The sequence below is a fragment of the Myxine glutinosa genome, chromosome 13 (genome assembly GCF_964187855.1).
Source record: "Myxine glutinosa chromosome 13, kmMyxGlut1.1, whole genome shotgun sequence".
NCBI classification, from domain to species: domain Eukaryota; kingdom Metazoa; phylum Chordata; class Myxini; order Myxiniformes; family Myxinidae; genus Myxine; species Myxine glutinosa.
The window spans coordinates 83504379-83576467 of record NC_136273.1 but is presented as its reverse complement, the minus strand read 5'-3'; the positions used below and the strand labels follow the sequence as shown (position 1 = coordinate 83576467).

Here is a 72089-nt window from a genome sequence, read left to right as displayed (position 1 = left end):
TTGCAGTGCTCTATCGGTTTGCCAGATAGTTTGTCTTTTCTTGTCAAATAAACAGCAAGTTTCGCAGTTGCTATTAGGAAACTAAACAGTTTAGACGCAGGATTCTGTTTAGGAGCAAAACCAAAGACGAAATTCCTCAAAGAAAAAGTAACATGCATTTCGTGTGCAATGTAATTCAACCAATGAAACAAAGGAAATAATCGGATACAGTCTATGAATGCATGAAACAAGTCCTCATTGACTGTACAGAAGGGACAACAAACAGATACAGGAGAAAAATGTCTAATAAACGTGTTGGAGGGAACAATCCAGTGGGCCAAACGCCACTGGAGATCACCTGTTCTTTTGGATGTGGGCTCACTATACATGGCTTCCCAGATAGGTTCGGAGGGGGGTCCTCCGGGTAACAATCCTTTCCATCGGGTAACTCCATTTAACGAAGGGTTCCCATTTAACAGCTTGAGGCACATCTTGTAGATGCCCTTGCTGTCCATTGTCTGGAAAAGCTTTGACCCATCGCTAACAGGGGGCAAATCGTTTTGAATGGGTTCAACAATCAATTTAGGCACTGTCGGCTCATTTAGATCTTCTTCTGTACCTCGAGTCCAAGTTAGGCTTGTTGTTGTCCAAGTCCAAGTTGCCGTCCCACCTGAATCATTTTCCTCAAAATTTTTGCAATCATCCTATGGGACCAAATCCCTGTCAGGTCGGCGATTTCACTTACGGATTTCCAACCATACCCTGAGTCATGTCAGAGATGCCGCACCTTCACGATACCAGATGCTATAAAGTGTTGGCAAAAATCTCGACTCTTTGGAATGTCGGGAAAGAGAGGGTTATAGAACAAAGGCTCGTGTGCCAGCATTTTCGTTATATATGTGTCCGCCTGACGACTCACAGAAAGACTCTGCCAGGCATTTAAGAGGCTTTGGTAAAAAGCAGGGAGAACCGATATGTCGACATGTTGGAGGTTCATTTGAAAAAGTTCAAACCCGTACCCGAGCCTACCCGCTCGCTGCAGTACAAGGCGTGCAGGGAGCCGGCCTGGCAGATGTTCCATGTAGAGGAGACGTTGAATGGACCGCAGCCGGAAGGCCATTAGGCGGGCTTTGATGTCGACGAGGTTGTGGCCACCCTCAGCCGAGGGGCGACATATCACATCGGGTCGTAGCCAGTGGTAGCCTCCCCAGAAGAAGTCCACCAGTTTGCCCTGGAGTGCTTTGAGTAGGGCCTCCGGCGGTTGCAGGCAGATGAACCTATGCCACAACATTGTAGCAACTAAGTTGTTGATCACTAGCACACGGCCCTTGAAGGACAAATGAGGTAAAACCCTTTTCCATCGGTTCAATCTTTCTCCCACTTGCTCAATTACCCCGTCCCAATTTCTCTGAGCATACTGTGGGGAACCAAGGAATATGCCCAAGTACTTAATTCCCTCACTTCCCCACAGCAACCCTGCGGGGAGGGATGGGGGCGGCTGTGGTACAGGCTGAAGAAGGTTGCGATAAAGGGAGGGTATCCATAACGTCTTGCTCTTGTTCCAATTGATTTTTAAAGAGGAGGCAGCGTGAAACTTTGATAGGCACTCAACAAGGATATCAATATCATCCTTATCTTTTACAAAGATGCAGACGTCATCCGCATAAGCACATAGGGTTAGCGGTGCACTCATGGGAGAAAGTGCTATTCCAGAAATCTTCTTTCTCAGTAGATTGAGAAGAGGCTCTAAAGAAAGAGCAAACAATAAACCAGAGACTGGGCACCCTTGCCGAACCCCTCTCCGAACCTTGATGGGGGGAGCCAGCACATTATTAATCTTAATTAAACTAAATACATCTGTGTATAGCAAGGAAATGTAGGAACGAAAGTTTGCTCCGAGGCCGCATGCCTGTAACACATGATGCATAAACTTATGGTCGATACTGTCAAATGCCTTTTCAAGATCAAGCGACATCATTCCAAAGTCTTCTTTAACACGGTTACCATCAATGAGATCTCTGATTAAAGAAATATTATCATGGATGGATCTTCCAGGAACACAGTAACTCTGTTCTGGCAGTACTAGATCGCCAATAACCTTTTTTAGTCGATTAGCTAGTACTTTTGAAAAAAGCTTGTAGTCCGTGCACAGCAGGGAGATCGGTCGCCAGTTCACCAAAAGTCGGGGATCTTCAGTTTTCGGGAGCAAGCACACTACGGCTCTTCTTAGACTCAGCGGCATTATACCAGTCTGTATAGAAGTGTCCAAAACATTCAGCAACTCAGGGCCTAAAAGGTCCCAAAATGTCAGAAAGAATTCGGGAGGTAGACCGTCAATACCCGGAGCTTTCCCTGAATCCATGGCAGCAAGAGCACAGGTTAGCTCAAGGAGGGTGATTGGTAGGTCAAGCTCCAACCGTTGAGCCTCAGTTAGGGAGGGGAGGTGAGAGGTTAAATCCATCATTGTATCATTACAAACAGTCTGCTCCTCAAAAAGTTTTGTATAGAATTCAATAATGTTTAGTCTAACATCGTCCTCATCGACAACAACGTTGCCTCTTGAGTCCAAAACAGAAGAGATTAGCCGTGATGGCTTGCTTAAGGATTCTAAATGAAAGGAAGACTTGTTTGGGGTGTCTGATAATTTTACATTCTGTATTCTAAGTCTAATTAATGTACCGGCTGCTTTCTCTTGAACTAACTCCCTTAAAAGAGCTTTCTTTACAAGCAATAACCGGTAATTGGCGTCATTGTTTTCATGAGCCAATTTACTCTCCAATTGTAGAATATCCAATTCCAACCGGGCCATTGTAAAGTGCTTGTCGTTTGTGCTGTGTGATTGGAAACATTGACAAAAAACCCGAATTTGAGATTTCATGTTATCCCACCATATGCTGGATGAAGAAAAGGAAGATTTCTTTGCTACTAGACTTGCCCAGAAAACACGAAAGGCTTCTTTAAACATACCGTCTTCTAGAAGTCTAACATTAAACTTCCAATAAGCGCTCCTATTTGCGGGTTGAGGAAAGGAAAGGTTTAGGGTTACCATATGATGGTCTGAAAACACGGAAGGAAAAAGATTTGAAGAAACCGCAGTATTTTTAAAGGGTACGTTGATGTACCATCTGTCAAGCCTTGCCAAGGATACTCGACTATTGGCGCATCGACACCAGGTGTACTGGGATGTGTTTGGGTGGTGCAACCGCCAAACATCAACGAAGCCCATTGGGCTAAAAAAATTGGATAAGTGTACATGGGACTCAGGATGGGGTTCGACAGAGTTTCTGTCAACCGATGGGTCGAAGGTGCAATTGAAATCACCTCCGACACACACACAATGATCAAAATCAACCGATCTTAAGTGATTTATCATTGAGGTGAAGAAGGACTTACGCTCTACGCTATCACTTGGCGCATACACATTAAAAATGGTGTAATGGAAGTTATGGCTTACTAGTTTGAGAGAGCTAAGCCGACCATTTATTACCTCCTGAAAATGGCATGACTCACACACGAGGCCTGGCTTCAGCAAGAAGCCGATTCCAGCAGATGAAGCTGATAAATTGCTGAAATAGCATTGGCTCTTAAAAAGTTGATGCCAGTTATGTTCCACATTTGGTGTGATGTGAGTTTCTTGAAGTAAGATCACATCCACCTTTTTCCGTTGAAATATGTTTTTTACTTGAACCTGGCGGAGGTGGCTAGCACCACCACCGTTAATATTTAAAGTTGCAAGTTTTATAGTTTTCATCCTGTATTGATGAAATCAGCCTGTGGCTGGGAACACTCTACACCTGCACGTGTGATGAATTTTCTTAACCTGTGGTATTGTGACTTATTCAGGTCAAATTGTTCAGGCGTTTTAATTATGGATTTTGCAGTGTGGATGAATGCAACCAAATCGGCAAAATAGTCTTTAATGACTATGTTACGCTGTCTGTACGTTTCGGCTAGAAACGACACGATGTGTTGGAGGGGTATCTGTGACTGAGATGCTGATGACTGTGACAGCTCAGTCACTTCCACCTCGTCCTCAGACTCTGACAGGTCGGATAATGTCCCACCTGGATCTTGGGCTTTACTTGCAGCTCTCACAAACTCCTCTGGATGCATCTCATGAGATTTCGTTGGGTACTCTGGTACACACTCACGAGCAGACTGGTGCTTACTTTCTTTATGTGTGCTTTGGCAAATGGCTGCAGATCTCTGCGTAGCCGGGGTTACGATTTCTGTTTGTAAGACAGAGCAATTTGTTTGGTCACCAGTCCGCTCAGCTACTGGAGGGGGAACCGGTAGGGCTTCGCGTTCAGGCTCAAAAATGGCCGCATTGTTCGGATCAATGTAGGCTTCATTCTCAGAGCCTGGGAAATCAGTAACATCCTCTTTTCCACTTTGGTGTTCGATATTTTCGTTTGCTGTAAACGTTTTGCCCTCTTTTGCAGAGACAGTGTCTCTGCCCAAGACAGCCTTCTTTATCGCACCATCGGGGCTATTTGTTAGTGGTGCTTTCCGTTTTTTGGTCAGTATGACAAGTTCTTCATTCATGGGTTCGCCAGCAGTACTAGCATCACCAAGTGCCATCTCACTGGGTTTGGGTAGCACCGGGGCGTCGGGAAGCACAGTCGTGGCGTCGGGAAGCACAGTCGTGGCGTCGGGAAGCACAGTCGGGGCTTCGGGAAGCACGGTTGGGGCTTCGGGTAGCACGGTTGGGGCTTCGGGTAGCACGGTTGGGGCTTCGGGAAGCGTAGTCGGGACCTCGGGAAGCACAGTTGGGACATCAGTAAGCACAGTCGGGGCGTCGGGAAGCACGGTCGGGGCTTCAGGTAGCACGGTTTGAGCGCCAGGAAGCACGGTTTGAGCGTCGGGGAGCACGGTTTGAGCGTCGGGGAGCACGGTTTGAGCGTCGGGGAGCACGGTCGAGGCGTGAGGAAGCACGGTCGAGGCGTGAGGAAGCACAGTCGAGGCGTGAGGAAGCACAGTCGAGGCGTGAGGAAGCACGGTCGAGGCGTGAGGAAGCACGGTCGAGGCATGAGGAAGCACGGTCGGGGTGTTTTCTTTTTTACAGCCCACATTGGTGTGTCCCAATTTGCCGCACTTCGTACAAGATGCTTTGGGACAAAACCTTTTAACGTGTCCGAAGGCTCCACAAAGGAAGCACGTTAAGGTGCCTGACGAAGCGTACATTTGATATTGACGATCATTAACCGAAATTTTAAACGAGATGTTTAGTCCTGTATCGTCGCCGCGATCAGGAAGCACCATGAATACTTGTCTCCGGAAACTCATAACATGTTTCATTCGTTCATCCCGACATCCCAGGGGAATCATCGAGATTCGGGAAACAACAGTTCCATACCGGGTCAGAACAGCCATTAACTTATCATCTGTGATAAACGGAGCGACATTTGAAATAATAACTTTAATCGCCGGTGTGTCCATCGGGGAAACCATGACGAACTGCCCACCTTTCAATGACAGACCGGTACTAACAACATCATGCACGAACTTCTCGTCCGACACGAAAACAACAAACTTTTGGTTCATCCGCGACGCGGCGCGGACATTTTCATCGCCGATAACATTCCCTGCAGCTAGGATAATGTCCTCGGTAGGAACACCTTCGGGAGGGACACACACGAAAGCATGCTTCCTTGTTAGGGTTTCAAACCCTTCCTGCCGTGCACGAACACTCGCCATAACGGCGATGTCTCACCTTTCCACCTTGACCAGGCGGAAAGGACACAAAATAAATAAAGTCGAAATGAAATAATGAATAATAAAGTTCACACGACGCGAGTAAGGTAAACAGCACCGACGGAGCAGGTAAACTGAACCGAACGGGTCTGCTCTCACCTTTGGGCTCTTCTCTCACTCTCTGTCTCAAGGGAGGGAAAGGGGCACAGGTGGTAAAGAAGGACACGACAAAGGCGCGATGGGAAAGGAAGGAATGGGGGGGGGGGGGGACAACACAACACAAGCACGGAGCTACAGCACACGAACACCAGTGCACGCCATCTTGCCACGCCCAACACACGAACGGCCAGCAGGGGGCGAGAGAGAGAGAGAAAGAGAGAGAGAGAGAGAGAGAGAGAGAGAGAGAGAGAGAGAGAGAGAGAGAGACAGAGACAGAGACAGAGACAGAGACAGAGACAGAGACAGACAGAGAGAGAGAGACAAGAGGGAAAGGGCTGATCAATGGGAACCGATCGGACTCTGACCATGATCGAGCTGCCCTGACGAATCCAAGCAGCAGGGAAGAGTGGGCAGGGTGTGGCCCCTGACTTGCGCTGCGGGATACAACCACCACGAAGAGGCGTTCCTGATAGTTGCAGAATATGGAAGTTGATTCCACAGGTGGTAAAAGGGCAACAAATGAGTGGAGGTGAGCAGCGATCCTGGATTTAGGTAGTTTCACCAGAAGGGGGTTGGTGGTGGAACACATGAATCCTGCAGAATTCTGGGGGTGGAGGAGAGTGGAGGAGGGGGGGGGGGGGATAAGGAATCATGGAAAAGCAGAGGGTGCCAGACCAGAAAGGAGAAGGCAGAAGAAGACAGAGAGACCACTGAACTGTCGGCGATGGCGAAGTGATAGGCCCCTAGACAACTTCAATGCAGGAGATTCCAATGATCTTGAAGTTCATTCCATGTGTCATTCTCCACTTTTCTTTCATCAATGTTTCATGATAATATGCATGTTAACAGCCTTCTAAAGCTTTGTCTATCCATTGAAATATTCGAGATTTATCAAAAGATGGGGGAGTGTTCCATCGGGAACGTAAGGTTTGATGAACCATGGGCGATTGCGAAGTCACAACAAGGACAAGCTGGGTAGTTATGCTTCCTTTAAAGGCCTGGACCTCCAAAACAAGCTGACGATGCTCAAAAACTATTAAGGTGATTGACTTTTACTACGTGTGGCAAAAGGTGATCAAACGTTACACATGACACGTGTAAATCAAAGGAACAGGTGTCAAACCACTTTTACAAAAGATATAACTCTGGCAATGCATTTCTTAACTCTGGCAATGGGAATTTCTTTGGATTTATGTATACTTGTCCTTCTTTGCTGATTTCCAGTCAATTTGCTGATGTAGTGACTCCTGTAGCTAAAGGCAGGGATTTTGAATTTGTTCACAGTGGCAGCGAAACCTCACCTACTCTTCGACAAAAGAAACAGTGGGATCTTTAACTTTTACCAGTTAATTTGAGCATACGGATCCTCAGCTTAAAATGCCCAAGAATGATGGTACAATTTGTGATGCGACATCCTGCCGAAGACGTATCATGCTGACAGTTTCATTTGGTCCTCAAACCAAACCCAGACTAAAACGTTCACAGGTATCCTGCACTATATGTGTGCCTTCTTTGAAGTCTTTTTTTGGCTTCTCTGTCTTTTTTCCCACCAGGTAGCATCAATTCAAAAGTGACGCTAGCATGTCACCTCTTGGGTAGTCGAAGGACATGACCTGCCATCCTCAGACGTCTCTCCGTCACAATATCACTGAGGCGCTGTTGTCCACTCTTTGCCAGCACATCCTCCTCAGTGGTGACGTGGTCTCACCATGTGATGCCCATGATATATTTTTTTCGAGGCTAGGCTTGCTAAAGGGTTTTGGAGGTGGGAGGGTTGGACATCCACAAGGAAGAAAGGAGGAGAACAAAAATGTGCAATAATGGCCTGAAGAGGAACAGGATGGGAAAGAATGGGAAATAATTAGTGTATGAAGAAGAGATTTGGGGTTTGCAATTGTTGTGAAGGGGCAGCACATTTGAAAAGATGAAGTGAGTAGGATGAGACAACCAATACAGGGAGACGATTCCACAATCGGAAGAATAAGGGGATTAATTAATGCAGGTGGGCAACCAAACGGGACAATGAGAGGGTGACCAGGTAGGGGAGGGTTTCTTGAGGAACCTGTGTGACCTGGGGTGTCTTGGGGAGGGCAGACGTAGGACAGGGCAGGAGGACCAATACCATATGTAATCTTGCTGCCAATGGGAGAGTGATAGACCCTAGGAATCTGCCTTTAGTCTTGAGATTCCAATGGTGTGGAAGGCCTTGTTTTCAACTGCTTCAAGAGGAGTAAGTTAGGAAATGACAAGTCATACTCCATAGAACTTCAGGCCAACAACTAGTACACCATGAGCTTTGTGTGTTCAGGAATGCCTTCGCTCTATGGAGAATACTCAGATGGATCTGATGTCACGTGGGATTAGGTTGCAAACTGAAATCGAAGTATATATCGGCTTTGATGCCAGTTTGGAAATGGGATGATCCCACTAAAGGTTAAGGCAGATAGTGATGCCAATGAGTTCCACAGACAAGCATCTCTTCCAGTCGCTGTCCAGAGAATTGAATTATATTGTATGATAGTTGATCCAAGTGACGAGAGAATGTAAGAGCATATGACCTGCCTTTTGTTGAACCTCATGTTCCAAGTAACTAAACAGCAGAATATCTTGTCCAGGTCCAATGAAAAGGATTCAGTAGCCGTCAGTTTTTCTTAGGTCTAGTTGTATCCATCCTCTTCGTCAATGATCTGATTCCCTGCAAAATCTTGCTTATCTCTTCACTGGTGATTCCACCCTCTCCTGTATCATATTTCATCCTTCAGACAGGCAGACAGCAGCCTCTTCCCTCTATGGAGACGTTTAGAAAATCAGGAGCTGGTCCAATACTTGGAATATGTTTTTAACGTCGACATATCTCATGTAATCACCCTGTCGCTTTAAAAGGACTGTCTGGTAATCCCTCCAATCTATTTCATAAACAAGCCACTTTAAGAAGTCACAAGTCACTCAAACTTTTTGGCCTCACCGTCAGACATGATTTTTCTTGGGTAGATCACATTTCCAAGATGGCCTCCAAATATAGCCGCTGAATGGGCATCCTCCATTGTGCAAGGTATTTACTTGGCGAATCTGAACATTTGACAACTGACACGGCCTTCATGCGCAGTTGATGGACCATTATTCTCCCCTTTGGGCTGGTGCCACTGCCTCGCACCATGCCCTTCTTGATGCCGTGGAAAGCAAAGGCCTCACAATCATTGGGATCTCACTCCCACGTCGAAGCTGAGTGTCGGGGCCTGTTACCTTTGCATCACAGACAAGTTGGTGGCCTCTCTGTTTTCTATCACCTCATTTTTGATCATGCACCATCTGCCCTCTCTTGACTCTGTCCGTCGCGGGTTTCTGCGGGGAACACACCATCTGCTAGTAACCCTCCTCTTGGTAAACTCCATAAATCTAGGATCATTGCTCACCTCCACTCATTCGTTCCTCTTCTCTCCCACCCATGGAACCAACTTTCACATTTTCTTCAATCTCATGCTTCTGACCACTTCTTCAAGACAGCTGTTCACCACCATCTCAGATCATCCCCAATCCAAAACCATGATCTTTTCTACCCTCGTTAACCCCACCACAATCCCTCATCCTTCCAAATTTCCCATTTTACTTCTTGAGAGTTCTCTTCTGAATCCATCCTGTCCAACCCATGCATCCTCATCTCCATATGAGCGGTGGAGCTATGCTAATTAGGTAGGGCTTAAGGATAAACCCCAGTGTGTAAATGCCCTGTGATTTTTCCCTTCGTTGTTATTGCATCAATAAGGGCTGCCACAATAACTACAACAATCGCACTGTAAATTGATTCATTCGCTCACAATGCCACGAGGTCCTACAAACCCGGCACATTTGCCGATCGGCAAGGGAACGACGTCATCCGAACATTCCCAAACGGAAATTAGACTCTGCGCCCGACGAATCATAATGGGGAGGCCATGCCCCGGCCTTCATGATTGAGTGGCGCTCGGTGATTGGACAGAGAGTGTGATGTCATCGTGGAGGGTTGGAGAATGAAGGAAAAAAACGACGTGGTCATGCCATCTTTCTCTCTCTCTCGTTCTGGCTCTCGTCTTGAGTGCACGCTGTTGTTTTGAGTGCGCTGATGTGGAGACGTGTCGGGGCTTTGGTATTTTGCAACATGGAAGGAGGAGGCATTGGTTGATGGTGGTGCTCTGCGGAGAAGGAAGGGGTCATGAGCGAAACAAAGAGGGATCCTGCCTGCTTGCCTCACACCGGCAGCTGGCTACGGGCTCGGTTCTGCACCATCTTGTGCGCTTCCCACGTGGTGACTCTGGTTCGACGACCATTTGGGGAACTCCTCCCACTCATATAAACAAGTGGGCATTCCCACATATATTTTGGCATTCCAGCCATTTGGGGACGCAAAGCTAAGTGCCGGCCGGCAATAAACAAAATATCATACTGTATATTTTTACTTTCGTTTTCCCCGTGTTTGTATACGAGTCTGAGTGGAGGGTCCCTCATTTAGGAACTTTTGTTTTTACCTCACCTTTCATTGTTATTTGCATTTATTTTCATTGAACCATTTCTTGTTGAATTTGACCTTTCTTCTCCTGGTTCGTTTCTGTGTCTGTGGGGATCGGATAACCCCTGCGTGTGTATCCGATCAAATAAGACCTCGAACCTTCCCGCGCGTGTTACTCCCGCCAAGTTGGGTATACGCCTTGGAGTCAAAGCTTGTTTTGGCCATTCGTCCTCTTGGGGTTTAAACCCCGGGGACACGACAATATTTCCCACCCCTCTCTCTCTCTGTTTGTCTTTTTGGCTTGTTGCTTCCTGATTCCTTCAGTGTGCTAGTACTAGCTCTTCCACAAGCCTTGACTATGTATACAAAAAATGGCAACTTTGAAATAAAAGCTGAATGCCAGACAGTGTCAAAGGTTCGAGAGATATCCAGAGAGATGGTCCCAACCTTTTGCTTGTGGTTCAGAGCATCCATCTACTGCTGTTCAAAGGCAAATGCACTCCATCGGGTTGGGCGCGATGAACGATCATCAGTGGATGGGAGGAAGAGAAGAACTAAGATACTTAGCAACGCACCACCGATGTGGAAATTTGGCGTCATCAGCTTTCACAAGTAGCCGCCACTAGGTGCAGTCCAACACTACTTAGAGGCGGCAGAAGAGAGATGTTCTTATAAATGAAACCTCACAGAGTGCGAGTCAGTGCATGTAGTGTGAGTAATGGTGCTATATTATTTCCAGAAACATTGGCTTGTTCATGGGAAATCCCAGGTTGATGGAATGCCATACCGTATATGCAGACGTACAAAGTGCTGGCACCTGCATTACATTCAATCTCACCAGGTGCATTAAACAGAGACATGTACACTTACTTCCACATTCACAAGCACACTTCCCTTATTTATTTCCTTTTTCATTCTCCTTCTTCTAAAGTGACTTAAGTCTCAGGTAAAGCCTCTTGATCTTCTTTGCAACAGAGAGGCCTGTATCACTTTACATTCATGCAGAGCAGCCCTGTGGACCAGGTGGAATATAGCATTGAGTACATTTGTACAAGGGGCAAGGCCATAGATGAGATAAAAGACAACAAGGGATGCAACATTTGAGGGCAAAGAACACCTTGGCAATGTGAATAGACAACAAACATGCTGGAATACATCATATTGTTACGGAACCCAACGTCGGCCTCGGTTCCCCTTTGAAGGGGGATTAGTCCCCTCATTTGTAACTGACCAACGTGGTCCCTGAAGCTGCACCGCGACCTCCGGAAAGGCCGGTGCACAGCCCCGTTCGTGACCGCGGATAAGATGGTAATTTGCCGAGCGGATGGCAGCCGCGGCACGAACTGTTAACAAAGACTAACCCGATCCTGAACGTTGGCCAAATCGTGCCACAGGTATTCAATGGGGAAAAGACAAAGACGACGGATGTGAAGAAGAAGAAGACGAAGGCAAAAGGTTGGAAATACGACTATTATTACTATTTACACAATGAAAGAAACCAAGGAAGAAGGAAGGATAATAAAATAATGTAGAAAGGGGGACGGACCAGAAGGACACAGTGCAATTTCTAGCTCATACAGACTTACTTATTACCCAGGACAGAACACACAAAACAAACTCACGTACACAAAAGGATGGAAGGACAGGAATCGTTTGGAGGGATGAGCAGGTGGAATCACAGGGCACAGCGAGCAGGTCCACTCCGGGCGGGAAGCGAGGAGCCGGCAGCTCCTTGTATTCGGCTTTACACCGCACACCGGCAGGGTCACTCGCTGCCCCGTCAGGGCTTCACGCGGCTGGTTGAAACGGGGCTGGTTGAAGCGGCTCTTTGTCAAAGGCTTTTCGTATCTCTGACGCAACTCTTTCTTGTCAAAGGCTTTTCGTATCTCTGACGCAACTCTTTCTTGTCAAAGGCTTTTCGTATCTCTCACGCAACAACAACCCAAAGGCTTCTGCGCGCGCTTATATCTCCCTCGGGCGATCAAGCTGCCGGCCTCCAGGACACGCCCATCGGTGAGGTCGCCTCGGCCCCGATTGGTCGCGAGGGCTCACCGATCCCGCCCTTAGAGGAGGCATTGGCAAGGCCACGCCTTGTTCCCAGCGCTGGGCCGACTCCTCCCACCTTCGGCTCCGAGATGATCTTGTGGCTAATGGAGTCTTGCAGCGAAAACAACAACCCACAGCTGCAGCAGAATTCAGGGAACCACTCAATGCAGTTGGCAATTGAGGAAAGGGGAATCCATGGAGGTTCTGGGGAAATTGAAAGGGGATACTACCTTGTCTGGATTCGGTGCAATGGAGTGTCAATTAATGGAAGACACAGCCTTAATCTAATACACACAATAAGGAGATAACTACTGAACAGGGAGATCTATGATTTGGCTACGTGATTGTATATGACCTAACTAAGGGACGCCCTTTGACCTTTATACACAACAACTGGAGGAAGGAGGGTGATATTTTACAACACAAAAAAAACACCCTTCTCAAATTCATAACAATATGTTGGAGATGCATGGAGTTCATTTCATTTGCTTGGTTTCTCCAAGTGGTGTTGTCATCATGTATCTCTAAATGTGGAAGGTATGAGAGAAAGTACAAGGTATGCCAATATTTGAGGAGATTATAGTGAAACAAACCCCAAATGCAATATTGCCAGGTCTTAGACGATGGAGACATTGTATATCAGGGACAAACACACCGATACCTGTGGGGGTTGCAGATATTTAGGAAGGCTGAAATGACAGAGCGAGGTAGCCATAACGAAGAGAGGGAGAGAGGAAGAGAGGTGGGAGGAGAGAGAAGAGAGTTCATGAAAGTTTCACCTTATCAAACTCAATAATCCAGGGGCCATCTTGAGTTCTTATCTCTCTGTTGTGTCAAATCATGAATTTTTTTTAACCTCTGACACTTAAATTGGAAGGAGGTTATGTTTTTACTCCTCTTTCTTTGTCTGTCTGTCTGTCTGTCTGTCTGTGAGCAGGTTATCTCAAAAGTTTATGGATGGATTTGGACGAAACCTGGTCGACAGGTTGGGTGGGTGATGAGGACGAATAGATTCAATTTTTCTGAAGATCTGGATCCGGATAAGAGTATTGTTTAGAAATCAAGTGATTCATCACCATTGAGAGATGGGGCCAAAAACTATATATAGCAAAATATTTCAAAAAGTTGAGGGCGGATTTGGACGCAACTTGGTGGAAAGATTGGGTGTGTGACGAGGACAAATTGATTCGATTTTGGTGAAGATCTAGATCCGGATACAATAATTTAAAAGTGATTCTTTACAATTGAGAGATGGGCCAAAAATGATAAACAGTATACCATGATATTTCAAAAGGTTGTGGACAAATTCTGACAAAAATGGGTGGACAAGTTGGGTTGGTGACAAGAACCAGCCGATTAGATTTTGCTTCAGGTCCGGATCCAAATCTGTTCCGGATGATGCACAATGTAAACTGTTCACCTTGGCGTCGTTATGCTCTCTACATAGTGCTGTTCTCGTTTCAACTGAAATAGCAAAGACTTGACATACCTCTTAAAACATGTCTTAATTAATACATATAACTAACAAAAAAGAGCAATCAGAGATTGCAGAACCTTGCCAGGACGTGTTTGTGGTGTATTTTGTGGGGTGTTTTTGTACATTCTTTCATTATTTTGTAGAACCCCACTTTCATCAGACACGAGTGACACATGACATCCTCTTTGTAAAACTGAATTCAGTATTGTATGTTAAATTTTATTTTTAGATGAGGCTGTAATCTGAGTATTTTTAGTCCCCATGGTTTTTTTTGCATCCTCAGAATATTTCAGGTCATCAGGGTCCTATTGCTCTTTTGGGTCATTGGGGTGTTTTGAGTTTTTGGAGTCTTTTGGGTCTTCGAAGTCTTCTGAGTCCTTGGGGACCTCTGGTTCTTCATGGCATTTAAGGATCTTCAGGGTATGTTGGGGGTATTGGTGGTCTTAAGGGATCTTAAAAGGTTATTTGTAGGTCCAATGGGTCTCAGCAGTCCAGAGTGTCGAACGGTACATTCCAATAGTACATAATTAATACACATACATAATCAATAGAGAGAATTCCACTGACTTCAAACAGTACATAATTAAAAGATATATTGAAAACTCACATGGCTGGGAAAGATAATATAGTAGAGTTGCTTCTTCTTCAAACAATAACAACCTCTGGCTGCCAGAACGTAAGACCAATCATGTTGAGATTTAAAAAAAAGTGTTCCACTTTACGACTACTACATTACTTTGAAGTTTCACATTGATCAATGAAGCGGTTCAAGAGATATGATTTTTCAAAGATTTTCGTTCAACCCAACATAGCCACCAAACCATGTAACGTATGAATTATTCAGGGGTAGCATGGTATACACAAGGCATGGGGAACATATGTGTGAAGTTTCCTTTCGATCTGTTTAGCCGTTTCGGAGGAGTGGCTTTTTAACGTTTTATTCTTCAAAAAATCATAGCCGCCAAACCATGTGATTTATGACGTCATAGTCATGCACTTTTTGTTTGTCATGGGTATGCGATCATGCATTTAATGCTTTGCCTCGATCTGTTTAGCCGTTTTGGGAAAAAGGGTTTTAATGGTTTTTAAGGCTTTTGTGTTAAAACAAATATGGCTGCCAAACCACATGACCGATAACGTCGTCATTATTTTTTTTCTCGACCAATTTATCCCTAGATGATGCTGAAAAAAATTAATCTTGATCGGATTAAGTTTTGTACTTGTCGAATTACGACGTCATAATGGAGGCACCTATGACATCATCATTAACATATGTTATTCCCCATGGAGAGTTCTTTAAAATGAGCCATGTCTCAATTTTTTCTACGAAGCGCTTTCGGAGATATGGAGGTGCAGTGTTTTGGTTTTTCCAAGATGGCGCCTGTAACCACGTGAACTATGACGTCATAATTATCATTAAAAATCTACAGGAGGAGTTACACCTATGGTAAAAAAAAAATCCTGTCAATCAGACCACCGGTTGCAGAGAAAAGCATACATACTTATTCTGTGCAGACAAACAGATAAACAGACAGACAACAGACAAATGGACTCAAATGCAAAACCCTCTCTTCTGGTGAGGGTAATGAAAATTGATGATTTTATGCAGCCTGACCTTTGAGCTTTAGATTAAAAAAAAAAATCAGCTTCTAGAATTGCATTGGTGAACTAATTCTGTGACCCACTATGCAAATTATTAAAATTTCAGGTCAGTTGGATGAAAATGATGATTTTATGCAACCTTGACCTTTTGATCTAGAAAAAAAACAATCGACTCCTACCTTTTGATTAGTGAACCAATTCAGTGACCCGATATGCAATTTATTTAAATTTCAGGTCAATCGGGTGAAAATAGACAATTTTATGTGATGCCTTTTGACTTAATTATTAATTTGTCTTCTCCATATTCTCATCATAAAGTTTTGTTGAAAATTTGATGACAAAACTGAAATGGTTAATTGAAATTTCAGCCTGTAACAAAATGGTGGGTTGGAACAGTTTATTTGACAGTGCGGCCTCGTGAGCGTGCCAAAGTCTGAAGCATTGGCGTCCTGTCAGGTGTGCTATATGTCTTCTTTATTTATTTGAGCGTTTTACTCTGCACGCATTGCACATCACATGCAGTGAATTTCACCTCCCTGCGCCATATATTTATTGTTATAATTTTAAAAAACGTTTCTGTACACCGCCCTTGAGGCTCAGTTTGCAAGCCATCGTCTACAACTCCAATAGAAGAGACATAATTATTATTTTATGGAAAACGTTTTTCCGAGTTTGTTTTATCCTCAAAAATAGACTGTAGTGAACAGACATTTGTGTAAAAAGATTGGCCTTTAAAACCTACCCTTATGTAGGGGGACAGACATCTGTACAAACATACAAACTGACTGTGTTTTATATGGTAGATTACCCTTTAGAAATATATAATTTACCCTTTAGAACCATTTAGAATTACTTTTTAATTTACCCTTCAGAACCTTTTAGAATAACACATTATAGCCCTTTAGCATTTACTCTTTATAACGCTTTCTCTCAAGCAGCGCTTTTTCGGCGGAGGTTACGCAGGTTTGCTATTATTTCCGACTATTTTCTCTTGAAATTGTGACGGGTTTCTGTGAAGTCAGTGATAACATGATAGGGGATCATAAAGCGTTAAATATTCCGCTGTTTTGACGTGGGAATGTCCATTTGCTTTTATGAGTGGGAGGAGGGTGAGAGTAAAGATGGGACAACTTTGGAAGGGGGAGGTTGAGGCTTTGGGGTTGGAAGGTGGTGGCGAAAGCAAAGTTGGCACAGAGTTGGGAGGTGAGTCCATGGCTTTCATGTTGAGGAGTTGCAAGAATTGCATGTGTAAGATTACTCACAGTAAACACGTAATCGCATGTGTTTGTGTGTGTGTGATGAATGAAGCGGGTGGCCCAATCACTCTACAGGTAATGTGCTGGTGCTACCTAAAAATAACAAGTAAAATAATTGTTTGCCACAGTGTGGAGACAGGTGTACAAAATAACGGATTGCAACAAGAGAAAATACGGCAATAAATCATGATAACTTGCAAACAATTTGGTCTTCTACCAAAAGTCGAGCTGCAGAAATGTCTACATTTGTTATTTTCCAAGAAACCGGAATGAAATCCTGCCCCCCCCCCCCCCTCCTCCAAGGAAAGTCAAACAGATTATAGTTTGGGCAGAACATCATTGACGTACGGACACTAAAGCGATTGGCATACCGTTGGAGAATTGGGAAGGTTATGTGAAATGTCCAATAACTATGGGAAAAGCAATTTCCTTAATCCCTGACATGATTTGATGCCAGTGACACTCCGGGTAAAATGGCATCATTCTTATCTTATTTACTCTGGAATAGAGGGGGTTTTTTTGGGGCAAGCTAATTGAAATGTCAGTTTACGTTCCCTACGACTGAACTGCAGTTTACCTGAAACTTAATTCAACATATGTCGTACTGAGAACTACCAGAAAGCAAAAGTGCTCCATAGAAAATCGCAAAAATGATGATATAGGATACTCAGCCTTTCTCTCGAAGGAATAGAAAATATTCAACTTTGGAAAACAGATAAATCTACCTTACATTTACCAACATATCCACAGCACAGGTGAGGCCAAAACGTTTCATATTAAATGCTCTGACCATCTGTTCCGAGCAGAATCCTGACATTGAACCCTGAGGTTCTTCTAAAGTGGTGAACCATTACTGTGTACAGTGTAGCTGGCCACACATCGAAGCGGTTCAACTGAGCAAAGAGGAGATCATTTGGAGTCAATTGTGCTGGATTTTCACCCAAGAGTTGCCTCGGGTTGGCCCGATGATCGGGAATGCGTCGCATGGGAGTCGCACGCAAATGATTGCAATCCTTCGTCCGTCAAAGTCTTACCCTGTGATTGCCAGAGTAGAACATGTTCTACACTCTCGGAGCGATTCGCCAGTGATTGCAACAAAGCCAGTCACATCACATGTGAATGTCTTACAATATCACACATCATTTCCACACGTATGAGCCCCCTTGAATCATGATCACATGGCTTGACAGACTCGTCTATTCAAGGAAAAGAAAAGAAGAGGAGTCTGGTTTGTTTATGTATTTTTTAAATACAGAATTCCCTCCTCTTCACCCCTAACCAAAGGAAAAAAAAAAGGCAGGAAGCAGTGGTTGCAAAATTGAAATTCTCCTGGAAAATGCCAGGGGTTCACACCAGGGTATGCTTCTTTTGCTGGTTTGCATCATGCTAATGCATTAATCAACTTTTAAATAATCCCCTGGCCTTTGCAAAGCCAACTCATGTCAGTGTGGAGCCTGCTTTAAGAGCTTCCAAATTCCAATTTCCCGAGGACGAGCATGAAATAATCCAAATTTTCTTGAAGGTAAATGATGATTTTGTCAACCTCAAGAACAGTTGTGAACCTTGCATCGCAGCAACATCTCATATGGAAGGAAATTAAAAAGGAAATGATGACTAGTACATGGTTTTACAAAAAAACAAAAACATTAAAGACCTGCAAAGTTATTTTATTTTTATAGAAAACATGTGGCTACGTTTTCCAGACAGATTAGTATCTAAATTACAGGTGTAAAGTGCAAATAGAAGGTAAGCCTCTTGAAAAGGGCGTAATGTAACTTTACATTTCACACACGCTCTCAGTATCTCTTTTTAAACCCTTTCTGCTCGTCCAGTTTGTCGACGGAATCGTTGTGGCAAATCCATATTCATTGACCATCCATTGTGCCAAAGACAGCAACGAATGTGATTTTTTTTAAAGTTGAATCAAAGCCTCGACAAATTAATGATCAATATGAAACTGTCAAAAAAGCGGTGCACCACCGGTCCCCCATTTCTACCCATTATATTTTCTACACCCATTAACCCAACCCAACCCTCTTGTAGGTTACTGTGATTCCTCCACTCCTCTCTCACCTCTTTTCCTGTTCATTCGAATTCTCCTGCTTTTTGTGTGGGCCCACTACTCCACTGTCAGTACAGCATGTTTTATTTTTTACGCTCCGTCGCATTACTCTGCCATGACTCTGAGATGAGCTGAACACATGGTGCGAATAGGGGATGAGACAATGGCAAAGAAAGCGGATAGGTTTGAGGGAATAAACCACCTTTAGAGGCCATGTTTCCCCGCAAGCGGGGGTTGGCCTTTTTCGGGAACCGTGGTTGTTGTTGTTTTTCGGTCCCCTTTTCGGTTTGAGGGAATAAGATAAGAGGAAAAGAGGTCGACCTTGGTTGAGATGGGAGGATTGTGTGAGGAGAGATGGCAGTAAGGTGAGGGTGGTTGGAGAGTGGAGAGAGTTGTCTGAGGACAAGGGAAAGTGGAGGAGTATCGTGGTGAAGGTAGTGCAGGTGCTTAGTGCCATTGGACCTCACTCATTATAAAGGGAAGAGGAGTAGAAGTCGAGATTGTGTATACAAATAATAAACAAGAAAGCATCTGGAAATGCAAAGCCCGTCCGCGTCTGTTTGTATCCAGGCGTATTCTTCTTCTTCCATATCTTAAAAATAACGAAAACGGATTTTAAAAAAATACAAAATGAAAATTGATGATTTTATTCAGTCTTGAACTTTGAGCTTTAGATCTAAAAAAAAAATCAGCTCCTAGCTTTTGATTGGTGAACCAATTCAGTGACACAATATGCAAATTCTTAAAATTTCAGGTCAATTGGATGAAAATTGGCGATTTTATGTGACGCTGACCTTTGACCTTTTGACCAAATTATTAATTTGCCCTCTCCATATTATCATAATAGAGCTTTGGTGAAGATTTGATGACAAAACTCAAATGGTAAAAGAGTTACAGCACGGACACACACACACACACACGTAATTACGAAACCTCATCTCTTGCTGTGCAGGGACGTGCTAATAATGTGATGTTTGTGGTTGTTCATTTGTGTTTTTGAATTCGAAAAAACACAAGAAACCAGTTTACTGTAAAAGTGAGCAACAAAAAAATAAAAATAATAAAAATAAAAAAAGGGGAAAGAAAAGTCAAACCATTTATTTGTTACAAATCCCAAATAGACATGAGCTTAAATAGAAAATGTGCCTCCCTTACCCTTAACAACAGAAACAACCTGCGTGATTAGTGAAAAGCAAATAGTTGTGGCTGAAATCTAATTATTTGGGACATTTTCAGCATTGCTCTTGCCTGAGGTTAAATCAATATGGCCGCCTCCACCAACGCTCACTTACGCCATTTTAATTAGTCCCAAGACACATTTATCATGCGATGAACCTAATAATCTACTTATAGGTTTTCTATTTGGGGTTTTGCGTCAGGGGCATGAACCAAGGGACAACACATTATCACTTGCGGAGCAGTTCATCCGAAGACAATTTGGACAAAAAGCAACCTTTAAACAGGCCAAGGCCTCACGGCCTAAGCTTCTCTCGTGTTTCAATGTAACCCTCATCGCCATTGACATTCATTATACGTTTGTAAAATGACAGTGAACTTTTTTATCTTGACTTGGTCTCGGGTAATCTACCAGTTAATGATTCCATTTAATTGCCGGGGCGATTCCTTGTGCGGCGAGTCGACTTTGCAAAGACAAGCACTTTAATTCCCTGCGATGGCCTGCTCTCTGAGACATAAAAACTGGGACTGTTTAAACTCCCGTTCTGCCCAATTGAATGCACTTCCACACATTTTATAGGAATAATTGTGTGAAGGAGAGCTGAATGGGAAGTTGAATTGGAAGACGTACTCAGCCCAAGTTGCAGTCTTCATTCCAACAAGACATTAAATGCACTGAGGACCAGATGGGTGATGATGGAGGATGATGAACAAAAATGTGTCGGAATGTATATATATATATATTTTTTTGTATACTGAATCGAGGCTCGTGAAAGAGCTGACATTTACTTCACAAACAAATCAACCAGACAAACAAAATATATAAAAAGAGGGAGCGGAAGACAAGAGAAGGGGAAGCACACAAACACTTGAGAGCACACAACATTTAAGAGCAGGGAGATGTGTGGGAGGGAGAGGGCTTGGGGGGAGGAGGCGTGGGAAGGGGGGGGGGGTGGGAGAAGTATAAAACACAAGGACACCAAGGACTTCCAGGACAGAAGTTGGTATTTCAAAAAAGTGGAATTGGGGTGAAATTAGCGGGGATAGAAAAGATCAAGGTTTTGGATGGGGGAAGATAAGAGATGGTGGTGAACAGCTGTTTTAAAGACCTGGAGGGTGGAGTGGGATTGAAGAGAGTGGGGGAGTTTGTTCCAGAGGCGGGAGAAAAGAGGAATGAAGGAGTGAAGGTGAGCAGAGAGTCTTGATTTTGGCAGTTTAACCATAAGAGGGTTGCAGGCATATCTTGTGCGACCTGTAGGAATATTTGGGGGACAGAGCCCAGAGAGAGCTGGGGGGGCAAGGCCAGAGAGGAGTCGATATCCTTATATGTACACAAATCATGAATATAAACATAATGTAATTGTTTTTTAGGAATGATCAAATATAAATAAACACTTGCACAAATTCTGCCCGGATCATCAGTTGCTTCTCGATACAAACATGCAACAAAACCTATTAGCTCATCCTCGCTGTCCACATCCTGCACACAGAGCACTGTAACGCAGTTGCTTTCTCTTTGCGGCAACATAGATCTCTTCATTCCCCATTTTTCTGCAAGTACATTCCCCATTTTTGTGGCCTAAATAATGTTAGCAGATAGCTTGCATTTGAATCTTGATCCATATATAATCTGTCAACCTGGTGTTTCGCATGGAAAGCGACAGATCAGTCTGTTCGCCGTTAAGCCGGAGGATCCGTCTGCCAGCACTGGTTTGTAATGGACGTTAAAGATCCCTCTGTGACTTTTCTGACGTGTGGACAAGCTATCGTCGGCACCCTGGCCAAATTTCAAATTTCACTCACCTTCAGGCCTGGCCAGCTGGTATGTGAAAGACTGGCCAAAACGTTGACCAGCCCATAATATTACGCAAAAATGTTAAATAATGAAAAGGTTTTAAAGTTTATAAAATACAAAGCCCTTTTGGAAAATCAGAAGAAATTTTATTGGTTTCCTGTTGTAAAAAAAATTAAAATTGGATACAGGAATATCAAGAAATCCAGATGAATATATGTATGATATTCTATGGGGAGATGGTTTAAGGGTAGTGAGGGATGAGGAAGGAGTTGAAGAAGAAAATGAGGCAAGGGCGAAGGAAGAGAGCGAGGAAAGGGAGAAAAGAGAGGGATGAAAGGTGGAAAAGAGAGAAGGAAACAACGGAGAAAAGAGAGAGGGAGGAGAGGGAGGAAAGAGAGAGGGAGGAAAAATATAAAAATAGGGAAACCAGTGAGATTAATAAAAGATTGGAAGTATTACAGAAAATAAATCAAACTCAACGCACTGAGGAGGAAAATGAACAATTTCAAAGTCTACTGAAAATATAATCTTCAAGAATACCTTCAACTTCAGGGAGCAGATTTAAAGGCGACAAGCGTTACGCCTAGGTTCCCCGTCGGTGAAGTGATGCGAGTTGACAAAGTGGAAGACGCAAGGCAGCCATCTTGGATTTTGACGTGGCGACCCAATTTTCAACAGCATGCTTCCTTGTGCCTAGATACACCCACACACCAGATTAGAAGTTGGTACTTCGCTTATTTTTCAAGATATTTCGCTCACAAGGTTCAGACATATACATGGCGGCGGCCATCTTGGATTTTGACGTGGCGACCCAATTTTCAATAGCGTTCTTCCTTGTACCTAGATACACCCACACACCAGATTAGAAGTTGGTACTTCGCTTATTTTTCAAGATATTTCGCTCACAAGGTTCAGACATATATATGGTGGCGGCCATCTTGGATTTTGACGTGGCGACCCAATTTTCAATCGCCTTCTTCCGTATGCCGAAATACACCCACACACCAAATTAGAAGTTGGTACTTCGCTTATTTTTCAAGATATTCGTCTCACAAGGTTCAGACATACATGGCAGCGGCCATCTTGGATTTTGATGTGGCGACCCAATTTTCAATAGCGTTCTTCCTTGTGCCTAGATACACCCACACGCCAGATTAGAAGTTGGTACTTCGCTTATTTTTCAAGATATTCAGCTCACAAGGTTCAGACATACATGGCATCAGACATACATGGCGGCGGCCATCTTGGATTTTGACGTGGGTTGCACCCACACACCAAATTCGAATGCGGTCCTTCGCTTACGCATGCACGCATGCACGCCCGCCCGCACGCACGCACGGACGGACGGACGGACGGACACACGGACGGAGGGGAAAACCATAGTCCCCCTTTCGCTCCGCGGAGCGACGGGGGACAAAAATGGGGATAAGGAAGAAGGAAAAGATTGCATAGTTGATGATGTTGGTGTTATTGACTTTTGTGAAAGTTTTACATATATTTTTTCCCTAAATAAATGGAGGAGAGAGTGAAGGTATTCCTAAGGATTCTTTATGTTTTAAAAATCAGGATAGAAATGTATATTTTGGAAACCAAATAGGGTTTTCGCACTGTATGAATTTTTCTCATAAATAAATGAGTTATTGTGTTAAGTGTAAAAAGAAAACCAATACTAAAAATATCTCGTATGTTAAAAGTAAAAATAATAGAGTTCATCAAAATGTCTAGTATGTTTAGGTTTAGTAAAATATTGTCGCGTAACCGTGGTTAACACCACAGTTACGGATGACCGATTTGCGAGACTTTAACTCCCGAGGCGAACACTCAATGGCGGACTCAAGTTCAACACCAACGCGCGGAATGGCGGGGCGCAGCGAAGGCTCCGCAACCTTATCTATTAAAATCAAACACCCAGGAAAACTGCGTTCAGATATTATGTACAAAAAGTAATATAAGGGTTTATTAGGAAAAGTAAAGCCAGTGAAAAAGCCCGCCGGTAAATCTAATAATTCTAATAAACCTAAATCGGGACGTCCCCACACGACTGACAGCAAACACAAACGAGGGAGATTAATCACGAAAATAACACGTCCCGTCGTTCAAAATATACGCGGAGATCGGGCTTATCTGTCTTTGTCGTCTTGTATTGTTGGTGTCCAGCACCGCTCCTTCCGGCCCGATCGCACACCACGAGGCCCCTCGCTCCAAGCACCACGCGTCCGACGCAGGCCAGCGGCTCCACTTGACCAGGGACAGGAAGGACTCCTTTCAACTCCACTCGACTCGACGACGCGGGAGTGCTGGCAGCCAAGTGCCAACGAACTGCTCAGTGCCAACTGGGTGTGCTCTCGTGTGTCTCCTGCGACTCCCTACAACCCGAACTGCACTCGAACTGCGACTGGAATGGCGTGTCCTCTCCAACTCTCCACCACCGCTCAACTCTCTGGTGCCTGCCTGCGTCTGCCAGTGCCTGCCACGAACTCAACTCAACTTGTACTGGCGAACTCACTCCGTGTGACTTGCGACTCAACTCCTGAAATGGCGTCCGACCGTCGCCTATATTGGTGGCCGATGACGTCACATTGCGCACTCCTCAGCCAATCAAAGCCTCCCGCGACTCCTGACATCTCCCCCGTTACGCGACCCTGCGGTCCTGGCATAACACGTGCCGGCCAGGTTTTTAGGCCTTTGGAGGTGTACACGGTGGCGGCCAATTGTGGTGGTGTTTTTGACCTGGTTTCCTGTCAATTTAATACGAAGTCCTTGTCAGGGAAAGGGGATTATTTAATGTTGCGCTAAGGACCTAACTAATGTTTATGTGGTTTGCAGTGCCATAAAGGACAAAGGTTTGATTACTAGGTGATACTCACAGGGGCGTTACCTTTAATCCCTCACTATTTAACACTCGGACCTCCAGGTAGATCCACAATCATACATCTTACCCCGACAAACGCCTAAACATCAAGAACTTATTACATGTAGAGTCCCTGTCACGACAGCCGAATACCTACCTATTCAGATCTACCTAGCTCTAGATGTTGCATTACCAAATTCATAACACAGCCCCCCCCCTGGAACCGTAGCTCCTGCAAGGTTCACCGCAGGGCTACCATTCCAGCCTTAACACTTACTGTCACACACTTAATTAACCTATGAAATAAATCAGGAAGGGCTGTGGGAAGTGAGTCGGACTACCTACCTACACTTCCTTAACATGCTGAACCCCTTAACCATCATGCAAGTATGTACATCTTCTTCGTTGTTCCTGTGGAGGGAGGAAACAACAACACACAACACTAACTTAACCACAAAACTTAACCATCTTTCCAAAACTCAAAACTCTAACCTTTGTACATACCCCGGTCTACAGACTGCGTCCCCCGGTGGATGCCACAAGACACAACCTTACCTGCGGGGCCATCCCCAATGCATCCCACTAAATTTCCACGGGCCCTGTCCAGATGTTACAGGTGCGTGACACGGCTCGGTGGATTTCGCCCACATTCATGCAACACAGACCCCTTAACCACTCATTCTCATTCCATAGGTCATCAAGGCATTGCAAAAATCAACAAAGCACTTATTCCCAATACACCCCCTGCAGGACCATGGCATTGATGTCATTCACGTGTGTGTGCACTCCTCAACTAGGCAGCGGGGAGGTACCGCACAAAAAGATGGTGGGGGCGCATCAGGCTGTGGTGCCCGCAGTCCCAAAAACAAGTCAACCGACTTACAAGTTCATTGCCCCCCCCCCCCTTCACCTCTTGGCCCCATGACAGCCCAACAGCCCCTTTCCGCCGTTACCTCGCCGGTGAGGGTCTCCACACACACCAGGCTCCTTTGCCTCCTGCTTTCGCGCAGCAACACGGGTCACCGGGGGACTTCCTCACCCCGCGGCGCCCAACCAGACCCTCCACCGACGAGCTCCAATTTCCAGTTACCACCGGCTGCCAGGGGTAATTGCCGCAGAGGGGGGCCCGCAGGCATCGCTCCTCAGAGCTTGCTCTGTACCTGCGGACACACACACCTTCCCCACCCACAAGACCCCAAAACACACTTCCTCCCCCGCTGTCATTCAATTCTCCACACAACTCAGCACAATTCAGTACAATTCCATAGATGGTGTAAAAGGTGTTACAAGGCTTGCCATGGCCTGCTACATGTGAAATTCCCCCAGTTCACATTTAAACCATCACATCTTCCCAAAAGCACATTTCCAAAAGCACAATTATCACCCCTCATTATCTCCAATAATCATCACACACTCTCCAGGTTCCACTCTCACGACCACATCAAAACACGTAATCACAATACAAAAACATACGCCACCCACAAGACACTGTGGCTCCCATTCCATCCCCTCACCGGCCATGTCATCACTCTCACCCGCCTCCCAACTCCAATTTACATGTCCCCAAGTTCCAAAGCAAGTCCTGAAGCCTGGGACAGTACTCCTCAAAACACTCACCTCAAGTGCAGGTAGTTGCAGGTTGGTCAGGTCCAAGAGCGTCATCCACCCTTCACAATCCCAAAATTTCACATTGGGCCTACCAAATACTTCCAAATTTCTCTTTTGTCCCCACTACACTGGCAGGTATGTGGATCCGCATCCAACGGTGATCATCACTACACAACTACCTGTGGCCACGACAGCTCTGCACCTCTACCGTGCAAGGGTCACCGGGACAAGGTGAGCAGTCAAAACGCCAACATGGCCCATGGGTGTCCATAAGGGTGCGACCCACCATCCATCCTTCGGCCCCCCTGCGAGGAACACAGCTGCAGCAGCCCCAGCTGGCCAATGTGGTGAGCACTTGCTGCCACAACACACACTACCGCACACACAACCTCGGCCCTGGGGGGCACGGTCGCAGTGCGTGGCATCCCTACAGCCACGTCCCCTGCACCTCCCCATCATCCCCCAGTCCGACTACAGAACTGCAGCCCCCCAGTGCTCACCCACACTTGACCACACCAAGGTCCAGTCAACAGCCATGCTCCACCAGGAGACCCACCCAGAAGACATGGTCCACACACCTCGGACACGCACAGCACCACGTTGACCCTCAGGCTACACAACTACATCCCCATCATCCCGCGTCCCAAATATCAGCACAGTTGCCCCCGCAACCAGTTGAAAGCTGTGTCTTGCTACCCTATTAATTTCATCACAGCCTCCAACACTTTGGTCTACACACCTGGATCAATAATGGCGTCACTGTACAGTGTCCACCATGGCATTTCTAAATCCACCCTTAAATTTCCATCTAACCCACAGATTACCCATGCTAAACATTTATCACATTTCCCTAACCTCACCAAAGAAGGATGCTTTGCCATACACATGCCAGCCGAGCATGGCCCATATGCTCGGCTCGTTACACATCTCCCGATTCACATCCCCATGGCTCTCTTCCCAACCCGAGAGTCCATAAATCATAACGGAGCATCTGTGGAAGGTCACTCACACCATCACGTTCCACAGATGCCCCAATGGTTGTCCGGCAGGCTATCTCCATCCCTGTCCATTCGGTTTGACCCGCGTCCATAGACCAACCACCATGCCAGGTCACCACATGCTGGTTGTCCCAGAGTCTCAGGGAGAGGGTGTCAGGTCGCATGCCCGGGTGATCACTACATCAGGCCCAAGCTGGCCATCTGCGGTGCCACCACCAAAGCGCGACCCACAACACCTCCCCCTAGTGGTCCTCAATATTTGCCATCCCAGGCTTGAGAAACCACCTCGGACCCCTCTGGAGGTCTTAACCCCCACCAGGGTCCGGTGACCCTGCCGGCCCGAGCCACCAGCTCGGACGGCGCCCCGACGGACAAGGGACGCCACACTCCACCAGACCCCCCGTGGGACCCAGGTCGTACCTCGACACCCAAGGCTGGACCCCACGTCCAAATCTCGCCATCACAGCCCTCCAGCTGGCTGGCATACCCAAATTTTGAAAGGGGCAACTTTTGCCCGAGGCCATCACCCATGACCTCTCCATATCCAGATCCCGCAGCCTGGGGACCAATCCAAACCATGGCTGCTCCAAATCAATTTCCCATTGTAATTTTATTTTACAAATTTTCATTCCCACTGCCATTCCGCAGCTGCAGGGAACAACCTCTACCACCGGTTGTTCTGCCCCTCCCTGCAGTTGATCCAAATTCCCTACAGGGACCAAATCTCCAGAAGCTCTATCTCCCGATCCTCCAAGATCCAAATCCAGCCCGGAGCCAACACACTCCCCCAACTGGTTGTCCAATTTTGGAGCCTCTGTTTCCAAATAGCAGTGTACAGTGAGCGTCCCCTCGGTCATTCCAACCACCTCCTTGGACCAACTCACCTCTTCCCCCAGACTCCTTTGGGCCTGAACAAGCTCTACCTCCATGGGACTGTCACAGGTCTCCAGCCGCTGGATCAAATCATCCTCATCATTACAAATCATTCCTGGCCCCGCCAGGCTTTGATCAATATCCCCAATAAATACCTGGTCCGGCTCCATTGCACGGACCCCCAAAAACTCTACCCCCTCTTGCTCCGCACCACCGCCCTGGTGCTGCACAATTCCAAATTCATCCCCCGGTTGGGGTGTTGTGACATCCACACGGTCCCGATAAACAACCAGGCCAGAATGTGGGAAACATTCCCCATTACAACTCTCACATTCCAAATTTCCTTCCCCGCTCACCTGTGGACACTCCACGTTTACCTGCAGGCCTTCCCCATCTACCTGTACACATTCCCCATCCACCTGTGGACATTCCCCGTCCACCTCTGCACCTGCAGTCTCCCCATTTACTTCAATTGCCATTCCCTGTGCAATTCCCAATTTTGCCATTCCCGGCTCCTGAGCCCCGTGCACATCTGCATGGGCCGTACTCTCTCCTGTTCCCAATCTAGCTTCCCCCCGTTCCGATTCAATTTTTGCCACCTTTGGCTTCTCCTGTGCCCCCCTTTTGTTTGCCAGCCCATCAATTGTAATACTCCATCGATCACTCATTTCCTTCATTTTGTTTGCCAGCCCATCAAGTTTATCCTCCAATCCACTTTTCGTTTCTTCCATTTTTCGAAGCAATTGACCCAACATCTGGTCGGTTGTCGGGGCCGTTCCTACTACTCCCGACTCCCCGGTGGGGGAGGGGGATAAGTTGGTGCTCGGGACGAGGGAGGTTCCAAGGCTCACCTCTGCATCTAATTCCCCTATTTCCGGCTCACTCCCGACGCTGACGGAGGCCTCGCTGCGTACTTCCATCTCATCAATTTCCGACATCCGCTTTCCGGAAGATTGTTTCCCGCGCGCGTATTTATTTTAATAATTCCTGAAACACAATTTAAATTTGACGAAGACGCGATATCGCGCTCCGTTTGCCCGATTGATTATTAAATTTCTCCGCCTCGACTATAAAAATTTTGCGTTCGAACGTCGGGCGCAATGTACGCCCGACCGTGTCGATGTCGCCGCGGACAAAAAAAAATTTGTCCGACGGGTTCAAATCCTACACTCCTGACACCACTTGTCGCGTAACCGTGGTTAACACCACAGTTACGGATGACCGATTTGCGAGACTTTAACTCCCGAGGCGAACACTCAATGGCGGACTCAAGTTCAACACCAACGCGCGGAATGGCGGGGCGCAGCGAAGGCTCCGCAACCTTATCTATTAAAATCAAACACCCAGGAAAACTGCGTTCAGATATTATGTACAAAAAGTAATATAAGGGTTTATTAGGAAAAGTAAAGCCAGTGAAAAAGCCCGCCGGTAAATCTAATAATTCTAATAAACCTAAATCGGGACGTCCCCACACGACTGACAGCAAACACAAACGAGGGAGATTAATCACGAAAATAACACGTCCCGTCGTTCAAAATATACGCGGAGATCGGGCTTATCTGTCTTTGTCGTCTTGTATTGTTGGTGTCCAGCACCGCTCCTTCCGGCCCGATCGCACACCACGAGGCCCCTCGCTCCAAGCACCACGCGTCCGACGCAGGCCAGCGGCTCCACTTGACCAGGGACAGGAAGGACTCCTTTCAACTCCACTCGACTCGACGACGCGGGAGTGCTGGCAGCCAAGTGCCAACGAACTGCTCAGTGCCAACTGGGTGTGCTCTCGTGTGTCTCCTGCGACTCCCTACAACCCGAACTGCACTCGAACTGCGACTGGAATGGCGTGTCCTCTCCAACTCTCCACCACCGCTCAACTCTCTGGTGCCTGCCTGCGTCTGCCAGTGCCTGCCACGAACTCAACTCAACTTGTACTGGCGAACTCACTCCGTGTGACTTGCGACTCAACTCCTGAAATGGCGTCCGACCGTCGCCTATATTGGTGGCCGATGACGTCACATTGCGCACTCCTCAGCCAATCAAAGCCTCCCGCGACTCCTGACATCTCCCCCGTTACGCGACCCTGCGGTCCTGGCATAACACGTGCCGGCCAGGTTTTTAGGCCTTTGGAGGTGTACACGGTGGCGGCCAATTGTGGTGGTGTTTTTGACCTGGTTTCCTGTCAATTTAATACGAAGTCCTTGTCAGGGAAAGGGGATTATTTAATGTTGCGCTAAGGACCTAACTAATGTTTATGTGGTTTGCAGTGCCATAAAGGACAAAGGTTTGATTACTAGGTGATACTCACAGGGGCGTTACCTTTAATCCCTCACTATTTAACACTCGGACCTCCAGGTAGATCCACAATCATACATCTTACCCCGACAAACGCCTAAACATCAAGAACTTATTACATGTAGAGTCCCTGTCACGACAGCCGAATACCTACCTATTCAGATCTACCTAGCTCTAGATGTTGCATTACCAAATTCATAACAATATGTTTTGTGTGTGGCTCTAGAGAGCGTCAATTCATTTCTAAGCATAAAAGTGGGGGAGATTCCCAAAAGTTTTTGTCAGGTAGTAAATTTACAAATGGAATTCCAGGGGAATTAAACCTTACAGGATATTCTTTCTGTGGTCCAGGAACAAACTTGGATAAAAGATTAGATGAGGCTGACAATCCTAAACCTTGGTCGAAACCTCGAAATAGGGTTGATGAAGTGTGTTTGAAACACGATATTGATTATGGGAATAGCACTATGTTGGATGAAAAACATGAATCTGACAGAGAAATGTTGTATAATTTGTCTTTGATACGAAATCCAACGTTGAGAGAGAAAGTTGATAGGTTTTTCGTGAAAAAATTGACAAGTGCTAAATTCAGACTTGGGTTTGGTTATCAAAAAAACTATTAAGCTCTAATGATGTCATCAAGACTGAGGAGCAAATAGTTTCAGCTGATGAATTACATAAACCTATAATCACAAAGTTTAAAAGAAGGAAGGTTTATTCCAAAGGTGTTGATTACATCTGGTCTGCAAAAACAAAAGGGGTAAAATTCTTATGTTAGTTTCAGTGGAATATTTAGTAAAAGCAAAAGGAAACCAAAGATGTTATGGACTGATGAGGGAACAGAGTTCCATAACAAAACATTTATAAAATTTCTTACAGATAATGGTATTACATTATACAGCACCTTTAATGAAGGAAAGGCAGTTGTTATTGAGCATTTTAATCGCACGTTGAAAGAGAGACGACATTAAAAAAATCACTCAACTCGGTTCTCAACAATGGATATTGTCGTGCGAATCCCTCAAGATTAACACCAGGGACCGCGGAAGACCAAACCGATTTAACGGAGGCGACGACCAAACACGGATTTTGCTATCAACCGCGGGAAGAAGAAGCGAAGAGGAAGAGGCGGCAGCGCTTACCTAGAGCGAACCGACGGCAGCTCCGATCCTGCAGGGAATTAATGAGCTCGAACAAACACAAGATATAATGTACAAAAATAATGATTTATTTGAATAAAAATAATGACCCGAAACAATGAAACGGGACGATGAATAAATAAAGAGCATAAATTGGGATCCCACGCACCTCACTTCAGAAACGAGACAGGGGCGAATGAATTACGAAAAGAAATGTCTCGTCGTGTACTTGTGAAATGTTCTGGGGGTGCGGCCTTATCTGTCTGTCGTTCCATGCGGCCCCGTCTGGCTCCAAGCTCTGAGTCGATCGCACACAAGGCCCCAGCACCACTCCAAGCTCCAGATGCACCGAGCACCACTCCAAGCATCAAGCACCGCTCCAAGCACCACGAAGATGGCGAACCAACGACCACCAGGACCTCTCAAGACCAAGAAGGCAAGCGCAGAGACAAGAGACCAGTGAGGAAGCCCAGAGCGAAGAGAGAAAATGTCATGCTGCGCGTTCTTTTATAACCTTCGGCAGTGACGTCAGCCTTGGCGCGCCACCAACCAGGCCCTTCCAGCTTCCCGCCATCCACCGAACCTTCTCCCGCCCTTTTTTTTTTTTTTTTTTTTTGTATACTGAATCGAGGCTCGTGAAAGAGCTAACATTTATTTCACAAACAAATCAACCAGACAAACAAAATATACAAAAAGAGGGAGCGGAAGACAAGATGGGGAGAGAGGGGAAGCACACAACCACAACATTTGAGAGCAGGGAGAAGTGTGGGAGGGAGAGGGCTTGGGGGGAGGAGGCGTGGGAAGGGGGGGGGGGGAGGTATAAAACAAAAGGGGACCGAAATTAGCAGGGGTAGAAAAGATCAAGGTTTTGGATGGGGGAGGATAAGAGATGGTGGTGAACAGCTGTTTTAAAGACCTGGAGGGTGGAGTGGGATTGAAGAGAGTGAGCGAGTTTGTTCCAGAGGCGGGAGAAAAGAGGAATGAAGGAGTGAAGGTGAGCAGAAAGTCTTGATTTTGGCAGTTTAACCATAAGAGGGTTGCAGGCAGATCTTGTGCGACCTGTAGGAATATTTGGGGGACAGAGCCCAGAGAGAGCTGGGGGGGCAAGGCCAGAGAGGAGTCGGTAGAAGACGGAAAGACCACCAACCTGCCTGCGGTGAGTGAGTGAAAGGCCTTTGGAGTTAGCTTCATCGCGGGAGATTCCAATGATTCTGAACGCTTTGGTTTCAACAGCGTGAAGACGAGCTAGGTGTGAGGCAGGAGCACCAGACCAGAGGGGAGAGCAGTATTCCATAGAGCTGTGGATGAAAGCCTTGTATGTGGTGAGGAGCTCAGGTGTGCCAAGGAAGGACTTCGCACGATGGAGGATGCCCAGACGGCGACTGGCTTTGGAGGCCAGATTTGAAATGTGGTTTTCCCAGGAAAGATCATGGCAAATAGTGAGACCCAAAAGCTTGAGTGACAGAACTTCTTGGAGAGGATTATTCAGAAAGTGGATGGGAGGGTTGTCCAGTCGGTCTTTTCGGAGAGACATCGTAAGAGTGTGAGATTTATCAGGATTGAAAGACATGTTCCATTTGTTTGCCCAGTCTGTGATTTTGTCCAGGTCTGCAGAGAGTGAGGAGGCTGCAGACTGCCGATCTGAGGGATGAGGAATGGAGCGACAGAGAGTAGAGTCGTCAGCAAAGAGATAGAGAGGATTTTCAAGAGAGTCAGAGAGATCATTGATGAAGACCAGAAAAAGCACAGGGACCAGAACACTACCTTGGGGAACTCCAGCCTGAACAGGAAGAGGAGATGAGAGAAACCCATTCAGGGCCACACGTTGACTACGACCAGAGAGGAAGTCTGCCAGCCATGCGTGGAGATTTCCATGGATACCAAAGGAGGAGAGTTTGGTGAGGAGAGCAGGGTGCCAGACCGTATCGAAGGCATGTGAAATGTCAAGGGAGACAGCTCTAATTTCCTGTTTGGCGTTGAGGACCTCCATCCATTGTTGAGAAAGCAGAAGCAGCATGTCCAGAGTAGAGTGACCAGGTCTGAAACCAAATTGATGATCAGAGATCAAGCCATTTGAGAAGAGGAAAGATTTGATATCTGAAGCAATGATGGATTCCATGACTTTGCTGATAATTGGGAGAAGGCTGATTGGTCTGTAGTTGCTAGGATCTGTTTTTGCACCTTTTTTGTGCAAAGCGGTGATGTTGGCTGATTTCCAAGCAGATGGCAGATGACCTTGAGCAAAAGAGAGGGTGAAGAGAACAGAACGAGGGAGTGAAAGAGCGGAAGAACATGATTTTAGGACCCGTGGGCTGATGCCGTCAGGACCAGTTGCAGAATCAGAGTCGAGGGTTGACAGAAACTTTTCCACCTTGTCAGGAGGAAAGGACACAGAGTCCAGGAGCAGCTGGGTACGACTGGGTACAGAGAGGGATGGGTTTGGGACACTAGATTTAGAGGCAAACACAGAGTTGAGGCATTCAGCTTTTTCACGTGCGGAGTCAGCCATTAAGCCGTTTGAGGTGAGGGAGGGGATGGAGGGGGAACAAACACCAGAAACAGATTTGACCAGACGCCACCAGGATTTGGAAGAGGGAGACAGATAAGAGAGTTTGGTCTTGAGAACGGCCTTCCCTCCAATGAACCACCTCCTCCTCAGTTGCATCTTCGCGCCTCCCGCCCTGATTGGCTGGAGGTTCGCGCCTTTCTTGCTAACCAATCACCCATTCCCTGTGGCATGGTTGTAGCTCGTGTCACACGATGTTGCTAGGCCAGCCGGAAGTGTGGCCGGCGGCGGCCATCCGGCAGTGCCCCGATCTGGCTTCCTGCCCGTTTTCCAAAGTCGTTGTGGTAAGGGAGGGGAATTAATTAATGTGTGCACGAAGGTCCTATCTAAGTGTTTATATGGGTATGCATTGCCATAAGGGACAAAGGTTTGGCGACACGGGGGACGACGAACAAAGGAATCTTATCCGTAATCCCTGGACTATTTAGCACGCCCTGCTCCCTCGTAGCGGGGACATCAATACAGCTTATCCTCACAAACCGGACTACACATGCAACTTATTACAGGGTATAATCCCTATCGCGACAGTCGAATACCTACCTATACAGATCTACCTGGCTCTAGATATTCCTTTACCCCCCAGACATAACAATATCTTTAATTCAGGACATTGTAGATAATTACAATAATACAGTTCATTCATCAATAAAATCAAAACCATCGGAAACATTTACCAAATTAGAATAAGAAAAGGAGATTAATTTGAGAAAACCCAAGTTCAAAGTGGGTGATATTATAAGAATATACAGACGAAAAAGTCATTTTGAGAAAGGTTATTCAAAGAGATGGACTAATGAACTTTTTATAATTGTTGATAATGAATACAATTCCTTGGACTTATAAATTATATGATTTAAAAGGAGAAGAGATTTTAGGTTCATTTTATTTACAGGAATTACAAAAGATAAAGATGATAAAAAATTTTAAAATTGAAAAATAAGGTTCTAATAACCAAACAGTCTCCTTCAAAGAGACTAACGAAAAAAAAAAAATTGAAAAATAAGGTTCTAATACTTAAACAATATCCTCCAAGGATCCATACTAATTTGGATCTGTGCCAATAATTTATTTTTAGTTTAAGCATAGTTTTGCTATATAAATAGAGATTAATACAACGTATTGCGATGTTTGTAATCGTGAGTACAAATATTACACCAAACACCTTCAAACCAACAAACACATTTAATCTACTTCATCTACTATCTCATCTTGAGAGAGAAACAAAACATTGTGATGTCTGCTCTAAATATGTTTCAAAGAGAGTTATAAAAAACATCTTCAATCACGCAAACATAAGAAGAATGAAGAGGAAGAAGGAACACTTAAATACTCGATTTAAAAAAGCGATGGAGCATTTAAAGATCATATAAAGATAAGGATTTTTCAATTTGAAAGTCCTGGACAAAAATCAACAGTTGAGGCAATTGAGATGGTTAAACCTACTATTGAAACAATTGTAAAAGATACACTGACTGAGATGAATACTTTAAAGTTTTATATGGGAGTAAAAATGGGTATGGTAAAAGATGGTATTGAAGAAACTCCCTATATGAGAACAGACCCTCACTTTATCATGTCATTCCAAGATTTCTCATCATCAGGTGCTTATGATAAACTTAAAAAACAGGAGCAGGATCTCGATAATACAGTTGTAGGTCGCGGATATTGTATTAGTAAAATCATTTTCCTAGATATATGCATTCTTAAATCAGACCCTCTTACAGCTTCCTCTTATATTGATTTCAAAAGAGAGATAAAGCTTTAAAAAGCAGTTGTTAGTATTAAAAACAAAGATAATAAATGTTTCCTGTGGTCTATTCTCACTCACCTACATCCTCAAAATAAGAATCAAGAAAGAGTATCTCATTATAAGAAACGAGCTGAATGCACCCGGCGTTGCCCAGGTTCTTTTTGAATGAATTTAATCTTCTGTACATGGGTGTGACGCGAGCCCAGTATCAGTTAGTGCTCAACGATTCCTTGTTCTTTCTTCTGTCGGGCCCCGCGAGACAGAATTTTGAAAGCATGTGTTGCAATCAGTCAGATATTCCTATTAAGTGCATAAGTTGTACTTCAAGATGATTTTGAAAGAAGAAGAAGATTTATTGCGAAATGGGGGCCAGTCCGGCCGAGGCAGCCTCGACCGGCCTCGCCACCTAGCCTATAACCTTCCCGGGGCCCGTCCCGACATTTTTTGTTTCAGAGGTTCCCTCCTATCTTTCACTGTTCAGGAGATTAGCGCGTGCAGACAAACAAACAAACAAACAAACAAATGAAAAATCGGTCAGAATCGGTCAGGACTTGCCGGAATATACTTTTTTATCAGCCATTTTGGACAAATATGGCGGCCGAACCACGTGACCGTTGACGTCATCATTATTTGTTTACTATCATCTATTTTGTCATCATTATCTAAACTAATTTATTCCTAGATTATGCACAAGAAATTTCATCTTGATTGGATGAAGTTTTGTACTTGTCGAATTATGACGTCATAATGGAGGCACCTATGGCGTCATCATTAACACATTTTATTCCCCATGGAGAGTTCTTTACAATGAGCCATGTCTCAATTTTTTCTATTCAGCACTTTCGGAGATATAGAGGTGCAAATTTTTTCAGTTTTTCCAAGATGGCGGCCAAACCACGTGACCGATGACGTCATCAATTGGGCACAGTCTATTCCAGGGAAAGACAAATATGTGTGTAAAGTTTGGTGAATCTACGTGCAACGTTGTAGACGTAGTACTGCGAACAAACAGACAGACAAACAGACAGACAGACAGACAGACAAACCAACCGATCAACATACTTGTCGGAATCTTTCCCGGCAAGTAACAAAAACGTTCTTTTTTATAATATATAGATAAGAAGATAAGATAAGATAAGGTAAGGTATGTGAGTACGTTAAATATTAAAGATTTGAACTTTCCAATGTCATTGACAGATATTCCAAAATTTGAGAAAAATAATAATCTATCTGTTAATGTATATGGATTAATGGATACAAACAAAGTTCAGATATTAAAAATTTCAAATAACTATAAAAATGATGAAACACACATTGACCTTCTATGTTATAGTTCGGGAGAAAATTCACATTATGCTTACATCAAAAATTTATCGAGATTAACCACTTCACAAATAGTTAAAAGAAAACTAAAGATTTCTATGTAAGCGATGCCTCAATATATTTTATACATCAGAACGGTTAGATCAGCGTTCAAAATATTGTAGCAATCATAAATCAACCGTAATTAATATGCCAAAAGTAGGTTGAAACGTTTCATTCAAAGATTTTAACAAATCTATAAAACATCCATTTGTGATATTACGCTGATTTTGAAGGTATCCTTGAAAAGATAAATACTACTTCTCCAAATCCAATTGAGTCATCCACAAATAAATATCAAAAACATTCTCTTTGTGGTTTCTGTTATTATATCAAATCATCTGTAGGTGATAAATACAATAAGTTAGAGCTTTAAGAGGAGAAGATGCTTCAGAGGAGTTTGTAAAGCGATTGGAAAAGGATTGTATAAAATTATCTGCGATAATGAGAAAAAACAATAAACCAATGTCCTTCATGAAAGAAGAGAAAATTACATTTAGGCAGGATAATATCGGTCATATTTGTGATGAGGAAATTGGTAAAGGGTTAAAGGTAAGAGATCATTGCCATCTTGCAGGTAAATATAGATGTCCCGTTCATCAAAGTTGTAATCTCAATTTGAAACTTCTCAATTTTATTCCCGTCTTTCTTCACAACAACGCTCATTATGATACACACCTATTTATAAATAAACTTTCAAAGACATCTGGGGACATTTCAGCAATTCCAAACAGATCAGAAATACATTTCATTCACAAAAACAATTCATACATCTCCTATAACTCATATTAGGTTTCTTGATACATTTAAATTTATGTTAAGTGCATTATCTAACTTGGTATCAAATATTAAAAACTTTCCGAGTCTTAAATCACATTTCACAAATCAAGAAGAGCTTGAACTCTTATCACAAAAGGAAATATACCCGTACGATTATATGGATTCATTTGAGAGGTTTAAAGAAAAACAACTTCCATCAAAAGAAGGTTTTTATAATGAGCTAAATAAAAGTCGTATAACTGATAAAGATTATACACAAGCACAAATTGTTTGGAAAAAGTTAAATATAAAGAACCTTGGAGGGTAGCATAATTTACATCTTAAAACTGATGTCCTACTATTGGCTGATGTATTTGAGACTTTTAGAACCGTCTGCCATAATAAAAATTCCTATGCATTAGACCCTGCCCACTATTACACTGCTTCTGGTTTAGCTTGGGGTGCCATGTTAAAAATGTCAAAACAGGAATTGGAATTAATCAGTGATGTCGATATGCTTTGATGATAGAGAAGGCTAAAATAGGTGGAATATCTCAAGTATGTTCGAAGAGATATGCTAAAGCCAACAACAAATATCTTCCCAAGAATGATACCACAAAAGATAGTTCTTACTTGATGTATTATGATGCAAATAATTTGTATGGATGGGAAATGTCTCAATCCATACCTTATGGGAAACTTGAATGGGTTAAAGAGAAATATTATGAAAAGGTTTTACAGGATATCGTTATCTCTACACAAGAAGAATTGGATAAAGCTGAAATTGGATATTATTTTGAGGTTGATTTGAAATATCCTAAAGAATTTCATAATAAACATAAAGATTTACCCTATGCTCCTGTTACAGAAAGTCCAAGAAAAGAATGGTTAAGTGATTATCAACAATCATTTAATACTATAGGTAAATCAACAGATAAATTACTTACTACATTATATAATAAAGGAAATTATGTTTTACATCAAAGGAACTTGAGACAATGTTTATCAGCAGGGTTAAGAGTGAAGATTCACAGAATTTTGAAGTTTAGACAAAGTCATTGGTTAAAGACCTATATTGATCTTAATACATAAAGGAGAACAGAAACAAAAACAGATTTTGAGAAAGACTTTTATAAATGAATGAATAATGCTGTATTTGGAAAGACAATGGAAAATGTTAGGAATGGACAAAACGTAAGACTTGCTACATCTTGGAAACAAGCTTCAAAGCTAATTAATAAACGAAGTTTTCAGCGAGCGGAGGTGTTTTCGGAGAACTTTTTTGCTATGCATATGAAAAAAGTGTATTGAAATGGATAAACTTATTTATATAGGAACATCAATTCTTGATTTATCAAAGTCATTAATGTATGATTAGTTTTACAATAACTCAAGGAAGAAATATCAAAATGTTGTTCATCTACTTTAAATGGATACAGATAGTTTGATTTTGAAAATTAAGACAGAAGATGTTTATTCAGATATGATTGATGATATTGATATATATATGATACAAGTAATTATAAGTCAGGTGATAAGTTGTTTTCTTCAAAGATTAAAAAGGTTATTGGAAAGTTTAAGGATGAATTGGGGGGTAAGGTAATGAGTGAATTCATAGGTTTGAGATCTAAGGCTTATGCTTATAAATATATTGATAACAAGCGTTACGCCTAGGTCCCCCGTCGGTGAAGTGATGTGAGTTGACAAAGTGGAAGACGCAGAAAACATGCTATGATATGATATTTCGCTCACAAGGTTCAGACATACATGGAGGCGGCCATCTTGGATTTTGACGTGGCCACCCAATTTTCAATAGCGTTCTTCCTTATGCCTAGATACACCCACACACCAGATTAGAAGTTGGTACCTCGCTTATTTTTCAAGATATTCCGCTCACAAGGTTCAGACATACATGACGGTGGCCATCTTGGATTTTGACGTGGCGACCCAATTTTCAATAGCGTTCTTCCTTATGCCTAGATACACCCACACACCAGATTAGAAGTTGGTACTTCGCTTATTTTTCAAGATATTCATCTCACAAGGTTAAGACATACATGGCATCAGACATACATGGCGGCGGCCATCTTGGATTTTGACGTGGGTTGCACCCACACACCAAATTCGAATGCGGTCCTTCGCTTACGCCCGCACGCATGCACGCCCGCACGCAAACACGCACGCCCACACGCACACACGCACGGACACACGGACACACGGACGGAGGGGAAAGCCATAGTCCCCCTTTCGCTACGCTGTGCGATGGGGGACAATAATATTGAAAAGTGTGACAAAAAGTTAAAAGGAATAAAGAAAATGTTATGAAAGAAATAATAAACTTTGAAAATCATTTTAACTGTTTGATCTATAAGAAAGAAAAGTCCAGAAAAATGAATACAATAAGAAATTATAAACATCAATTAAATACAGAGGAGGTAAATAAGAAGGCATTCGGGGCTTTTGATGATGAGGTTTATTTAAGAAAATGGAATTGATAGTCTCCCTTATGGTTATAAGTGTTAAGATATAAAAGTGTTCAGATAAGTATAAGTGATAAGATAAATATAAGTGTGAAGATAAGTATAAGTGATAAGACAAATAAAAGTGATAAGATAAATATATAAGTGTTAAGATGCTTAATAAAATGGGGGGGGGGGGGGGGGGTATTTTAACGGGCTACCGCCGCCTTTTTTACAAATGTATCAATGACTGAAGCAAGCTATAATCAAACTAATGAATGAAGACGTAATCAGGCTTGGTATATAAATGGAAAACATAACGAATGTGAGAAATATCAAATAAGTTTTATTGAAGGAATAACAGGGGTAAAAGTATATAAAACAAGTAAGCGGATAAATTTAAATACGAGTAAGTTGGAGGCTTCTTTCAGAGGAGACAATATCCTTGAATGGACGAAAACTTTGATGGTTGCCAAGAAATCAATGAAAAAATAATTTACTACAATCTCAAAATGTTATGTGGTTCAGGAGAAGTTCAGAGAAGATCATTAAGAGGAGTCTATCATTTCACCTCTGCTCAACAAAGATACTTGTACCAAGAACCAAGTTCCAACATATTGTTTGCCAATATTCTAGATGGCAATTCTGTTTTAAGAAAATTAAGTTATTTCCTAAATTAAAACAGGAGGAAATATTCGTTGGTTCTCTATATGAGTATAATGAAAATATGGATATTTTAGAATTAAGGATTTAACCTTTGTTAATGCAAAGATGGGGAAGGGAGAAATAGGGGGAATTTTTTAAGGATTTGGGGTTGTCAAAAAGTTTTTCCTTTTTTCCCCATCGACTTCAATGTTAAATTTGAAGTGAGCCAGAACCTGCTCATTCCCTCTACTCGTGTCAGACATTTCACCAAATGTGTGTATATAATAAGTAGGTTGTCTCTAACATTAAACTTCAAAGAAATATTCAGTAAAGAAGCCAAACATTTATTTATTAATAAAATTATTTTTAAAAAGCAACATCCAGATATTGAAAAACTTCCTCCTCCTCTCTAAGATGAACATGCCAACGGCTGTTTCTTAAGATTTTTTAAAAGAAAACCACAAGTATCTAATTAACACCTAGATTTATAATCTCGTGCACCTGAAATAGCTGTTGCCTCAAGGTGATCTATAATGGGCAAATCTTTCCAAATTACACTCAGTAACAGACATGAAGTTCACCAAATTTCTCCTCAATTTAACGGCAGATACCCAATGACATATGATATGAATGAATGATACCCAAAGCCTGGTGTTGGCTTAGCGGTTAGGGTGCCGGCTTGGGATCCTAGGATCCTGGGTTCGAATCCCGGTCGATCGCTGAATTAACACCAGTGGGGTTGACTCAGCCTGTCATCCTTCCGAGGTCGGCAAATTGAGTACCAGCTTGCTGGGATGAATGATCCCGGTGTGTACCCTGGTTTAGAATAGGTACACCGTATCCCTGCGCATCGTAAGAGGCGACCAAGGGTTGGCGTCAGGAAGGGCATCCGGCCATAAAAACATTGCCTCAAACAGGGAACCATGATTGTCATGGGGCCAGCAAGGCACTCGAGCGGGGAAAATGGCCTTAAAACGATCATTCATTTCATTTTCACCCAATGACACATGAGCCATAAGCTGGACTCTGCGGCCGGACAGAAATGTATGAGCAAGTTTGGTTAAACAGCTCTCCTCTAAAACCCATGCAGTTTTAGCTGAAATTACATCAATATTGTTACGTGGTCCTCCCGGTAACTACCTGGTCTTGGTGACCCCCGGACCGTGGGAGGGACCCCGCCAGAAAGATATATGGTTTATACGCTTTCGTAACGCAATCAATATGAATTCCGGTCAAGAAGAAACCCCACACCAAGGATCCGGAATAATCAATAATATATTCACTGAGCAATCAACAACCATCAACAATGCACAATCAATATTACAACCATGTGAACTCATCTACACAAACTCTAAGATGGCCATCTTAATCTTATACATTCCTCACGTGAGCCCCACTCCTGACTCCCTCCGTGGTCAATGTCTCTCCTCTCCGCACACGGGCGGTTGAACGAGCCCCGGGCGGACGTGCTCTAAACGTGCCGTCTCGGACTGGGGCCGCGGCTGCAGCGCACCTCCTTGCCAAGCCACGGGGCAAACCCAGCGCGGCGTCCAACTTGCGCGAGGCCCCAAGTGCGACCCTTACGCGTCCTTGTAGATGGGCAAAAACCCAGCGCGGCTTCCGACGCGAGCGAGGCCCAACGTGCGGACCCGTACGCGTCTTTGTAGACGGGGCAAAACCCAGCGCGGCTTCCGACGCGAGCGAGGCCCAACGTGCGGACCCGTACGCGTCTTTGTAGACGGGGCAACTGTCCCGGACGCTTGGTTTCGTGCACGAACTCACGGTGACTGGACGTGTCAAAAGGTATTTACCGCCCAGGTAACTCCTCTCGCCAGACGTTTCGCAACGGCGCGTTTTCCGCGCAGCGTAAGGTCGATTCCACCTTCTCGTCGTCGCGGGGCGAGGAGGAAGAAACCTTCCTTTCCCTCGTGTCTTTCTCCTCCGTTTCCCGTCACTTCCGCTTCCGGCCACTTCCGTTTCCTGCCACTCTTTCAGAAGGGCTCCTGACCCTCCAACCACAACAACTACACAACAACTTAATATACTACACCCGGAAGCAAAGACCTGCATGGTAATTCACATACATTCACATAAATATGTAACACTCCCCCCCTTCAAGAAAGAAAGTTTGAACCCAGCGAAAACTTTCTTTGCCGGCCAATTTGGAGAAACAAACCAGATAACTCAACCCCCCCCACATTATCAGTTCCCCCCGGGCACAGTTATCACTTAAAAATAAAGCCAGTTAAGCCACTCGATAGCACTTTTCCGGGAGGCCAAGCCGAGTATTCACTACATGGATGCCTTTAGGAACGCGGAGTTCACGGTTAGTCCGTGCAGGAAAGTTCTCTACATGGGCGCCTTGAGGAACGTGGAGTTCACGGTTAGTCCGTGCAGGAAAGTTCTCTACATGGGCGCCTTGAGGAACGTGGAGTTCACGGTTAGTCCGTGCAGGAAAGTTCACTACATGGACGCCTTTAGGAACGGCGTTCACGGTTAATTCGTGTAGGAATCTTGGCTCGGCGGCTCCGCCGCCTTCAGTGCTTCAACTTCTCAGAACGTACCTAATAATTAGGGTGGGACCACTGGTCCCTGTAGTCCCCTGAATACCGGTCTTCTTCTCGGCCACTACTTTGCCAATTCTTCCTTCGGGAGCGGCCGTAACTCAGGGAGCCTCCATAATAATATTGACTGCGGCCACCACCAAAACTACCGCCCAGTTGTCCTCTCCTGTAGACCTCTCGACGCCTACGAAATGCCTTCCCTACTGTTATGGTCCGACCCTCCAAATCCTTGCCATTCCAATTTCTCTCTGCCTCTCTGGCGTCTTTTGTGCTGGCAAACGTGACAAAGCCGAACCCTCTTGACTGTTGCGTTTCCCAGTCTCTTACCAACCGCACTTCCACCAGCGGCCCATATCTGTTGAAGACAGAGGTCAGAACTTCTTCCTCTGTTTTGAAGTTCAGTCCCCCTACAAATAACTTGGCACTTTTGTCACCATCCCGAGCTGGTGTGGTGTTATTTTCCCTGCTGGGCTCTTTATCAACCCTCCGGTTACCATAAATTTGACCCCCGGCCAAATCATTCCCGAGAACCACAGATACCCCCTCTACAGGAAACGTGGCTTGTAAACCGACGGTGACCGGTCCTGACACCAAATCGGACTCCAACTGGATGACCTGAAGGGGAGCACTAACACCGCCCCCGATCCCCTGTAAACGAACACTATCCCCCGTTGCCGTCTCCTCGGACCATGGCAAAATGCCTTCAAGCATTAAAGATTGATGGGCCCCTGTGTCTCTCAATATCCTAACCGGTCTCCGGTTAGTCGAGGCTCCATCCAGTGACACAAACCCCTCGGAAATAAATGGTTGGTAACCCTCTTGATGGCGATTTCTTACGCTAGCCATCGCATTCGGAGTTGTAATAGTCGGACTCCGCTCTGGGTTGTCCCTTTTCATGAGGTAACAACTGGACATCAAGTGTCCAGGTTTTTTGCAAAACGCGCAAGTAGGCCCGGAGGAAAAACTCGGGGTCTGCCTCGGGCCCCCCGAACTATAAGTTTGTCTTGGGCCCGCATCCCTCTGATTTCGAACCGGTGGGGTATCATAGTTGTCCCCATAATCATCTCGAGGCCGCCGCCATGTATGGTCGTTCTCCGCACCTGCTGTTCCCCACCTCCCCTGCGGAGATCTAGGCGAGGAGTTAGGTTCGTGGACCCCTATTCGGTGGGTTAAGGCATAATCATCTGCCATGGTGGCTGCGTCCCACAACTTTGGTACCTTCTTTTCCTGCAGGTACACTTTGATGTCCTCGTGGACACACTGCTGGAATTCCTCCACCAGGATCAAGTCCCGCAATGTCTCGAAGTCTTTCCCGACTCCTTTTGACTCACACCACCGATCAAACATGTTTTCTTTCACTCTGGCAAACTCCACATGGGTCTCACTCTCCCTCTTCCTGGCATTCCTGAATTTTTGCCTGTAAGCTTCCGGAACCAACTCATAGGCTTTGAGGATGTGCTTCTTCAGTACCTCATAATCTGCACATTGGTCCATTGGTAGCGCCGAATAAATTTCCTGAGCTTTCCCCACCAGCACACTTTGCACGAGTATGGTCCATGCCTCCTCCGGCCAGTTTAATTGTCGAGCCACTTTCTCAAAGTGTGGAAAAAATTTCGCGACTTCTTTTTCACTGAACGGTGGAACCAGCCTCACATGTCTGCCCACATCCCAGGTTTTCTGGTTAGGTGTCGACCCCGTCAGCAAGGGTGGTGCCTCTCCCCGTTCTCTCATTAACTCCAGCTCCTTGAATTTGATTTCTTGCTGAAGCTGCATGTCACGTTCCTTTAATTCCCTTTCCGCTTTTCTCTCCTCTGCTTCGAGGTCCCTTGCAGCTCTCCTTTCCTCTGCTTGTTCCTTTTCTCTTCTTTCCTGGAGTTCTCTTTCCACTCTCCTTTCCTCTGCTTGTTTCTCTTCTCTCCTCTCCTCTGCTTTCCTTTCTTCTTCTGCTCTTTCCTTTTCTGCTTTCCTTTCTTCTTCTGCTCTTTCCTTTTCTGCTTTCCTTTCTTCTTCTGCTCTTTCCTTTTCTGCTTTCCTTTCTTCTTCTGCTCTTTCCTTTTCTGCTTTCCTTTCTTCTTCTTTGATCCGTTCCTGGCTCCGTAATTGCAACTCCAGTTTCCGGAGCTCCACGTCTTCTGGTTCTTCGGGTAGCCACTCCCAGGCTAACTCGTCCCATGTTCCTAATCCCACCATAGATTGTATCACCGTGGCCTGCAACTCTGCCTTCCTCAAATTAGTTCGGACCTCCAAGTTAAAATGTTTGGCCAATTTCAAGAGATCCGACTTTAGCAATGCTCGGAACTGTGCCTCACTCGGGGTTACCCCAAAGTTCTGTGCCACAAACGCCATGGTGCCTATCGTTAACACCTGTTAACCTTCACCCCAAGACTTTCCCCAATTTCTCAAAAAAAAAATATTACCAATTAATAATTAATTAATAAATTTTAATTACCAAAAATATTATTATTTTATTATTTTATACACTTTTAGATCCCGGACGTAGACCCAATTGCGAAACCGCAAATCGTAATTTGGACGAGCCCCCAATTCTGTTACGTGGTCCTCCCGGTAACTACCTGGTCTTGGTGACCCCCGGACCGTGGGAGGGACCCCGCCAGAAAGATATATGGTTTATACGCTTTCGTAACGCAATCAATATGAATTCCGGTCAAGAAGAAACCCCACACCAAGGATCCGGAATAATCAATAATATATTCACTGAGCAATCAACAACCATCAACAATGCACAATCAATATTACAACCATGTGAACTCATCTACACAAACTCTAAGATGGCCATCTTAATCTTATACATTCCTCACGTGAGCCCCACTCCTGACTCCCTCCGTGGTCAATGTCTCTCCTCTCCGCACACGGGCGGTTGAACGAGCCCCGGGCGGACGTGCTCTAAACGTGCCGTCTCGGACTGGGGCCGCGGCTGCAGCGCACCTCCTTGCCAAGCCACGGGGCAAACCCAGCGCGGCGTCCAACTTGCGCGAGGCCCCAAGTGCGACCCTTACGCGTCCTTGTAGATGGGCAAAAACCCAGCGCGGCTTCCGACGCGAGCGAGGCCCAACGTGCGGACCCGTACGCGTCTTTGTAGACGGGGCAAAACCCAGCGCGGCTTCCGACGCGAGCGAGGCCCAACGTGCGGACCCGTACGCGTCTTTGTAGACGGGGCAACTGTCCCGGACGCTTGGTTTCGTGCACGAACTCACGGTGACTGGACGTGTCAAAAGGTATTTACCGCCCAGGTAACTCCTCTCGCCAGACGTTTCGCAACGGCGCGTTTTCCGCGCAGCGTAAGGTCGATTCCACCTTCTCGTCGTCGCGGGGCGAGGAGGAAGAAACCTTCCTTTCCCTCGTGTCTTTCTCCTCCGTTTCCCGTCACTTCCGCTTCCGGCCACTTCCGTTTCCTGCCACTCTTTCAGAAGGGCTCCTGACCCTCCAACCACAACAACTACACAACAACTTAATATACTACACCCGGAAGCAAAGACCTGCATGGTAATTCACATACATTCACATAAATATGTAACAATATCATGATTGTGCAAACCCAGTGCTCAAATAAAAAAACTAGAAAGAATCTGAAAATGTAAAGCCTGTCTACGTCCGCTTTGTATTCCGACTTCTTCCGTATGCTAAACAAGACAAAAACAGCTAAAAGAAAAAAATACAAAACATTTCACAATTTTATGCGACCTTGACCTTTTGACCTCAAAAGCAATAGGCTTCATTGACCCACTATGCAAACCCTGTTCAAATGCCAAATCAAAGGGATGAAAATTGACGATTTTGTGCAACCTGACCTTTGGATCTTAAAAAACAAGCTTAAAAAAAACAATCAAAAGCTTCTAGCTTTTGATTGGTGGAACCAATTAAGTGACCAATATGCAAATTCTTAAAATTTCTGGTCATTTGGCTGAAAGCTGATGATTTTATGTGGCACTGACCTTTTACCTTTTGACCAAATTATTAATTTGACTTTTTCATATTCTCATAATAAAGCTTTTTTCAAATTTGATGACAAAGCTCAATAATGGTAAATTAAAATTTCAGGTCAATTAAATGAAAATTGATGATTTTAGGTAATGTTGACCTTTGACCTTTTGACAAAATTATTAGTTTGGCTTCTTCATATTGTCACAATAAAGCTTTATTGAAAAATTGTTCACAAAAGCTCAAATGGTCAAAAGATTACGGCCTGGACAGACAGACAGACACGCAGAAGTAATTGCAAAACCCCATCTCCAGCTGCGCGGAGGACGGGCTAACGATTGCTCCTTGGCCAAGACAATATCATATATACTTGAATAGGTTTCAAATTGTTAAGTGTCTGACAGGATGCCGCAGAGTTAGTGCACCTACCTTTGAACTTTAGAGCTGCTGAATTTGATTCTCGACCGGACTACAGTCACGTGAAAAAGTAAGTACACCCCATGTAAAGTTTTGACTTTTTCAACATATTACAACATACAGCTATTTGATCTTCATTTCAACAATATTGATAGATAAAGGTGATATAATATAACAAATATCATGAAACATTTACATTTTGTAGTCCATTGTATAATTTAAATAAACATAAATGCAAATTTCGCATGTGGAAAAAGTAAGTACACCCTTGGCTCTAATAGGTGGTATTGCCCCCTTTGGCAGAAACAACCTCAAGTAGGCGTTTCTTATAACTGTCGACCAGTCTCTGACATTGACTGGGAGAAATTTTTGCCCACTCATCCATGCAGAATTCTTTCAGCTGTGCGATATTTGAGGGGTTTCTTGCATGCACAGCTCGTTTCAAATCCCCTCACAGCATCTCGATGGGATTTAGATCCGGGCTTTGACTTGGCCATTCCAGAACCCTCCATTTCTTTCTTTTCAGCCATTCCTTGGTGGATTTACTGGTATGTTTAGGGTCATTGTCATGTTGCAAGGTCCACCTTCGGTTGAGCTTCAACTTTCCGATAGATGGCCTCAAATTATCCTCAAGCACCCTCTGGTACAATGAAGAATTAATAGTGGATTCTATGATGATGAGCTGTGCAGGCCCTGATGCAGCAAAGCTGCCCCAAACCATAATATTTCCACCACCATGCTTTACAGTTGGTATCAGGTTCTTGTGGTCAAATGCTGTCTTTGGTTTTCGTCAAACATGTCTTCTGGTACTGTGGCCAAATAGCTCTACCTTTGACTCATCTGTCCAGAGCACATTGTTCCAGAAGTGCTGGTCTTTGCTTAGGTGTTCATTGGCAAACTTTAGTCTTGCCCTGATGTTCTTTCTGGACAGCAAAGGGTTCCTCCTGGCACACCTCCCATGTAGATCAAATTTGTGCAGCCCCTTTCTAATGGTAGACTCATGCACTTTGACATCAACAGTGGCAAGAGCTACCTGTAGGTCCCGTGATGACATTCTGGGGTTCTTCGAGACTTCTTTCAGCATCTTGCGGTCTGCTCTCGGGCTGAACTTGCTGGGACGGCCTGGGTTGAACAAGTTGGCAGTTGTTTGGAATCTTCTCCACTTGGAGATGATCTTCCAGACAGTCGAATGATTGATTTTAAATTGTTTGGAGATCTTTTTAAATCCCTTCCCAGACTCGTAGGCATCTATAACCTTCTTTCTGAAGGCCTCAGAGAGCTCTTTTGATCTAGGCATGGTGACGACGCACAGTTCAACAACAAAGAGCAAACCAAACTAAATGTCTGAGGTTTAAATAAGACAGGTTCCTCGAAGATCTAACGATGTTCTAATCATTTTCACCTGAGCTGGTACACCTGATTCTAATTTTAGGTATTTGAAGTAGTGATAAATGTAGGGGTGTACTTACTTTTTCCACATGCGAAATTTCATTTATGTTTATTTAAATTATACAATGGACTACAAAATGTAAATGTTTCATGATGTTTGTTGTATTCTATCACCTTTATCTATCAATATTGTTGAAATGAAGATCAAATAGCTGTATGTTGAAATATGTTGAAAAAGTCAAAACTTTACATGGGGTGTACTTACTTTTTCCACGTGACTGTATAAGCTGTCGGATTGGTGCTTCACAGTCTAGGGCATTACAGGCTTCGTCCTTTGGATGGATGTTAACCCGCGTGTTCCGTTTGTTGGCACGAGTTGGTGGATGTTAAGCATCCCACGGTGTCCTTCGCGAAGAATAGGCGAGTTATCACCGGCTCCCTGAACAAATTACAAATTCCCACTGAAAGTGAGGGCAGCAAGTAATCTGTTCTTCTCGGATATTTATCTAAACCAGGTTGCACTGGTTGCCATCTCAATGTGGTTGATGTTTGGGCAGCAGCTTTCATGCTATTGATAAATTCACTCCTTGGTGTTCCCATGTCACGTGTGTACGTCCGTCTTCACTACATAAGGCAAACAAGCAACATTACGTGCTTGACCATCACTATTTTTTTCACAATAGTGCATTACGTAGACAGGAGATTAGGCACCACCAAGTTGACAGACATTGAAACGTCATGACAGGTAACTGCACTTGTGGCACCGGAATGATCGGTATTAAGGGAAGGAGCATAGAGCGAGAGACAGGATTCCTTAATGGAAATGAAAAGCAGGTGGATGTGAGATCATTGATTGAAAACACTTGCACCGACAAGGCAGGGACATTATAACAACAATCCTTAGATACAACTCATTAAGGCCGTGATACAGCAACACGACACAGGTGACTTTTCCTAAAAAATAAAAAATAAATTTATACTCATAACCAAACCTCCCCCAAAATGATCACCAATGAGCATTCCCAACAAGCTTCCAGCAGGCATTGATTGAGTGATGGATTCTCGTTTCATTCGAGTTGAAGAATGGAGATTAAATTGAAGCGTAACGACCGTACATTTGAGATGCTCCGACGCCGTTTTTGTAACGCTCACATCAAGCCAACAATACGGGATACAGAGTGCCGCGTTTCAGTGCATTTGGCGCAATCAAATTGGAGAACATCCAGGACTTCCCGACGCTACGAGAGAACTTAAGGACTTTGGGTGGCTGATCGCTTTGCAGGATATCTCGGCTTACGGAAAGATGGGCAAGGGCGGCAAGGGCAGGAAAAGCGGCCCCCGGGGCAGATGGGATGACGACCACGGTCTCTGTGCACTTAATGCATGCATTATTCAGCCGAGGGGGAAAGGAGGACGCTGAGCCAATCAATACATCACTTACTAAAATACACAGCACAGCATGTCAGCACCCAGACCTCTGGCCCCATGGTGACGTATTGACCGGTTCGTGTTGTTAACATGAGAACGTGGATGAAATCTGGTGGAATCTCAAGAATCTTAGGTACACCCTTGTGTATGTACTCCATCATCTGTTTTTTGTTTTTGTTTTTGGACAACTGGCAACGTTTGTGCACTTTAATGACTTGCTTCACTCACATAGCCTGGTGTTGGCTTAGCGGTTAGGGTGCTGGCTTGGGATCCTGGGGCCAAATCCCGGTCGACCGCTGAATTAACGCCAGGGGGGTTGACTCAGCCTGTCATCCTTCCGAGGTCGGCAAATTGAGTACCAGTTCACTGGTAATTCCCTGTGTGTCGCAAGAGGCGACTAACAGGGTTGGTGGCAGGAAGGGCATCCGGTCATAAAACATTGCTTCAAAAAGGGGACCAAGGTGCCCGAAAAAGGCCAACCCCTGCTTTGTTGGGAAAAATGGCCTCTAAAGGTGGTTCATTGATTTGCTTCACTCACATGCCATGCACGGAGCTGGATCCCTAACCTGCGGTGTCGGGCACACAATTACACCATGCACGGACGAGGGTTCCTGCTGGGTGTCACACTGAATCTGCTGTCTTTTAATCATCTTTCAACACGATTCCCAGGGTCAGTCAGATGAGCACAACACAAATGCTAATATTGGGAAAAAGGTAGTCCATTAATCCCACTGCGCAGGGCTAACTAGTTGGTTGACGGAGTGGGGTCAATGTTTTTCTCCAATAATGAATGGCGCAAGTAATGGAAAGCCCAAAGTGCAGGTCAAACCTTTCTTCTCCCTCACAATATCGCAGTCCGAGAGACTTCGAAGGAGGCTCTGATCATTTGACCAATGCTGTGTTGACTCTCAAATGTATTTTCAGCTCAGTGCAGCATCAGTAATAAACTACGAATGATGCATTCGACTTAAAAAAAAAAATCTATTTCGACTTAAAAAATAATAATCCTGAGGATAGCTCAGATATAATTCAATTATCTTTCAATTGTCAAGTCTGGATTTGATTCCTGATGGAAAAGATTCTGACAAGAAACCGTCATCCTGGTGCTTTGTGGGCACGACAAGTGGCTGATGCAGGTCAGATATCCCCTGTAGGTCAGAGCAGGAATTCGTAATTTGTTTGCGGTGCTGGCAATAATTTCCCAACTCTTCCAGAAGGACACCGTGGGATCTTTAACAACAACGAACTAATGCCAGTAGATTGCCCACCTGCTTTGATATCCATCTAAAGGACAGCATGTGCACCGATGCATACCTCCACGTAATCCTGCCAACCCCCACTGTGGGCCAATACTCTGCAAAATTTCCTGCCCTAATCCACACGTGGCACTGCATCTACAGTCATCCATCAACATGGCATCCAAATGCTAGATACACGTGATGCTTATGACAGAATATCTCAGAGAATGTGTCCTTAGGTGACCTTCGGATCACCTAATCTAGGTTCGATGTGGAATGGAAAAATATTCCGACTATAAGCTTTCATCCTAGTTCTTAAGAGGTAGGGTATTGCATCTTAGACTGCACCACCCTTTGGAGGGAAACACAAAACCAGGCATTTAATCTGAACTTAACAGTCTCAGGTGCCTTTCATAAAAAGCAATGTGCACCGGTAATCTGGCCAAACCCAAACAATTTCAACCAAAATCACTGCATCACATAAACTAGAGTGGCACTCGGTAGAACACTTACCTCCACCAGGCTCAACATGTCACTTTTTGTATCCCACTGACAGACCAGACCTGGATTCCGACGGGATCCAAAATCTAATCGGATTGTTCTTGCCACCTAACCAACTTATCCACATAGATTTGTAATAATCTGTCATATTGTCATATTCGGATTCATATTTGGATCTTCACCAAAATTGAATAAATTCTTCATTGTCACGCAAAAAAACCAGTCCACAAAGTTTCGTCCGAATCCGTCCACAAGTTTTTGAGATATCTTGTTCACAAACAAACAAACAGACCGATAGACAGGGGTGAAAACATAACCTCGATCCTCCTTTGGTGGCGGAGGTAACTAGAATAGCACTCGGTGGAGCGCATACCTCCGCCAGGCTGAACATGTTTGTATCCCACTGAGAGGCCGGATCTGGATTCGGACCTGAACCAAAATCTTGTTCTTGAATCTTGTTCATGGTGAACTAAAATCCACCCTTGGGAGAGCCAGGAAACAATATCTCTCCGTTCTCAAGACCGAACTCTCCTATCTGTCTCCCTCTTCCAAATCCTGGTGGCGTCTGGTCAAATCTGTTTCTGGTGTTTGTTCCCCCTCCATCCCCTCCCTCACCTCAAACGGATACACAGCTGACTCCGCACGTGAAAAACCTGAATGCCTCAACTCTGTGTTTGCCTCTAAATCTTGTGTCCCAAACCCATCCATCTCTGTACCCACCGTACCCAGTCGTACCCAGCTGCTCCTGGACTCTGTGCCCTTTCCTCCTGACAAGGTGGAAAAGTTTCTGTCAACCCTCGACTGATTCTGCAACTGGACCTGACAGCATCAGCAGACGGGTCCTAAAATCCTGTTCTTCCGCTCTTTCACTCCCTCTCTCTGTTCTCTTCACCCTCTCTTTTGCTCAAGGTCATCTGCCATCTGCATGGAAATCAGCCAACATCACCGCCTTGCACAAAAAATGTGCAAAAACAGATCCTAGCAAATACAGACCAATCAGCCTTCTCCCAATTATCAGCAAAGTCATGGAATCCATCGTTGCTTCGGATATGAAATCTTTCCTCTTCTCCAATGGCTTGATCTCTGATCATCAATTTTGTTTCAGACCAGGTCACTCTACTCTGGACATGCTGCTTCTGCTTTCTCAACAATGGATGGAGGTCCTCAATGCCAAACAGGAAATTCGAGCTGTCTCCCTTCACATATCACGTGCCTTCGATACAGTCTGGCACCCCGCTCTGCTCACCAAACTCTCCTCCTTTGGTATCCATGGAAATCTCCACGCATGGCTGGTGGACTTCCTCTCCAGTCGCAGTCAACGTGTGGCCCTGAATGGGTTTCTCTCATCTCCTCTTCCTGTTCAGGCTGGAGTTCCCCAAGGCAGTGTTCTGGGCCCTGTGCTTTTTCTGGTCTTCATCAATGATCTCTCTGACTCTCTTGAAAATCCTCTCTATCTCTTTGCTGATGACTCTACTCTCTGTCACTCCATTCCTCATCCCTCAGATCGGCAGTCTGCAGTCTCTTCAATTTCTGCAGACCTGGACAAAATCACAGACTGGGCAAACAATTGGAACATGTCCTTCAATCCTGGCAAATCTCACACTCTTATGATGTCTCTCCGAAAAGACCGACTGGACAACCCTCCCATCCACTTTCTTTATAATCCTCTCCAAGAAGTTCTGTCACTCAAGCTTTTGGGTCTCACTATCTGCCATGATCTTTCCTGGGAAAACCACATTTCAAATCTGGCCTCCAAAGCCAGTTGCCGACTGGGCATCCTCCGTCGTGTGAAGTCCTTCCTTGGCACACCTGAGCTCCTCACCACATACAAAGCTTTCATCCACAGCTCAATGGAATACTGCTCTCCCCTCTGGTCTGGTGCTCCTGCCTCACACCTAGCTCGTCTTCATGCTGTTGAAACCAAAGCGTTCAGAATCATTGGAACCTCCTGCGATGAAGCTAACTCCAAGGGCCTTTCACTCACTCACCGCAGGCAGGTTGGTGGTCTTTCCGTCCTTTACCGACTCCTCTACGGCCTCCCCCCCCCCCCCCCCCCCCCAGCTCTCTCTGGGCTCTGTCCCCCAAATATTCCTACAGGTCGCACAAGATCTGCCTGCAACCCTCTTATGGTTAAACTGCCAAAATCAAGACTCTCTGCTCACCTTCACTCCTTCATTCCTCTTTCCTCCCGCCTCTGGAACAAACTCCCTCACTCTCTTCAATCCCACTCCTCCCTCCAGGTCTTTAAAACAGCTCTTCACCACCATCTCTTGTCTTCCCCCATCCAAAACCTTGATCTTTTCTACCCCCACTAATTTCACCCCAAATCCACTCTTTTGAAATACCAACTTCTTTCCTGGAAGTCCTTGGTGTCCTTGTGGTTTATACTTCTCCCACCCCCCACCCCCGTTCCCACGCCTCCTCCCCCCCACACATCTCCCGATGTCCCTGCTCTCAAATGTTGTGTTTGTGTGCTTCCCTTTCTCTCCCCATCTTGTCTACCGCTCCCTCTTTTCATATATTTTGTTTGTCTGTTTGATTTGTTTGTGTGATAAATGTTAGTTCTTTCACGAGCCTCGATTCTGTATATTTAAAAAAAAAAAAAAAAACTCGTCCATAACGTTTTTCAATATCATGTCGCTTTTTGCCCAATCTTTCAATGGTGAAGAATCACTTTAAAATTAAATAATTATCGTATCCGAATCCATACTCAGATCTTCACCAAAATCGAAACGATTCGTCCTTGTCTGACACCCAACCTCTCCACCAAGTTTCGTCCAAATCCGTCCATACCTTTTTGAGACATCGTGTTACATATCGGTGATAAAGACATCGAGCTATATACCATCCACCTTCTGTAGCGGAGGCAAAAAAATCCTTCATTTTCTCCAGACTTATTTTAGATCACAAATTCGGATTCAGACCAGGTCAGTCCACCTTGGACATGCTGCTGTTTCTCTCCCAACAATGAAGACCCTCAATGCCACGCAACAATGTGTAAACATTTTTTTTTTGTATACCAACATATTTTTTGTCGACATAATTGAGGCCGATAATGATGTAGTTGATAAGGAGCTATCTCGTCGGTAGAACCTACGGAATGCCTCTCGGAGAGGTCGTCAATGTTTTGCCTAGAAATCCACTGGAGAAACATTTCCAAAAGCAGCCGGCAAGAAGCAAACAGGTGCTCTCAGCTTGTCAGGTAATGTAAGCGGATTAGCTTACGCAGGTATTTTTGGTTTGCATTGCCATGAGCCGCAGGATGCTACCTGGCTGGCTATGCGGCCTGCATCTTGACACGTTCATTGCGAGCCTTTACACCCCGGTGCTGTCGTTTTATGAATGCAGCTTGTCATATAATGTCATTGTAATGGTCGAGGCGCGCTGGGATGCCACTTAAATGAGCGGTTTCAAGACATGGAGGTATTGCAATTGTGAGCTATGCGCCATAAACATGATGGCTCTTGTATTCAATTTGAGTAATTCCATCTTCGGTCACATTTAACGAAATCGATTCGCCAAGGTATAATGGCCGCAGATGTCGCATATGGCTTGCCCTGTGCCAATGCAATGTGTTCATTGTGGGTTGGAGGCGTTAGATTTATTTACTTATTTCATTATGGAGTTGCGCCTCGACCGAGACCATCGCAGTTGAAAGAAAATAAGGGGCCAACTAAAAACAAACAAACAAAAAAACAAACAAAAAAAACAACAAAGTAATTGTACAAAAACCGAAGGCAACGTGCGGTTTATGCATTTCAATGAAATATCCAATTGTGTAATTCTGACTTATGGGCAAGTTTAATTAATTCACTGATCACAATTACATTCCACGGACCATTAGGTTTGATTCTAACCAACAGATGTTCGTTCTGTTAAGGAAAGACTTTGTCACAGAAATGAAGCTCAAAATGATGATATTGCACATGGCGGTGGAAGTACTTAATAAAAGAACAAACTCTTAACTCATTTCACTTAACTGTCCTCTTGAAAGAGGCAGGGACATTTCTGACGTCACTCTTACCAAAACTAGGTATTTACTTTGAGGAAAAGTTTAAAAAAAAAAAAAACAGGTGCACGTACGTACCTGTTGCAACACACTACATATAACCTCAAATATTGCAACACAACACCCAAAATTGAAATGAACCTTCTATTCCCATCTGTACCCGAAACTCATATATCCCCCAACGGCTCCCATCTGCACCCTTGGTTGCCATGAGAGTGTTCCCATCTGTACCCTTGGTTGCCATGTTAGTGTTCCCATATGTACCCTTGGTTGCCATTTTAGTGTTCCCATCTGTACCCTTGGTTGCCATGATAGTGTTCCCATCTGTACCCAACATTTCAAGGAACCCAGGTTAAAGTCCCATATACCATGTGTTTGCCCATTGCCTTAAAATGCAAAAGTACAACGATGTCTCCTTAGAATCTTAGATCTTTGTTCTGCAAGTGATATATCCAGAAACTCCTCCCTCAGCCTTAGATAAAAAGAAAACAGGTACAGATACATTCCATGCCAAAGTACACCACCCCGCACCCCATGCCAAATAAATAAATATTCAACAGCGCGGTATTTCCAGGGCGCCTAAGGTGCCCGTTGATTCCGTCATGCTACACACAGACGGTAGTGGCAGGGAGAGGTGTACAATAAATTGATTGATTAATTGTGCAAGTATGGAATACTGTTCCCCCCTCTGGGCTGGTGCTCCTGCCTCACACCTAGCTCGGCTTCACGCTGTTGAAACCAAAGCTTTCAGAATCATTGGAATCTCCTGCGATGAAGTTAACTCCGAGGGCCTTTCACTCACTCACCGGAGGCAGGTAGGTGGTCTTTCTGTCTTCTACTGACTCCTCTCCGGCCTTGCTCACCCAGCTCTCTCTGTGCTCTGTCCCCCCAATATTCCTTCAGGTCACACAAGATCTGCCTGCAACCCTCTTATGGTTAAACTGCCAAAATCTAGGCTCTCTGCTCACCTTCACTCTTTCATTCCCCTTTTCTCCTGCCTCTGGAACAAACTCGCCCACTCCCTTCAATCCCACTCCTCCCTCCAGGTCTTTAAAACAGCTGTTCACCACCATCTCTTATCTTCCCCCATCAAAAACCTTGATCTTTTCTACCCCCGCTAATTCACCCCAGATACATTTTTTTTTTGAAATTCCAACTCCTTTCCTGGAAATCCTTGCAGTGTTCATATGTTTTATACCTCTCCCACCTCCCCCCAAGCCCTCCCCCTCCCACATTTCTCCCGATGTCCCTGCTCTCAAATGTTGTGTTTGTGTCCTTCCCCCTCTCTCCCCATCTTGTCTGCCGCTCCCCTTATTTTTTGTGTTTTGTGTGTCGGTTTGATTTTTTGTCTGATTAATGTTAGCTCTTTCACATGATATCCTCGATCTTGCACATGCACCTCGCTCGATCTTGCACATGCACCATGAGCCTCGATATTGTATACAAAAAGAAAAAGAAAAAAAAAAGAGTAAAATCCATAAATATTAATCGTAAAATCATTTCTTAATCAATTGTCTAATATCATACCTCAACCACCAGTGTTTCATCTGAAGCTGCAACTTTTTGAAAATTAATTAAGTCATTAATCTAAAAGACTAAACAATTAATTGATGAATTGACTAATCAATAAAAAAATTAATCGATTAATTTATTAATCAATAAATCAAAAATACCCTTTATAGCCAAATCACTTGGTCATTGTCGTGTCCAAATATCAGCTTCCTAGCTCAAAAGGTGCCTGAGATATTGCCCAGATGAGAAAGAAAATAAGTACTTAATTAATTGATAATAATTAAATAATTAATCAATTAACTGATGGATAAAAAAATTAAAATACAGTGTTTGCCAAAACACTGTTCACTATTGTGCCAAATTTCAGCTTCCTTGCTCAAAGGATGGCTGATATATCGCCCGGACAAACAAACAAACAAATGAAAAATCACTCATGGAGCAACACTTGGCAAAACAGAACAAAGCAAAATGGCACTCAGTAGACGAGTAGAGCATCCTTTTGGCCTCAAAAATAATTGATGGTTGAATTCAGTGACCTGATATGCAAATAGTCTTCAAATTTTAAGTTAATCGGATGAAAATTGACAATTTTAGAAATTTGGCCTATTTAGAAAGAAACTTAGAACCTTGTGACCTTTGTTGACCTTGTGACCTATGTTGAACTTGTGACATGTTGATCTCAAAAATAGTTGGTGGTTGAATCCAAATCACTGACGTGAAAATGCTATTCAAATTTCAAGTCAATCGGATGAAAATGGGGGATTTTAGAGATTTGAAGAGTGGTTGACCTTTGGCCTATGTTGACCTTGTGACCTATGTTGACATGAAAAATAGTTGTTGGTTGAATTCAGTTAACTGATATATAAATCCTATTCAAATTTCAAGTCAATCAGATGAAAATTGAGGATTTTAGAAATTCGAAAAAAGTGGTCGACCTTTGGCCTATGTTGACCTTTTGAGCTTAAAAATAAAAAGGATTCTGTTAGACCACGAACTCTACCGTTTGTTGAAGTTTCGTGAAGATCGGTTTAAAATTGTGACCTGTAGGAAAGTATAAGTGAGCGGACAGACAAACACACAAACACAAAACAGGAGTGCTCAACATACTTCTCAAAATATATTAATTTTTGTCAAGTAACAAAAACAATGAAACAACAATAAAGAAGGAAAACAAACGGAGTGAAAACTGAGTGCTCTCTTTCAACGCACGCCATTGCTAGGCCCCCTTAGGTGCTCGGCAATAACATCATGCAGCGCCTGGAGATGGAACAGGAAAGGAGTGGTGTATAAAAATTAGAAAAAGGCATTTGATGTGAATGCGTCAATGACTATGACCACGTTAGATGCCAGCCAACCCACTGTTACATTTGATCACAATTAAAGGTCACATTAAAAGTTAAAGGTGGAGAGAGAGAGAGAGAGACAGAGACAGACACAGAGACAGAGAGAGAGAGAGAGAGAGAGAGAGAGAGAGAGAGAGAGAGAGAGAGAGAGAGAGAGAGAGAGAGAGAGAGAGAGAGAGAGAGAGAGAGACTTTTGTATCTTTTTATAATAAAAATAGAAAAGAAAACCTCCAATTAGGGGTCACATTAGCATTTCAGGGAGAAAAGCAGAAATCACAAAGGTTAATACAGTGGATTATATGTAAAACATTTCACAAAACAATAAATGAAGCACACTACGTAACATGCGTGCCACAATTCTGGAGGATCGCACGCCAACCAGGCTTGCCAGTGCATCAGCTCCAATCCAACTGCCATTTGGGCTAAAAAGATCGGCGACTGATTTTACATTCTTCGCGACAAAGCATTGAATGAGACACCTATCAGCAGGCATATCGCAGAAATTGGAATTGTAAAACAAAGGCTCTACCAGGAACATTTGCTTTGTGTAGGAATGCGTGGCTCTTGTTGTCATTAGGGCTCACCATGCGTTTAGTACACTCAGATATAAACGAGAGAGGGGAGAGATATCAAGATGGGATCGATCCATCAAGAATAGAGCGTGGTCATAGCCTAGTCTCCCCGCCTGGTGCAAAAGGCGACGAGCAACGTTAACCCATGGTGGAGAGGGGTGCGTGTACAGCATGCGTGGAACAACCGAAAGTCGAAAGGCCATTAACCGGCTCTTTATGTCAACCAGGCCTTGGCCTTCATCAGTCAGTGGCAAACTGAGGACCTCGGGTTGCAACCAGTGCTTTCCATCCCAGAAGAAGGACACAAAGCACTTCTGGAACTGTTGAAGCAACACAACTGGAGGTTGCAGCACAAATAACCTGTGCCATAGGGTAGAGGCCACCAAACTGTTGGTCACCAAGACCCTTCCACGATAAGACAGTTGATCAGACCTTTCCATTTTTGCAGTTTTCCCTCAATAAAATCCGACAGACCAACCCAATTCTTTGCTACTATGGCGTCATTACCCAAGAACACTTCAAGGTATTTCACGCCATTGTTGGCCCATGAGAGAGGAGCAGGAAGTCTTGGTGCCAAGTGACGACGGACCAAGCCAAAAGGCGCTCGTTTTGTTCCAATTCACTTTGGCTGAAGAAGCCTTTTCGAACACAGATAGACAATAACAGACGACATTAATGTCATTGAGGTTCTGCACAACGACACACACATCATCGGCATATGCCAGCACCTTAATGGGTCGTTCAAGATGAGAAACTCCAACCCCGGTGAGTCCAGCACGCAAATAAACCAGTAAGGGTTCACTGGAGAGAGAGCATAGAGCAACCACCCAGAGAGAGGGCAACCTTGTCGAATTCCCCTGTTAACAGGCAAGGATGTAACAAGTTAATTGTTTATCTTAAGCACACTAGAAATTATTGTACAGCATTTTAATAGAAGAAATGAAGGTCGAACCAAGTCCAAACCGTTCAAGCACTTTAAAGAGGAACCGATGGTCAACACGATCGAAGGCCTTCTCCGGATCAAGGATAAGAAGTCCCAAATCTGTTGGGTTTTCTTTGCACAGTTTGATCACGTCTCTTACAAGGGAGATGTTGTCATAGATGGAGCGTTTTGGTACACAATAGCATTGGTCTTCTTTCAACAATGAGGAGAGATGAGGAGTAAGTCGCGATGCCAGTGCTTTCGAGAATAACTTATAGTCTGTGCCTAACAAAGAGATTCGGTGCAGTTTTGAATGTAGAGCAAGTCCCCTTTTGTTGGAATGAGGGCGAGAATAGCCCGTCGGCAACTCTAAGGGAGCTCTCCAATAAATGCCAAAATTTCTTATAAAATTCAGTTGTAAGTCCATCCAATCCAGGCGCTTTCCCAACAGCAAGGCTGTGCAGAGCGGTACCAAGTTCGTCCAAGGTAATGGACCCCTCCAGGTGGGAACGTCCACCTTCACACAACACTGACAGGCCTACGGAGATAGAGGCGACACTGACAGGATCTATTTGCTCCATCGAATATATTTTAGAGAAATATTCCATTGCGAAAAGTTTGATCACTGATTGGGTGAAAGTGATGGATGAGTCTGCCAATCGCAATTGAGAGAGCTGTTTATTAGGAAGGCGTTTCTCTAAAGAAAAGAAAAACTTAGTTGGTATGTCGTCTGCCTCGTTCAGGTGCTGCACCCTCATCCAAACTAAGGCACCACGTGAATTCCTCGAAGTTATTTCTTTCAATAAAGACTGTTTCTCGGTTAAGACTCTTTGCACATTATTACTTTGTCCTGTGACCCTCTGGAGCTGTAAAATCTCCGATTGCAATAATTTTTTCACTTCATAATCAGCCCTTTTTGAGAAGCTCTGGTATTGTTGGCAGAAACCTTTGATTTGGGCCTTTACTAAATCCCACCACACCAACAGATTAACAGAACAGCTTAACTTCCGTTCCAAGAGATCTGTCCAGAAAGATTCAAAAGCCTAAATGAAAATGAAGTCTTCAATTAAACTATTGTTGAATTTCCAGTGAGAACTCCCTGGACATGGTTTAGAGAGTTGAATGAATGCTCGAGCTAGGGAGTGATCGAAGAAACCGGAAGGCACGATATCAGATTTGCAAACTCCATGTAACAGGTGAGAATTTACATAAATGCGATCAAGCCTCACAAGTGAGATGTGGTTGTTGGAACAACGACACCATGTATAGGATTGTTCAGAAAGGTGCTGCAAGCGACAGACGTCATGGAGATTATATTTTGCAATGATGTTTGCAAAAGGTTTTGCGGTACATGGTTGAGGTTCCGGCCCGTTTCGGTCACATGAGGCATTAACAGTACAGTTAAAGTCACCACCAATAATTAGACAAGTCTGCAAATCCAGTGTTTGGAGGAACTTTCTCAGTTCAGCGAAAAAGGAGATCCGCTCACCATTTTTGCTTGGAGCGTACACATTGAGGATTGTAAACTTGACCCGATTGATAAAGAAGGTCACAAAGGCAAGATGGCCATCAATGATATTCGTAAATTGGAGGGAGGACGGTTGGAAATGTTTCCCGAAGACGAACATGATTCCTGCCTTAGACAACTAAAGAAACACTCCTTATCCATAATGAGTCGCCACTGGGCCTGAACAGATCTGACGGCATGGGTCTCCTGCAACAAAGCTATGTCGAGACCGTTAGCGTCTATCAGCTGCTTGGTCTGGATCTGGCCGAGTGAACTTCCACCACCATTGACATTTACTGTTCCAATCTTGAAACTCACCATGAGTTAACCTAGAGTCTTTTTCGCCATGGCGAACAATTTTCTTAAATTGTGTCTGACGAATAGATAGACAATGTCTATCTGATGGGTCTGACGAAAGTTGAATGATTCAGGCCTGCATACAATAGCCTGAGCACACTCAAGGAAAGACGGTAAATCTGGAAAGTATTCTGTTAGGTTTACAATGCGTTTCCTGTACGTATTTTGCAAGAAAAGTCTTATTTGTTCAGGGGATGTAGGACCTTGGCTGGTAAGCTTCTCCACTGCCTCCACCTTGCTGTTTGCTTCCTCCAGGTCAGATTCATCAGAGTCAGTTTTAAATTCCGAATCACACAAGCTTGTATAGTCCTGCATGTCGATACTGTCATCAATATCGGCACACGGATCTGCACTAGTTGTAACATCTGTGTGCTCTCCCACCGTGGGAACATTGCTTTGTGGAATAACAGCGACAATCTGTGGATTTGGTGAAACAGAAACAACATCAGCAGATGCAGCGATGTTGCTTCCCCCGACTGCAACAACCTCTGATGGTGTGGCAGTATCTAGCACAATAGGAGTCTCTTGCAAAACATTGATTTTTGCGATTCCATCTTCAACAGGTGATGTACTGGGAGCAGTAATGGGACAGTTTTGCTATTTTCTGCTGACAGGAATTCAGCGTCATCATGTTCAGGGTTAACATTTTCCAAAGTGACAGCAGGTTCATCACCAGTGGTCTCAGCAGGTTCATCACCAGTGGTCTCAGCAGGTTCATCACCAGTGGTATCAGCAGGTTCATCACCAGTGGTCTCAGCAGGTTCATCACCAGGGGTCTCAGCAGGTTCATCACCAGTGGTCTCGGCAGGTTCACCACCAGTGGTCTCAGCAGGTTCACCACCAGTGGTCTCAGCAGATATACCACGAGTGGTCTCAGCAGGTTCATCACCAGTGGTCTCAGCAGGTTCATCACCAGTGGTCTCAGCAGGTTCATCACCAGTGGTATCAGCAGGTTCATCACCAGTGGTCTCAGCAGGTTCATCACCAGGGGTCTCAGCAGGTTCATCACCAGTGGTCTCGGCAGGTTCACCACCAGTGGTCTCAGCAGGTTCACCACCAGTGGTCTCAGCAGATATACCACGAGTGGTCTCAGCAGGTTCATCACCAGTGGTCTCAGCAGGTTCATCACCAGTGGTCTCAGCAGGTTTACCACCAGTGGTCTCAGCAGGTTCATCACCAGTGGTCTCAGCAGGTTCACCCCCAGTGGTCTCAGCACAATCATCAGAGGACTTTCCAATTGTCGAGTCCATAACAGGTGAAACAATTCCATTTGATTCGTTAACAGGTAAAACAGTCCCTGCAGGTGGAACGTCTATGTCCTCAAATGAAAGGGGGCCGAACTTGTTGGCTGTAGGTACAGGGTTTGTCCCAGGTAAGCCTTGTAGAGTGGCATCGGTCACGACTGGGGGGGTGTTACCGACAGGTTGCTTATTGTTAAATGCTACCTTTTTCTGAGTTAAATGACCTTCGTGAAAGGTCTTTCTCTTCCTTGACGGAACAATGGTGAAACCATCCCCGACGTTCGTTGTGCTGTTTGAATTATCGGGATGGGAAGGCTGAGCGTCATTACCGGACATGGAAAAAGTTCCCTTAACAGCCGAAAAAATGATGAAGAGGAGGAATCCTTGTTTACACGGTTTGTCCCATCGTTCGACGAAGCCGCTTTTGGGCAAGAGCGTTTCAGGTGTCCGAAATTACCACACTCGAAACATTTCAAGGTGTCAGTGGTTACGTATAATTGGTAATCTTGATTATCAATTTTCAATTTTAAAACAATGTTGAGCGTTCTTTCAACGTTAGAAGGAGGAAGTACAAGATAAGCTTGCCACCTGAAAGACATCACATGTTTAGCCCGTTCGTCCTGTCAACGTAAAGGTAACATAGTGATTTGGGAAAGCACAGCACCAAAACGTTTTATTTTATTTTTTTTGTATACAAGATCGAGGCTCGTGTAAGAGCTAACAACAATCACAAAAAAACAACAGACGGACACATAAAACATAAGATAAAGGGAGAGGGAGACAAGATGGGGAGAGAGAGGGAAGCACACAAGTACAACAGCAGAGAACAGGGACATCAGGAGATCTGTGGGAGGGAGAGGGCTTGGGGGCGGGGAGGGAGGGTGGGAAAGGTATAAAACACATGGACACTGCTTGAACCTCCACGAAGGACGTCGGTATTTCCAAAAAAAAAAAAGTGGATCTGGGTTGAATTAACGGGGGTAGAAGAGGTTAAGGTTTTGGATTTTTTTTTTTTTTGGTGAACAAGATCGAGGCTCGTGTAAGGGCTAACATTAATGACAAAAAAACACAAACGGACACATAAGACGAAATAAAGAGAGCGGGAGATAAGATGGGGAGGTAGGGGGAAGCACACAAGTACAACATTTGAGAGCAGGGACATCGGGAGATCTGTGGGAGGTAGAGGGCTTGGGGGGAGGAGGCATGGGAAGGGGGTGGGGTGGGAGAGGTATAAAACACATGTACACTGCTAGCACTTCCAGGAAAGAAGTTGGTATTTCAAAAAAGTGGATCTGGGGTGAACCTCGATTCAGTATACAAAAAAAAATAAAAAAATAAAATAAAAAAAAATTTTTTTTACAGGGGTAGAAAAGATCAAAGTTTTGGATGGGGGAAGATAAGAGATGGTGGTGAACAGCTGTTTTGAACACCTGACGGGAGGAGTGGGATTGAAGAGAGTGAGGGAGTTTGTTCCAGAGGCGGGAGAAAAGAGGAATGAAGGAGTGAAGGTGAGCAGAGAGTCTTGATTTTGACAGTTTCACCAGAAGAGGGTTGTTGGCAGATCTTGTGCGACATGCAGGAATATTTGGGGAACAGAGCACAGACAGAGCTGGGGGAGCTAGGCCGGATAGGAGTCGGTAGAAGACAGAAAGACCACCAACCTGCCTGTGGTGAGTGAGTGAAAGGCCCTCTCCCTCTCCCTGTCCGTCTCCCTCTCCCTGTACGTCTCCCTCTCCCTGTACGTCTCCCTCTCCCTGTACGTCTCCCTCTCCCTCTCCGTCTCCCTCTCCCTCTCCCTCTCTCTCTCAGTCTCCCTCTCCCTCTCCATCTCCATCTCCGTCGCCCCCTCCGTCTCCATCGCCGTCTCTCTGTCTCCGTCTCTCTGTCTCCGTCTCTCTGTCTCCGTCTCTCTGTCTCCGTCTCTCTGTCTCCGTCTCTCTGTCTCCGTCTCTCTGTCTTCTGTCTCCGTCTCTCTGTCTCCGTCTTTCTGTCTCTCTGTCTCCGTCTCTCTGTCTCCGTCTCTCTGTCTCCGTCTCTCTGTCTCTCTGTCTCCGTCTCTCTGTCTCTCTGTCTCTCTGTCTCCGTCTCTCTGTCTCTCTGTCTCCGTCTCTCTGTCTCCGTCTCTCTGTCTCCGTCTCTCTGTCTCCGTCTCTCTGTCTCTCTGTCTCCGTCTCTCTGTCTCCTTCTCTCTGTCTCCTTCTCTCTGTCTCCGTCTCTCTGTCTCCGTCTCTCTGTCTCCGTCTCTCTGTCTCCGTCTCCGTCTCTCTGTCTCCATCTCTCTGTCTCCGTCTCTCTGTCTCCGTCTCTCTGTCTCCGTCTCTCTGTCTCCGTCTCTCTGTCTCCGTCTCTCTGTCTCCTTCTCTCTGTCTCCGTCTCTCTGTCTCCGTCTCTCTGTCTCCGTCTCTCTGTCTCCGTCTCTCTGTCTCCGTCTCCGTCTCTCTGTCTCCGTCTCTATGTCCCCGTCTCTATGTCCCCGTCTCTATGTCCCCGTCTCTCTGTCCCCGTCTCACTGTCCCCGTCTCACTGTCTCCGTCTCCCTGTCTCCGTCTCCCTGTCTCCGTCTCTCTGTTTCCGTCTGTCTGTCCCCTTCTCTCTGTCTTCCTCCTTCTGTCTCCCTCTCTCTGTCTGTATCTGACTCCCCTTTCCCTTTCTCTCATTTCTTTTCCTGTTCGTTCTTTACCTTTTGTGTCCAACTTTCGCCCCACTTTCGTCGTACTGTCTGTACTAGGCCATTTTTTTTCCTCCGTCACCTCGCTCTCCCATCAATGAGGCTTGATATTTTATCGGGAGGGGGAGCGGGGGATAATCGAGTAACTCTCAATTTGTACACCTCGGTTTAATTTACCATCGCAAATGCAAGTACAGCATCACAAAAACGGCCACGACTTATTATCGGGGATTTTTGTCAACAATAAATATCTCAAGGTATCATATTCGGACACCAAGACAATCAGGGGGCCTTAACGTGCATTTTGTTGTCAATAACCCTCTGGGGGGTGTCGGGGCACTAACACCCCGGGGCAGATTGCTCCTGCATCGTGGATTGGGTGCAAGAACGGTGGTACACTACCCAAATTATCCCTCCCATTTACCATTTCGCAGTTCCCATTCTCGACAATCGAGTCTTGGTGGAGCCGAGAAAACTGTGCAACCACTTAAGCCTCTTCACATCGAAATGATTCCATCTTGAGGCCCTTGAATATATTCGGAACTCAAGTGGTTAAAAGCAAACAAACTGTTGGCCTACCTCAAAACAAGAATATGGTTAGGAATAAAATCAATTCACAGTAAGGAACAGATTCGGTGTTTTAAGCCATGGATTGTATTTTTGGACAAAGCGGAGTTATGAAATCAAAACTAAAATCAATTTTCTTCCTTATTTGCATGCACTTGTATGCAATTCGTTTTTCTTTTAAAATACAATATCCTATCAAATGAGGGTAAAATGTTTTGTACCTTTGAACCAATGTGCTGGTTCAGACAATGATTTCATCATGAAGCAACCAGCAGGTTGAGCTTTGCACACAAATAAATAAATAAATACACCAGTGCAGGTTAAAGACAAAGACGGAGATTCGAGGAAAGAGAAAAATCCTGACCTTTTCATCTGGGACATTTTCCTCCCAAATTACCCTCCAAATATCATGGCCCCATTCTCACCTAACCTTGCACCTCACCTTGTCAGGGAGATAAGCGAAGGTCTCGACATGGGAATCAAGAGTGTGAAGGACAGCACTCAGATGAAATGACAGCTTTAACACACCTGGAGATGGAGGAAATGGGCACTCGGACTTTGCAGGGCCTTGGCTGTCTTGGGTAAATGAAAACGATCCTTGCCTGAAGCAGAAAAAAAAAAAGTTCAAAAAAAAAAAAACCAGGACAGCAATACTCGTAACCTGTGAAACCCATGTCACATGATCATTTCTCATCACAAAAAATGCTGCGGCAACGTATCTACACATCAGGCTACTTCTACGCTAATGGCGGTCGGTAATGGCCACTGGGCGGTAATTCGGGCAGTGGCACAGGTGCTCCGTGGCATATATTAATACAGTGGTGTGGCTCAGCCGCGTACTCTCGACAGAGCAATGAGGTGCTTACGGCAAGTCATGTACGTTCCCCCATCACCGAGAACGAACTCCAGACAGGTAGCCACTCCATCATGAGGTGCGGAAATTATCCGCTGAACAGACATCAGTGATTTTGATGCAACAATGTTTACAAACTCCACCAATTTACTCACTCCCACTTAAATGATGGTATTGAATCGGCAGATTTTGCCACCACATCATGTCCAGTGGATAGGACGCAGCCAAAGTGAAAAAGACACCTGCAAAGCACACACAGGAATCACGGTGAACAAGCAAACGCCATTTTGAAGTTTGTCTGACGGGGATGTTATTTGCAGCTTATGGGCGAATGGATTGTTAAAGCCTTAAAACATACATTTGATATTAAAGAAAATGGTAAGGGATGTGTATAAAAGGGCCACGATGCTGGAAGAGGAACACCTGAGGTTACCTTACCCATAACCCTAACAACTCTAACGCTAACATCATCCCACTCTGTTCCATGACTAAGTTCTGTATGCTATTGAATGGTTTTTTAAACTCACAATTAAAAAAGGCCTTTAGCAATGAGAATAAGTGAGTGCCACCTGTCTGCAATGCCACACTTTTTGTGCTGTGTATATTTTACAAAAATTCCAGTGAAACCATAAATTTGCATAGAAAACAAGAAAAAGAGCAATCAGAGATTGCAAGCCCTCGCCAGGATGTATTTTCAGTGGTTTTTTAAAGGCTTTTGTGTTAAAACAAATATGGCGGCCGAACCACGTGACAGATGACGTCATCATGTTGTTGTTTCTAAACTAATTTATTCCTAGATTATGCTCAAGAAATTTAATCTTGATCGGATGAAGTTTTATACTTGTCGAATTATGACGTCATAATGGACGCACCTATGGCATCATCATTAACATATTTTATTCCCCATGGAGAGTTCTTTGCAATGAGCCATGTCTCAATTTTTTCTATTCAGCCCTTTCGGAGATATAGAGGTGCAACGTTTTTTGGTTTTTCCAAGATGGCGGCCGAACCAAGTGACCGATTAAGTCATCATTTTTATTTTCTCCACCAGTTTATGCCGACATGGCACTGAAGAAATTTCATCTTGATTGGATGAAGTTTTGTACTTGTCGAATTATGACGTCATACTGGAGGCACCTATGACATCTTCATTAACATATTTTATTCCCCATGGAGAGTTCTTTACAATGAGCCATGTCTCGATTTTCTATATTCAGCGCTTTTGGAGATATAGAGGTGCAAATTTTTCGGTTTTTTTTTCAAAATGGCGGCCGAACCACGTGACCGATGACGTCATAATTATCATTAAAAAAATTCTACAGGTGGAGTTGCACCAATGATGAAAATTTCCTGTCAATCGGACCAACGGTTGCAGAGAAAATCATATTTATTCTGTGCGGACAAACAGACAAATAAACAGACAGACAAACAAACAGACAGACAAACGGACCCAAATGCAATGTCCTCTCCTCCTGCGAGGGTAGCAAGATACCATACTGCTGGATGCGGAAGGAAGCGGAGGGGTGGAGACAGGAAGTCACCTGAGTTTTGCAGGATGCTGACAAGGAAAAGCAGCAATTAGCTCACTACAGTTCTATGGAACCTTGAAGATGTCCAAACAAGTGCGAAGAGAACGGAGATAATTTTTGTGAGAGACACGTACTGCAAAATCTGCATAAAATAACATTTTTTATCCGTGACCAAAATGCTGGATTTATTGTGTTCCAATAAGACACATCCGTCCAAGATATCCTCCACGCAAGGAAAATGTCACCTGCAGTATGATGTGTTGGCAACGGACAAATGTCGCAATTAAATCATCCGAGTACCGTATTAAAAAATCGTGATTCAAACTGCACAGGAGTTTTTGTCACTAAATGAAATACTCGAGGGTTGTCTTGTTTGGATAAGAAAGATGATGAAAGACTTGAATTAAATCCCCATTTAAATATTGCATTGACATAGTGCGACAGGATTTCGGATCGCAGGGATGCTCGTGGATCGGTCCTCCTCCTTCGCTGACAATTTTGTGAAAGACAGATTCTGGAATTCATAATTTACTTTCCAGATTATTTGGTTAAGATGATGTTGCTTGGAAGAGGTATTTCACTAAAAGGTAGAACCACAGCCGAGCTTGCGTCATATGGAAAGATAAGAACTCTACATCTAATTGGACCAATTTATGTTACTGTAAAAGTAGATACACCAGACGACCCTTTTTGGTCCTTAAAATAAGTAGAGGCTTAAATATCAGAGAAAACGCCTGATATAGTCTTACATCGTTACGATAGTGATTTAATCACCACAGTGGGTTAGCAAAGCACACAAAAATAAAAATGGCTTCCAGCAGGGGTCAGTACTGGGCAATGGGACGCCATTTTGCTGAAAATATGTTACACAACAGCACAAAGTTTTGGCCTACATCCCATATTGAACTGTAATAAGCTCCTATCTGTGCATTACTAATATAGCAACTGAACCAATAATGGCCAGGTTTTTTTTTTTTTGCAAGAAAATGATTGACAATGTTAGCTCTTTTTACTTCATTAGGCCATGAAGTTCTCTGCAAACTCAACTTCAAGGGGGAAAAAAACAACCAACGAGACAGCTGATAGGAAGTGTGAAATTTGAAGTGGGGATTACGCATGGAAATGTCAATCTACCATTATTTCCTGTCTTCTGTGGAAATGAGGATGGGAAAAGTAAACGGATTTAATGGCACACTCTCTGGCAACTTGGAAAATGGTATTCAGGCTAACATACGAGCATTGCAGCCCACCCCAACACTCCCACGGACGACAAGTCATGAGAATGAGAAGTAATCCGTCCTCTCCTATATACCTCCTCATCCACCGCATGCATCTGTGCCATTTCTCATTACATTGTGTCAATATATGTGGTTCCACCACCCGTAATGCGCACTCAGGAACAAAGAGGCATACAGCATGTTCGGTGAAAAACAAGACATTAGACAAGCTCAAATGAATTCAGAACCAAACCATACCCAGCCCATGAAATGATTAATTACTGCTTGTGTGTGATATACTAAAAAAAGTAATAATAATAATATATATATATATCCCCTCATATAAAACAGTGTATTTTGTGTATTTGTCTGTCCCAATTCATAAGGACTATTTGAGTCGGGTTTTAAAGGCCAATCCGATACCATGATTACGTTTTCACTACCCTCTATTTTGAGTATAAAAAACTCAAAAAACATTTTCCATAGAAGAGTGATGGATGACATGAGTGTTCATTTACGTCCATAGGATATCTAAAAACAATAAAGAAGATATAAGCATACTTGATGCTTGGCAGAGGCTTCAGACATTGTCATGCTTACGAAGCTGTACTATCAAAACAAAACGTCCCAGAAGATAAATAAAATAGGAACACATTTGTACATGTGTTGTTTTAACATATTAAAGCTTCTTGCTACAAAACATCATATTGAAGTCTCCTTGTGGCAACGAATATTTTGCAACATCACAACAACGAAACATCAAAGCTGACTTGAATATGTTGTTGCCATTTCACACAAGTAAGTACCTGTAACAGTAAATGTTCCATATCCAACTCGTCATTTTTGATGGGCTTTTCTACTTACGGTATGTATATATGTATCATGTATATATACATACATACACATATATATATATATATATATATATATATATATATATATAAAATTATATATAAAATTATATATATATATATATACATATATATATATATATATATACATATATATAATATATATATATATATACACATATATATATATATATATATATATATATATATATATATACATATATATATATATATACATATATATATATATATATACATATATACATATACATATATACATATATACATATATATACATATATACTGTTGTGGATATGAGGACTGTATATATTTTTTGATTGTGTGCTGTATTGTTGTGATTATTGTTTATTCTGTGCCTCCTGCCTCCGGAGCTGTGTAAAGACCAAAAGGGCGTCCCATAGTCCACAAGCATACAC

At 44.2% G+C, this 72089-nt stretch overlaps 1 long non-coding RNA gene across 1 annotated transcript; it reads right to left on the bottom strand.

Annotated features, from left to right (window-relative positions):
* Positions 1-22365: 22365 nt before the first annotated feature.
* Positions 22366-68083, bottom strand: LOC137438480 (uncharacterized). The gene is made up of 3 exons (XR_010986723.2): positions 68069-68083; positions 67731-67804; positions 22366-22422 (listed from the first exon to the last, which is right to left on the bottom strand). It is a non-coding gene; the product is annotated as an uncharacterized LOC137438480 (long non-coding RNA).
* Positions 68084-72089: the final 4006 nt, after the last annotated feature.